Genomic DNA, 72,089 nt, shown 5'->3' on the forward strand with positions numbered 1-72,089 from the left:
TGTTTATATCTTGAATTAGTCTCAGACTATGACGTTGTAATTCTGTGCATATTATAATCGGTTCCTCTTCTGGAATAATCTTCTGTTTGTTTCAGGTAAGTTCGGCATCGCTGGTGAACTTTCCACGTCACTTGTGCTAAAATGTGTCTCAGACACAAGGCTGTCATGCGGTAAGTGTACATCCTATCTCCGTTACATTCAGTTTTTCCGCCAGTGTTATGGCTTAAACGGAAATGGGTCTTTATCCAAAGTAAAATGAATACTTGATACCATTTACTTAGAATCATGAAGACTCGCAGAAGGACTTGATATTTTACGTAATAATGATTTATAACTTGTGGAAGAATTAATTTGAAAGTTGAACAGGCAACTTTACAATCACGAACCACTTGTAACAAAAAAAAAAGAAGAAAGGAATCAAGCTTGCAAGTTTGGCATTTAAATTTCGTCTTCAATTTAATCAATTCCTGAATTATTTTTATATTCTTTAAAAACTTAACTCTATTTGTGTGTAAGGGTTTCCTTTCATTTCTGTATTGCTTCCTGTGACCTATTTTCCTTTTTATGCTTGATACAAGAAGGGAAATTCATCATGGATTTAAATGTATATAGTTCATTACGCCACAATTGCATGTCTGTCCAGTTACGAAACGATATTAAAATCAACAAACCACAAAAGTGAAATAAATATCATGATGAGCAATCCCATTTCTATTCACTTTTCCGTCCCTGTTGAACTCCTATAACTTTCAGTAAGTAGCACTTCAAATTATCAGTTATGTATTTTTATAATACAACTATCCATGAGGAGGCTCCCACAAAGAAAATGTATGTCCATAAAAAAATTCATTGGCGTAAACAGTCTCAGGTAGAAAAGCACACACATCGGTGAAATCAGCGGTTCGTTAGCTACTTAGGGCATGAAATTATACAGAATGGTTTTGTAAAGGAAAAATTAGCGTCTAATGTCCGTCTGCCTCTCTCTCTCTCTCTCTCTCTCTCTCTCTCTCTCTCTGACGTAGTTGTGGGATATCTGTGAAAAAAAACAGATGGACAGATTGAACGGAAATTTGGTATGTATTTAGCTGAGATACTGAATTAACCCTGGAGCACAAACCTCCTTAAATTATTTATTTATTTGTTTATTTATTAGATACAGCCGATGGAGGGCCATTTCCACTAAAAATATAACAAATTTAAATACGTTTAATAAGATAATTATCGGTATAAACAAAAATATTAAGTATCAACAGTAAGTTAACAACAATAACAATTATAACAAGAATGGTAAGGTTAACTGGCAAAGGTCGGTTACAGAGTTAGCAAGAAGAAAGGTCATGGGTTGGTAGGACTGAAGAAAATGGAAACCTCGAGAGAACTTCAAAGGAATTTTTTAATTTTGTGTTTGAAGGGTGCAAAGGGTGTGAATATGTCGATATCGGGTAGAGAGTTATCAAGAGTAGTGTACCAGGAAAAGTTGTGGGCAAAGGGCATGAGTAGGACCTCAGGGAGTGGAACTGGGTTTTTGGAGCCGATACAGAGAAGGATAGTCTCGCAGAGCGAATAATAGATGGTAAATAATTTTTTTTAAAACAATTTATTAATTTCTCACCCTGCGGTATGATTGTTGACTCAAAATTTATATTGAAATTAAATGTTGAAAATAATCTTCTTGAAAAAAAAAAATGGCATAAATATCATTGGTTTCAAAGTCTTTCATATGTGTGAGTTTCCACCTAAAGTCTTTTTAAACCTAAGCACACTTTTATAATGGTAAATGGATATGAAAAATTATTAAAAGTTTTCAGTTCTCAGTTCGTCAATCTCGTTATACAACACACTTGAAATCCTACAGTCTTTCTACGAGAAATGAAATTGAAATTAAATTTATCACTTTTGAGAAATTATGGAAATTGTTCACACGCGACACTGAAGTTTCACTGTTCAAAATAAATGAAAAAGTTTAGTCAGTTTGTTACTCACTTATGACAAGAACTGTTGTTACCAAATGTCGAAAGATGGACATCTGGAATGTTCCATGTAGAAGCAGGATCGGCGATGTTGACGTTCCCGATGAGGTGATGACAGCTGAAACTGTTGAGTTTCGCACACGAAAATTCATGTAGTGCGACTGGTTATCACTTACACTGTTGAACACTATTTATGGCGTATGAAGAATCACAGTCCTTTCTGTACTAAATACTATTTACAGTCGTTATTGAAACGTTCTTAATCACACAGTTCACACTTGAAGAAAGAAAAAAAAAGAAAGCAAGTCGATAAGCACAGTCTGTGAACACAGTCATTAAGTTAGATTTTCTGCTAATCCTGTTATATTAACTCAGAAAAGTTCTTACTTTTTCATTCAAAATATTGATGTGACGTGAATAAAGAAATATAATGCAATACTCGAGAAAAAGAAATAAGTTCTGGTGATTCTTAAGTATTAGGCTCTGTAGAAGTTTAATGTTACTTGACGTTGCCTAAGTCCACACGTAATGAAATAGTTAATATTTGTACTCCAATAAGTTCACTCGTGTTACAGTCTTAAATGTCTTTTTAGGATTCTATTGTAATCGCGACGCGACATACTAACTGCAGTGCGACGTCCTTTATCGGCGATAGAATTTCGTGTTCTGGAGATACGACGAAAGTACTTCTACCGTGACTGCGCGAACATACTGTACGCGGGCCGGTCTCTTCACTATCTCACTCACACAGTTGTCTGCTTGTCCTTGTACGGTACTGTACTGTACTGCACTGTACTGGTTTGCGGGCTATCTGGCCTTGACATATATAGATACCAGCGCAGGGAGGGGTGGCAGCTCTCTCTCGGCCATGTGACCGTAATTACGTAATTTCGTTGAGACTTTAAATTGTTATAACTCAACAACCGTTTGATGAATTAATTTGAAATTTACAGGGATTAACTTTTATGATGTTTGCTATAATTCAGCGTTTGTCCCGTTGAAATTGGTTAAGGTGTTAAAAAGCTGTTAAAAGAAAAATTCTTTCGAGAAATATCTCTAGGGGAGGTGAGCTTCGAGCGACAGGTGACGTCACTTGACTCCGCCTAGCGTACTCGTAGGGTCTGGCACATACTGGAACATTCTTTACATGGATGTTCGTACGTCGGTCGGATCTTTAATGCTGGAAATAACATTTCTTTCAATTAATATGGACCAGGACCTAGGCCTTCCTGGTACAGTAGAGAGACGGTGGAAGACAGAGCGTTGTAGTAAGGTTAGGCGCGGACGAGACGCATGATGAATACGCCGGTTGCGTGTTGGGTGGGGGGAAGAGAGGAGTGGGGTGGGGTGGGGCGTGTATAAGGAAGTATGTTGCAAGAATATTGCATTTCGTATAGCCATTGATTATTTTATGTAGGTAACAAAGATCGGAGAACTGTAAACGGCTTCTCAAGTCAAGTATATCCAGGTAGTTCAAGATTTTAGATTTAGTTTAGTTCTAAAAAACAGGATTGCGAGTCTTAAGTATGAAAGTGAAAAGTGAAAGATACTATTTAGTTTAGATATGTTTGTTATAGTAGATGGGGACCAAACAGAGGAATAAAAGTCAATAATGGGGAGAACATAAACAAAGTAAAATTTTAACGCATTAATAACAATAATTTCAATGAACCTGTAAAGAACAGGTAGGCTACTCATGGCTTGGGATTTTATTGACTCGATATGAGCAGAGAAGATCAGTTTACAGTCGATTAAAACACTCAGGTCTCTTACCTGAGAAGCCGATTGCAGTGTAGGAATATTTCCCTGGATGGTATAGGCAGCGTTCATTCCTTGCTTGCTTGGCAATGAACAAGAACACTTCTTAACATTGGGAGAAATATTCCATTTCTTAAACCTGTCACTACACGAATTGTGAAATGTCTACAATTCATGGCAATCATCAGGCGTAGACACATGCCTTAGGATTTTCAGGTCGTCGGCGTAAAGGAGGAGGGAACACTGACTGTTTCTGGCGTAAAGGATTATATGAGATCGATATAGAGAACAAAGAGGAGGGGTCCAAGGATTTCAGAAACGTCCGGTTTTTTTACAGTATGACAAAAGTAAATTTGGCAGCAGTTGTCATTATATATTAATTATCGCTAAGAAAGAATGCAGGACACTGTCTAAAGGCTCAGAAACAATACCTTTGACAGCAATGAGAATATTTATTTCGAACTTTAAACTTGCCCTCGGTGGTCTTTCAAAACTGTTTTACAAGAAACAGTACAAAACGTTTTTGTCATTCTCGTTTTTGATGGATATGTAACACATTATTCTCCTCAAGGGACATGATGTTCCAGCATTTTTCTCAGGACTGGATTCGATTCTAAGAACCGATTCTATAGTGAAGTGCAGTTCATTTTATAGCGTTGGGATGTGTATCTTGCTTTGCATCCATGCTCGTCACTCAGTCGAATTAGGACGTGTATCCTCTTTAGGACATTCTTCTTCTCGCAACTGATGTTGCGAACCTGGATTATCCACATAATAAAAGCAATTATAAGCCCATATCTTAAACATTAAAAACCTTGTTAGATGTAATGAGGTTACAGACTTTCATAAAAATGACGACCGCAACTGTTTTCTAAGCAGTGCGTGGATTTTCTTCTTGGAAGTCATAAGCATATCATTTAAGTATTAAAGCTAGAAGGGCACTGAATAGAGGGAAGCACTTGTGTTCTTCCTGCACTTTTCGCGCAACAATGAAGCATTGTCAGTCGTAAAAATTTGCTAACGTTTTACGGTTAATTAGGCCTTTTTGATTTAGAAATTTTAACAGTTTTCTACGAAATTTCATGAAGCGAAGGAAAGCAATACCGAACTGGGAGAATACTAACAAGGGAAGAGCGCGTAACGGGGAACCGCCGATCGTACCTACATTTTCCACAAACGTTAAATGAGCCAAGAATAACACAATGGAAAAACTACTTCTTTCGGAAATTAATTCGTGCGACATACAGAAAGCGTTAAAGTTCGTATGTTTAAACAGGCGCGCTCGGTTACGCAGTGTTGCACCGCGTGCTGGGTTCCCTCGTCGAGAGGCCGCTACTCCATACCCTACCCAAAACTCGCACAGTATAACAGCTGTTTTGAGGCCACGCTGACATACGTTTAAAAAAAGGAAGGTTGTTCAATATCGGAGAAGTGGTAAGCGGGACCCGCATTCGTTTTCGTTGGTGAAGTTCCATCGTGTCAAAATCAAAAACAAAATATATTTGTGGGAAAAGCACGTAAAGAACAGTAGGACGCGCCGCGACAAATATAGTGTAGTAGCACGTGCTGTCAAAAAATAATTTTTTCCCCATCAAAATAATGAAATAATTCATCGTTCCTATAAGGCTTGCGTTTCCGTGCGAGTCCAAGCCCACTGTATGCATACCACATGGCTTCTAAACGAATATTTCCGTAAATGACCGATCACCTTGCAGCTACCCAGCATCAAACACAAATACACCGGGGTTTTACTCGGTGTCACCGTAGTACATTTGCTTCGACGCCATCCTGTCGGCTCGGAAGTCCGTGCTCAACTCCCTCCCCCGGCGAAGATTTTCTTCTTCGATTGGCGCTTTCAGACCGGTCTTAATCAACGAGCAAATTAAGCAACCCCGTCTCGCAAAACTTATTTAAATTCGCCCGCGAAGCGATCTGATTGGCTAACTCCAGCAGCTAAAAATTACAACGATGCGAGATAACGAATTATTTTCTTCAAGTTGTCATTATGATCAATAGTCTAACGATCATATCGTAGATGTTCGAGCATGGGAAAATGGTCACATCTCATAAAGCTCTTCCTATCCATTATTCTCCTTAAGACTTGTCACGCCTCCCAGTCACATGTAGATATGCAGTCCATCAGAACAATTTTCGTTGTGTTCAAATTCGTAAGCTAACATGTAAAGGAAAATGAACCTTAAGTACATTATATGTAGCGGTGTGTAAATAAGTCAGGCAAACATACATTCCTAGAGTGCGGTACGGTAAGGTTCATTTTCCTTTACACACAAGCAAAGGAAAATGAACACAACGAATTTTGTTCTAGCGGACTAATTATCCATATGTGGCTGGGAGGTGGGGCCGGCCTTAAGGGAAATAATGGATGGGAAGAGCAGGGCCCTTTTACCCGAACAGCAACGATATACTCGGGTCACGTTGAATCCGACCACCTTGTATGCACTGCGGATCAGTATTTCAAATCAAATCAAAATCTCTTTATTTGCCAATAAGGTGTCTACCTCGATGGCAAATGGTACACTAAAATACAATATTGTCAAGCACTAAATTTTAAATTAACAAGAGAAGAAGAAAAATTTCCTAGAATACAATACTATACAATTTACGCTAACATTTTTTTCTATTAAACATACAGCTCATCATTAATAAATTTATATTGTTTACAAAATTCTACTTATAATATCTCCTGTACTTACAAACACAGTCAAATCATATACAGAATGTGTAATTACTTCAAATAATACTGTACAACTGGTATAGGATTAAAATTTTCATTGCATTTATTTACTTTCTTTAATCCATTTTGGAACCTAAGTAGCATAACGACCTGCTGCGCCTTAACCAGAGCTCCTTTTGCCACCAATTTTCAGAGTTCCTGGAGGACCTTCACAGCTACCGTAGCGGTCCCACGGCTTTCGAAGTCCCCACTGTACTTCACCCCTACAGGCAGTCCCCTACTTCGGCTGTCCAAGCTCCATAGACCAAGGGAAGGAATTAATTTATTCACACACATATTTTATTCACAATTACCTGCACTGGTCGAATGCCCTTTAACATTTAATTTATTTTCTCTGTTGCTGTTTATTCTCTTCTTAAATATCTGTACAGATTTTGGAAAAGGATCAAACACTACCCCTGGTAAACTGTTCCACTCCTTCACGCCCTTCTCCCACAACATTATCACATAGCGCAACAACGATATAATGAATAAAAACTATTTTTTATCGGTGTACTCAAGAGCTACCGCTCTTACTATCTCAGTTACTAAATGGTATCCATATGTCGCCACCACACGGATATACTTATTACATCAATGCTTCCGTCTTGAAATAACAAACAAAAGATGGAATTAGGTAAGTTATACAGTTCAATATTGATTTGAAATTTGGAAGTCATATTGAATAGGCCTATATAGTTAATCAAGTCTATAGGAATTTGATGTTTCATGTTTAGAAATTCGTTAAATTTTCAACGTACGACGTTATTTATGTTATATAACTCATTAATAAGGTCGAAACTAGAATATGCTTCTATTATCTGGAGTCCTTCAGACACGAAGTACATCAAAATAATTGCTAGAATATAAAAGCAGTTCTTAACGTATATTAACTGGAAACAGCCAAATGAGCACCCAGTATTTCTATCTTACTCCACAATTTTATCACACTTTGAAACAACTTTGAAACAAAGTCGTAAAAAGTGCATGACGTTATTTTTGAATAAAATATTGAATAGGCAAATTAATGATGAAGATTTGCTTTGAAGTATACCATTTTACGTTCCTCAAAGGTCTGGCAGGTTCAGTCATTTATTTTACACTAAGAAATACCACACAGAATCCCATAATAATTCTCCTCTTAATAAAATTCTGTAACTTTTGTAATAAATTAAATACATATAATTTGAATATCTTTTTCATTAATCAAATCAACTTTGAATTGGCCTCTGATACCTTCCCATAAAACACATATTGTTTAATATTATCTCCGTTTTCTGTACACGTCTGATTTCATTCTTCTGGTTCTTCTTTTATTTCCCTTCTATTTGAATCCACAATATTAAATGACCTATAAATTAAACACTTCATTTCTTTTTTCAGAATATTATTTTGCATACTGTGTTATATTTATTTCTTACCCTCTCTTCTAAGATTTAACTGCATAACTGAGTGAGTCTATTTGCGTTAGGCACCACTGTAAAATAATTTTTATTGTAGTAACTGTATATTTGTATTGCATTACCAACTTTTCCTTGTTTGGGTAGCTCATTGTATTCTTCAATTTGTATTTTATTTGTTTGTATTCAGTTTATGTTTATTAGCGTAATTATTAATTGCACTGTTATTGTGAACATTGTAATTGGGTGACAGCCTGTTATGTTTATAATTCAATAAATAAATATTTGTATCAGTGGTAAAGGGTCGGCCTCCGAATTCCAAGACAATGGTTCAAACCCGGCAGAGGCAGCTGTGTTTTTGAAGGGCGGACAAAATTTATTTGACGCTCCATGTCGTTCGATGTCGGCATGTAAAAAAGATCCAGGTGACACATTTCATGAAAAACTCAGCCACATATGCCCAAGAGAGATACGGCTTACTCCGCCATCTAGCAGGCCTAGAGTAAAACAGTACATTGAAATCGACGAGTAAACACTCAGATGGAACAAATTAAACTCCTTAGATAGCGAACAAAGTGGAATTCGATGTTGAGCTATCAATATTAATGGGGCTTATGGAAGAAAGAAAGTAGAACTGGCTGACTCAGCAGAGGATGCATATGGATGTGCTAGGATTAAGTGATATTCGGGTAAGGGGAGATAACGAGGAAGAGAGAGGAGATTATAAAGTGTACTTGACGGGTGTTAGAAAAGGAAGGGCAGAGTATGGGGTGGGGCTGTTTATCAGGAATACCAGTGCACGCAACATAGTTTCTGTTAGGCACGTAAATGAGCGAATGGTGTGAGTAGATTTGACAGTGGGAGGAATTAGGACGAGAATTGTCTCAGTGTATTCACCATGTGAGGGTGCAGATGAGGATGAAGTTGACAAGTTTTATGAAGCATTGAGTGACATCGTGGTCAGGGTCAACAGCAAGGATAGAATAGTGCTAATGGGCGATTTCAATGCGAGAGTTGGGAATAGAACTGAAGGATACGAAAGGGTGATTGGTAAATGTGGGGAAGATATGGAAGCTAATGAGAATGAGAAGCGTTTGCTGGACTTCTGTGCTAGTATGGGTTTAGCAGTTACGAATACATTCTTCAAGCGTAAGGGTATTCACCGCTACACATGGGAGGCTAGAGGTACCAGATCCATAATAGACTATATCTTAACCAACTTCGAACTCAGGAAATCTGTTAGGAATGTACGAGTTTTCCGGGGATTTTTCGATGATACAGACCACTCACTGATCTCTAGTGAACTAAGAATCTCTAGGCCTGGGGTAGAGAAATTGAAATCGGTCTGCAAACGAATACGGGTAGAAAATCTCCAGGACGAGGAAATTAGACGGAAGTACATGGATATGTTTAGTGAGAAGTTTCGAAGAGTAGACAGTAAGCAGGTTCAGGATATAGAAAGTGAATGGGTGGCATACAGGGATGCTGTAGTACAAACAGCAAGGGAATGTCTAGGAAAAACTGTTTGTAAAGATGGGAAAAGGCGAACGTCTTGGTGGATTGATGAAGTGAGAGCAACTTGTAAACGTAAAAATAAGGCTTATCAGAAAAGGCCCAAACAAGGGCCGAGGCAGACAGGGAATTGTACTTAGATGAAATAAACAGAGCAAAAAAAATACTGTAATTGTTGAATCCAAAAAAGAAGTCTTGGGAAGATTTGGGAAATAACCTGGTAAGGCTAGGTCAAGCAGCAGGTAAACTCTTCTGGACATTAATAAAGGATCTTAGGAAGGGAGTGAAAAAGGAACATTGTTTTGAGTAATTCAGGTGAACTCACAATAGATCCCAGGGAATCACTAGAGAGGTGGAGGGAATATTTTGAACATCTTCTCAACGTAAAAGGAAATCTTCCTGGTGGTGTTGCGAACAGCGAAGCTCATGGGGAGGAGGAAAATGATGTTGGTGAAATTACGCTTGAGGAAGTGGAAACGATGGTAAATAAACTCCATTGTCATAAAACAGCAGGAATAGATGAAATTAGACCTGAAATGGTGAAGTATAGTGGGAAGGCAGGAATGAAATGGCTACATAGAGTAGTAAGATTAGCATGGAGTATTAGTAAGGTATCTTCGGAATGGACAAAACAGTAATTGCACCTATCTATAAGTATAGGAACAGGAAGGATTGCAACAACTATCGAGGTTTCTCATTGATTATGTAGTATACCAGGATATTCACTGGCATCTTGGAAGGGTGGGTGCCATCAGTAGTTGAGAGGAAGTTGGATGAAAACCAGTGTGGTTTCAGACCACAGAGGGGCTGTCAAAATTAGATTTTCAGTATGCGCCAGGTAATTGAAAAATGCTACGAGAGGAATAGGCAGTTGTGTTTATGTTTCGTAGATCTAGAGAAAGCATATGACAGGGTACAGAGGGAAAAGATGTTCGCCATACTGGAGGACTATGTTCAAAGTTGTAAGTCCCACTTAAAAGAATTCTCGCAATAAGTGATATTGCGCTGCGGGTTAGTATTTTCCCCACAAAATTATCACATAGCGGCTTTGGCAGGCGTAACCACGATATAACGAAATGGCGTATATTATTGCTGGGTGAGACGTACTTGGAATGGGAAGTAGGAGTAGGAGTGTTTATCTGTTCAAGTCAATCCGATCTTCAAGTTTGTCATGTAAATTTACATCCAGTTGAAGAAGCGTGTTGAAGGTCTTTTTGTTGGGTTCCTAAGTTATTAGTAAATGAATCAGCCAATAGTGTTTTCTAGCTTGTTTCTTTTGGCTAAAACCGCTCCTGTTCACTGTACCGTTATTGTGCTGAGTGCAGCTGGAAGTTTGCCGCCATTCACTCAGTCCATTTCGGTTACATTCTTGCTATGCAAATTCTTCCAAGGATTTGCGGATGGCTTTGCTACTGTGCGAGTGACATCTATAGATATATTGCGTTATGATCGTTGTATTAGCACAGATTTCCTATAGGTCTGATCCTTTACTTCCTGGTATTATCCTTAATTGCGGAGTAAGGCTATTCAAGGACTTGTTACTAAAATTTTTTGTTATTTATTTTGCAAAGGGTTGAACGTCCCACTGACACTTTCAGATTTTCGACGACGTTGGTATAAGAAAATTGACTGTGGCCTTAATTAAGGCACATGGCCGTGCGGTTAGGGGCGCGCAGCAGTGAGCTTGCATCCGGGAGATAGTGGGTTCGAACCACACTGTCGGCAGCCCTGAAGATGACTTTCCATTTTCACACCAGGCAAATTATGGGGCACCGGGCGAGTTGGCCGTGCGCGTAGAGGCGCGCGGCTGTGAGCTTGCATCCGGGAGATAGTAGGTTCGAATCCCACTATCGGCAGCCCTGAAGATGGTTTTCCGTGGTTTCCCATTTTCACACCAGGCAAATGCTGGGGCTGTACCTTAATTAAGGCCACGGCCGCTTCCTTCCAACTCCTAGGCCTTTCCTATCCCATCGTCGCCATAAGACCTATCTGTGTCGGTGCGACGTAAAGCCCCTAGCAAAAAAAAATTTATGGGGCTGTACCTTAATTAAGGCCACGCCGCTACCTTCCGACACCTAGGACTTTCCTATCCCATCGTCGTCGCCATAAGACCTATCTGTGTCGGTGAAACGTAGAGCAAAATAGCAACAACAAATTAAAGCACATCCCCGGCATTTTACTGACGTACAAATGGTAACTAACATTGTTTTGTCATCAGCCACATTTTTCAGATAAAGACCAATACTGTAGAATTATATAACATATAAATGCTGAGTAATGATATTGAGTAACGGTTGCTGCAATAGCTAGTTTTAAATTAAATCTGCAAGCACATAGAGTAACCAGCGACCTCCACTAAAAGTTAAATACTAACATATTTCAATAACTTTTGGCCTTAGTTTAGTCATAATAAAATCTCTATAAAGCGCTGAAAATTCCACAAATATTTGCTTTCCTTGTATTAATATACCCCAGCGCACACTGTATTCAACCGTTTAAATATGACATTCACAACCATGCCTTTGTGTAATATAACAAAACGATTTTAATTCGTATGTCCATATTGTACTAGAGAACAAAAGAATGTTGATAATATGACGAGCACGCGTTTATATATTATTTAAATGATATCAGGTCGTCCTTTGTTTTGCATCATCATTCTGTGCGTAATATCACACTGTATTAAGTATTCTTAGAAATGTCGAGCTATTTCTGAAGTCAATAAGCTTTAGGATCATATCGTTCTTCCGAAAGGTCTAATAAATTTTTGCCGTTCTCTGAATCTTTGACCGAATAAAATTACGTCGGAATATCAAGTACAATTGTCTTTGCATTCTTGTAGCTACTGTATACCATTTACACCAGGACAAAGCTGGGACTGTGCCATAATTACGGCCACGGTCGCTTCCTTCCATCTCCTAGTCCTTTACTATCCCGTCGTAATTCAGGAAATTTCCTTTATAATATAGAAAAACAATTTAATTCGTATATCAATTTTAAATTGCAGAACAAATTAATGTTGGCAATACGCAAACTCTATTTTACTTTACAAAGGTGAAAAATGAGAGTATTCTCCTAATTCAATGCATCATATATTCCATCATTAGACGGAGTAAACAAATTCAAACATGTTTCGGCTCGTTTGAGTCATCGTCAGTGAAAAATTGGGGTTTGAAATCATTTATATAATATAAGTTAAAAAAATGGCAAAAAAACATAATGAAGGAGCAAATAAAAAAACAAAAGAGAGCCTAGACGGAAACAAAATTAGCACAAATATACAATATTTACATCAATATGCGGAGCAAAAAACAACTCACTGCGACAAAATTTAGTGAAATAGGTGTTAATTTAAAATAATAATTGAAACTAAAAACTGTGATAACCTAAGAAACAAAGAAATGAAAAACAAATGATACAGATGGAAATGAACAATAGTAGCACAAGGTGAAGTCGTGGACCTCATAGTATACAAAATATTGGTTTTGTAACAATAAAAAAACAGGTTGAAATCACTGTCGAAAATTATCCTTGTAGAAACCCATCACATCAAATTGGTTAGGAGGGGAGCGGGAGCAAAATTCTTTTTTTGAGAAACCAAGCCTGATATAACGTGCAGGCGCAAAGCCTGCGACAAGGAAAAACATCGATGAAATTTAAAGCTTTAGAAACAGTAGTATCCTCAACAGCTTCTCAATCTAGCGGTCCCTTTCTTGATTATCGTTCCATAATGTTGGCTGGTTAGTTTGCCTTATTATAAAGGGTCGGAGGGGCCGCGACATAAAATTTAGAAGCTGTGTTAGGTAGACGACAGATGCATGGTAAACTGTAAGTGACCTAGTGGAAACCGTCAAAGAAGTTCTAATGGTGTTTAGCAGGTGGTTGTCCTCTCGAATGGCCTGGCCTTCTCAAAGTAACGGTCTCGTTCGCGTGATCGAGTCTATTGTTGGTTCAGCTGCGTTCATGTTTGAATTTGTTAACTCTGTCTAATGATGGAATATATGATGTATTGGATTAGGAGGATACTCTCATTTTTCACCTTTGTAAAGTGAAAACCGGCAATACGGAATGATTCTAATATCTTGTAATAGTTATATTTTATATCATATAAAATTTCACTAGGTCTGTGCAAGGACAAAGATATTTAATGACCTATCTTCATGAACAAATTTAACATCAATTAATTGTGATCTGATGTAGGTTGTGATTCCACATTGTCCATCGTTGATTGCCACATGAAGGGTTTAGGCATTTAGCCTATCATTCCCCTGAAGAGATCTGCATCATCACTAGTGTGTGTTTCTAGTGTGCTATCACATCATGTTATTTTCCTGTGTGAGGTGGGAGAGAGAGTGTATCTTTGGTGATGATATTGATGTTATATTTAAGTGACAAACGTGGAGGTTGTTCTCAAGGCTGATCGACATGTGTTCTTGTTGATCTTGGAAAGAACTGTTAGCAGACATTCAGGACTGTTTGCAATAAAATAATATCTTCTGAATATTCTTTGGCAGCTTATTTTTTCCTATTCTACGCACATTCATCAATTTTTCCACTTGGTCTCTACTTCTGCTCAACGTTTTTTGTATCCTGAGACACGTTTCTGTAGCCTAAACCCTTGTCATAGAATCCTAGAATAAGAGCTATGTCTGAAGTATAGTTTTCACTTTCTCATCGGTGTGGAAATTCTTGTCAGCGAGGGACCTTCGCAGATTAAGGAAGATATTGTAGTTACTTGGTGCAAGATCAACGCTGTGGGGATAAGGATGGCCGAATTACTGCCAGCCAAACGATCCAATGTGAGCTTGCGTTCTTCCTGTAGAGTGAGGATTTACATTGTCATAAGGCAACAACACTCCGTAAGACAGAACGTCACGCCGTTTATTCTGAATTGCAATATGAAGATTCGTCAAGGTCGCACGATACACAGCTGCATTGATTGTTGTCCATGGTGACATGAATCCCTCTATCTGAACATCATGTCTGTCCCAACACACGGTTGCCATAATCTTGCAAGTTGAGAAAACGTGATTGAATTTCATTTTCGTCGCTTCTTCTTCCAGAATTGTCGCTCGAAGAGGTACGTGAGTTGCGTCTTTGATCCGGTCTATCCATCTTCTGAGTGCTCTTCCACGCAGCTGATACAGTTTACTTCTCCTTGAACAACTATATTTTCAAAGCTATTTTCTCTCGAAACGTGCGGATAATGAAGTGACAATGAGGATATTATGAACCGTCTGCACTTCATGCACAATGACGTAGAGTTTGGGTCGTCCTTAAATAACCTTTCCCACTTCTCCGTATCGTTGGGCCCGAACGCATCGCAGATCTTGCGATGAATTTCTAAATGTGGCGCGTTCCTTGCTCTCAAGAACCGGATAACCTACCGTATCTAACATGATGTGCGTCGCTTGATTGTCATAATGAATTGTATTGCATAGAATAAAGAAAATGCACAGCACCAACTGGTCCTTCATTAAAATATAGCTTAGTCCTTGCTATCATCTGCGTGTCGCTGTGTCGTAAGGACTTAGTGAAAAAATCAACCAGAGTACTTCGATTGCCCAGAAAAACTACTTCCGTGTTCCTTAGAGGATATCCATGACCTAGAACATAATATCTTCCATTCCATAGCTAATAGAATTATAGCTTTCAGAACTACCTACTACGCCATTGCCCATGGTTCACAAACTGGGAGGTGACTACAGAAAACCACCCAATGAAGAAATGTTTGCCTTATTACTAATTCACTCATCCCAGGGAATAATAAGAAAAGTCCAAGTTCTTAGAGGAAGCCTTAATTTTTTAAATATTTCGAAATCACCGATTCACCGAATGTTGTTAAACCATTCTGTGTTGTATGAAACAGCTTTCCAAATAATAACTTTGGTTTGATTTTGTTTAATTCAAAATATTAATGAAGTATCTTCTTTGGATCTTGAATGAAAGTGACTTGTTCTATATTGACCAGATATTACTGTATTTTCTGATGTGTACCAATCTAAACCAAAGTGGTGTAAGTCACATTCATGTATTGTTAGCTAGTAAGATTTAACAGCTCTTTTTAACAAAAGCATCTGTGTAAATTCATTTACAAGACAATGACATCCACGTCCACAATAGGCTAGCAACAGAAAATATACTACACACAAGACAAACTGAATAATCTAGTTGAAGTCACTTTTGTTCAGAATATTAACAAGATAACTAGGCTTACCTGGTTCTTACCTGAGACAGTTTTGTATATTTAAATGATCTGGAAGTAAAATATGGCTATTTATTCAGTATGTGACATTAGGAGGGCTCTGGGGAAATTTAAAAGAATATGTATCTGATTTTCCCCCGGATAAGTGAACTGTTCATATTATTAAATCTACATTAACTGATTAGCTGTTAAAAAGTAATCTTTAATAGCATAATTAAATAACCATAACTTAGCCCAATTACTTTTTTCTTGCATTCTTCCCAACATTCAGTGTAATAAATTAATTATTATTAACGTGCTGTAAATGTAATGGTTAAAATCTACTCTACACTAAGTCTTCATTTTCATGAAACATGCGAAGTTTATAAAACTATCCTGGATTATTTCCAGAGATGATAACTAGTTTGGTGTTTATCATCTTCTGGCTTACATTGCAGTGTGGGTCAAGAGTGCTTGGAAACTCCTGCCGTATATATTTGACTGTGTACACCATTCACACATCCGGGACGTTTCCTTGACAGGATCACACCTGAGTCAGTTTGTGGGGAATGAATCAGAGATGAGATGAATTATATAGATGATCCCGCTCGGTGCCGTTCTGCATCGAGGTCACACGCACAGTCTTCTCACAAATACATGAACAGGATGAAGTGAAATATTTATGTGGTACACTTTGTGAAAATTAAACGGCCAGGTACAAGAACCAGATATAAAAATAATTTTACGTTTCGAGAAGGTAAAGGGTATTTACGTACAACAACTAGAAACAATAGCACCATATATATTAGCAAGATACCCGCGTTTCGCTATGGTTTTAAACTGAAAGTTATTATTCAAAGTTTTACATTTTGGAGAGTCCGCTGTCAGCTGAGCCTGTAAAATACACCCTCAATTCGTACGTCAAATAATTTGGAGGGGATGATTATTTATTTTCTGATCTAACACTCATTTGAACCCCATACGGAAGAATTTGAATGTTTTAAACCCTATCTGCTAGGATGTAAAAGGACTAAACTGTGAAATTTTGATTTTGTACGTCGAACAGTAATGGACGAATGAATACTCTATTAAGGAGAGAATGTTTTTAAATATTTATTAACATCTAGGGTATAGAAGTCCACCCTTCCTACTTTAAATTGTTTCGGAAGAATGGATATTATGTTCTTGAGTCTCAACTACCACCTAAACCACTTAGGGGAGAAATATTTTTAAGTACCTATACGATACTTTACATCTAGGACATAAAAGAAGACCATTCTCGTATAATTACAACTTTGTACGCCAAACGGTTTTGGAGGGATGAATAATTTTGTTTACGGAGCTAACCTCATTTAACACTTTAGGGGTGGAACGTAAAAAATGTTTCCTGTTTCACACCTAGGATTTAAAATAGATACCGCTATTTGGAATTTTGTCTTCATACGTTAAACCGTTTCGGAGGAAGGAACGAGTACATTTATTTTCGGATCTTAACCTCCAATTAACTCTCCGAGCGGTTAAATTTCTCTCACACCTTCTGTTATTTAACACCTAGGATATCATTTGAAATTTTAACTTCATAATTAAAACGGTTTCATATAAATGCATTTTTGCCATCATTCCTCACACTCCCCCCAGTCAAAAACCCCTTAGGGGTCTATTTTTTTAAGTTCACTTCTTATTTCAACTCTTTTTACGCCCCTGAAGTTGATTCCCCTCTCCCTCCCCTGCCACAAAACACGTGTGCCTTTATTTTTAAAGGAGATTCCAAATACCAGTTTTCTCGTCCGTAAAATTCTTTGCTTTCGAGGTATGTATAAGTAACCTCAAACAAAGAATTAAACTCCTTTTTAAATTCAGTTATCCCCCTCCCCTTAATTGGATTTTCCGAAAACAAAGGAATACGGTACGTGTTTATTTTTAAAGGAGAGTTCAAATACGAATTTTTCATGTCTGTAACTTCTTCAGTTTTTGAGATATAAGTATCCTCATAAAAAGAATTAAATCCACTTTTCAGGCCTTCTTACAACTCCCACCCCTTAAGTGTTTTTCTAAACAAAACTTACGTGTTGCTTTTTTTAAGATATTAAAAATACCAATTTTCACGTCAGTAATATGTTAGGTTTTTGAGATATACTGTAAATACGCTCATTTAAAAATTCACCCTTTAACATTTCCCCCTAAGTGGATTTTTAGGAAACAAATTATGCTTGTTCCTTTACTTTATAGAAGATTCCAAATACCAATTTTTACGTCTGTAACATCTTCGGTATTTGATATACAGTATAAGTATCCTCAAAAAATAATTCAATACTTTCTTCACTTCTTTTCACCTACCACACCCCGTTAAGTGGATTTTCCGAAAATATACGTATTTCTTTATTTTTAAAGAAGATTCCAAATACAATTTTTCATGTCTGTAACATCTTCAGTTCTTGAGATATAAGTATTCTCATAAATAGAATTCAACCCACTTTTAAGGCCTTCTTACAACTCCCAACCCTTAAGTGATTTTTTCGAAACAAAAAATACGTGTTGCGTTATTTAAGATATTAAAATATTATTATTATTATTCATTTTTCTTGCTCATTATTTAAGATCGGATTTCTTGGCGGCATTTTAGCGGGATTTTTAGTAGTATTTAGCGGATCTTGAAGAATATAAGTTGGCAACACTGCCCACAGCAAGCACACTACAGTGACACTGGCTGAAACCCAAGGTGTGTTAGTGTCTGATGCTCATTTCTCGGCCTGGCTCTCAAGCCCGACCAAGTCACGTTCAGATTTAGCAACACCGTCTCTCAAAGTCCATTTGAATTCACCCGCGAAGAGATCTGATTGGCTAACTTCAGCAGCTGATAAATATCAACGTACATTTTTTCAAACTACTTATCAGTATGACCAACGTTCTAACGCTCATGTACTCGGTTCACGTTTTTTCCGACCATCCTATATATATATCGTCGCTGCTCTGCCTAAACCGCGAATGTGACAATACTCTTCCTATCCATTATTTCCCCAAAGACTGGTCGCGTCTCCCAGCCACGTATAGATGTGCAGTCCATCGGAACAATTTTCGTTGAGTTCATTTTACTATGCGCGTGTTTACAGGAAAATGAAACTTACTGCACCGCACAGTAGGAATGTATGTTTGCACTGCATATTTACCCACTCCTAGAGTATTTAAGGTTCATTTTTCATAACAATTCAGTAACTGTTAAAAGGCTAAAAGACTACTGTGTTAGTTTTAACGATAATCGCAAATTAATTCAATAACACGTTTTAGTTGACGACTTCCTCTATGTAGGAAACGGACTGAGTGAAAAACATTATAATTCTACAATGGAGTATGTTGAAGCTTACCATCTAGATGCAATGCCCGACCTAATTAAGTTCACCTTTCAAGGAATGCATGTTTGGTCCAACAATACTAAACGGAATTTAACCCCTCACATGGTGGATGAAGCATCCGTGGCTCAGGCGGCAGCGTGCTGGCCTCTCACCGCTGGATATCGTGGTTCAAATCCCGGTCACTCCATGTGAGATTTGTGCTGGACAAAGCACCTTTTCCTCCGGGTAGTCCGGTTTTCCCTGTCATATTTCATTCCGGCAACACTCTCCATTAACATTTAACTTCATCTGTCAGTCATTTATCATTGCCCCAGAGGAGTGCGACAGGCTTCGGCAGCCGCCACAATTCCTATCCTCGCCGCTAGATGGGGCTTCATTCATTCCATTCCTGACCCGGTCAAATGACTGGAAACAGGCTGTCGATTTTCATTTTCATTTCACATGGTGCTTTATATGAAGAATGAAATTCATCACACAACTTCAGGCCTGGCACATCAGGTACATTGTGCTGTTGCTTCATCAGCTGGAATAATACGTCCTTTCTGTACTTTTGGGTTTGTGCATAGCAAATTCAGGAATATGTAGATTCATACTTTCATGACCCGTAATTGTGAAAACCTACAACCTGTTTTCCAATCAATGACCGGGTCAGGTATGGGATAAATGAAGCCCCCAGCTTGCGGCGAGGATAGGAATTGTGCCGGCTGCCGAGGCCAGTCGCACTCCTCTGGGGCAATGATTCACATATGAAATGAAATGATAGTGAAGAGTGTTGCTGGAATGAAAGATGACAGGGAAAACCGGAGTACCCGGAGAAAAACCCGTCCCGCCTCCATTTTGTCCAGCACAAATCTCACATGGATTGACCGGGATTTGAAACACGGTATCCAGCGGCGAGAGGCCGGCGCGCTTCCGTCTGATCCACGGAGGCTTCACCCGTAATTATACACATGATAATCAGCTATTGGGCTTTTATCGTGTCAAGAAAACAAGATGAACATTTTTATGTTTAGCAGAGAAATTCTCTCCGCGCCTTCGGAAGAAAATCTCGTCCGTTCACGATGAAAACATCCCTAATACTGAAGTTTTGAATTTAACAATGCTTTACCTTTGGTCTATAGTAAATTGTACCCTCATTCGTCACTAGATGGCTCACTGTGCACTAGCCTCCCGGAAGGCAAAGAAGTTCTATGCGAAACGTAAAGAACTTCACCTTGTTTTCTGACATGGGAAGAGCTCTAAAGATAGGTTAGCTACTGAAAAAGCTGTCAAACTAGGCTGTGTTTTCCGTAAATTCAACAAGAACCCCGTTGAATAAAGACAGAAAATGGCAGTGATTCGGATTTATGATAATTTTAAAATATCCCAAAAGTTTCCTGTGGATAATGTCGGCGGATGCAGATTGGGCTTCGGTCTGCAGGTGGTCACGGCTGGTCCGACAGTTCTGCATTCTGACCGATCAACCGAGCAGTGGAGGGGTGGCAGCGGCTTTGCTGTCCTTCTATGCCTCTGCATTCGGAAGACGGAGAGGGACTGGACCCCACCGTCGGCTGTCCTGAGAATGATTTTCCGTGGTTTTCCATTATCCTGCACTAAGGCGAATACCGGGACAGATCCTAGTAGAGGCCACGCCCTAACCCTCTCACCTTCTCCGAATATCTCCTTCACCGTAACAAACCTCCCGGCCTGAGAGACGGCTTTACCGTCTAAGAGGCCCGCCGACCCTTCAGGGGAGGAGTGAAAACATTTTTTATTATTTGTAGCAGTCTTATGGATACTTTTTCTGCAAACGTTTAAACAAGGAAATCAAAAACATTACGAAGCATCACTCTGTAAACTTTATACTATTATGCAAAACGTTCAGCAGAAGGCAGAGAGAATATATTGCAAAATCGTATTTTAAAATGATAAATTAAAATATGAAAATCGAAAATAATCTCATTTTAAAATATTTTCTAAAACAACATGTTTAAACAGTTGTTTGAGACATCTACAGTATATATATTTAATTTGAACGTGTAACGCAATGTTGTGAGAAAACCACAATACTAAATCCTATGTTTTATACTTCAAATGAAAGGTCTACATCTCAGGATCACAAAAAAAATATTATTTATTTGCATAAAATAGTCATTTAATCGAATAACACGATGCTTAGGTCTAAGGAAGTTGTATCCGCTGATCTTTCTATATTAGTCCGATAGATGGCTCCGTAAAACCAACCCATCACCGGAATGCCAGTTGTTGCTCCATGTTGGTTCTAATTAGTGAAAAATAGGACGAAATACATCTCAGGATATTCTATATTTTAAAAAGTCCTCTATTATTAAACTTATACTAAAATATTCAGTGTAGGGTTATTAAATGAATTTTGTATGCACTCCCAAGCACGACATTCGCTGCAGAAACGGCAAATGGACAATTTAATTCGTGTTGCGAAAATGGTTTGGTTTATTTTCTACAACCTCAAATAAACGACATACTTCAAGTATCGTTCTGGAAGGATCTGGATCCACGCACTGTCACCCAGAATAAATTGGTCTTAGTAGTTGGTGCGGGGTTCATGGAGCGTACACCAGCATCGACAACATGCCATGAATGCTCGATTGGATTAAGATCAGGGGATTTGGAAGGCCAATCCATGGTCGTAACTTCACTGGAATGCTCCTCCAATCCTTGCGAGCCATCACAAAGCGCTGACATGGCGCATTGCCCTGTTGAAACATAGCATCTACATCAGGGTACTCTGAGGCCAGAAAGGGATGCAGATGGTCTGAAAGAATGTCCACATAACGTGCACCTGTCAGTGCTCCCTGCAGCTGGACAACGGGGCCTAATTGCGTCCATGAAAACGCCGCCCAGACCAGAACTGAGATCCACCTCCCGCCTGGACACCACCTTGTTGACACGCAGGATCTATAGCTTCATGGAGCATACGCCCTACTCTCACGTGCCCATCAGCTCGATACAACTGCAACCGAGATTCATCGGACCATACCACACGCCGCCACTGTTCCATGGTCCATTGCCAATGTTCGCGGGAACATGCACGTCGTTGAGCTCTGTGTCGAGGTATCAGCAGAGGGACACGAGTCAGTCGTCGGCTGCTGAAGCCTATGCGGTGCAGTTGGCTCCTTACAGTCCTTGTAGAAATGGGTTCCTGACTCCTAACATTCAACTGGGCGGTGACCTGACTCACAGTAGCCCATCGAGCACCCAGTATGGTTCTGCGGAGGCGATGTGATGTCCGTTCGTTAAACACCTGTGTTCCTCCCGTGTGGCAGTTTATGCGGGTGGTAACATTCTCTCTGCGATATGAAGATCCACCCTCCACGCTGTTGATCTCCGAAACTGGAATTCGCGTTGTAATCTCTTCAATACTACGACCCATGCCCGTGCGCTGATGATCATCCCACGCTCAAAGTCGGTTAATTCGCGACGTGTTGCCATCATCACGACACTGGTGTCTGTGACAAACTGCTCAGCTACGCCGCAGCTAGCCGCAAAACTCAGGGGTCATACACGGCACATTTACTAATGGGAAACCCAATCCCGTGACTTAATGGCCACTCAGTGTATGTTCATCCGGGGTTCAGTATTTTTTCCGTTTCTTTTCTCACGCTTCCTTTACCACCAGTGTAATTTTTAGTTTTTGTTCGCAGCTATTGCTGTGACAGACCACTGAAAACCAAACCCCATGGCACTGTAGCCCTTGAAGGGCCTTGGCGACCGCTGCTCATTACGAGGTTTCGTGTGGTCAGCACGACGAATCTTCTCGGCCGTTATTCTTGGCTTTCTAGACAGGGGACGCTATCTCGCCGTCAGATAGTTCCTCAATTCTAATCGCGTAGGCTGAGTGGACTTCGAACCAGCCCTCAGTCTAGGTAAAATCCCTGACCTGGCCGAGAATCGAACCCGGGGCCTCCGGGTAAGAGGCAGGTACGCTACCCCTACACCACGGGTCCGGCGTGACAGACCACTAGTTGAGTTCAAAATTGATTTTAAACAATGTGATTGGTTTAAACAATTGTAAACACACTGTTTAAAACTTGCCAACGCTGAAAAATAAGTAGGACCTAGAGAAAGAAGTGTATAAACATTGAAACGGGAGAGGGTAGGGAAGACAAACAGAAGTAGTTACTAATTTCGAATTCTCCGTCAATGAGGAGCTACGATCTCCGTTACACCTGTTATATCGCGTTTCATGTTAACAGGAACATGTATCGTGTAGCGTTATTATGTTTCAAACGGACGGAAACTTCCTAAATGATGAATGTTTCATATCGAGCAAAATCGATTCATTTATTGCAGCATGTAGCTGTGTATTTATCCGCCTCCATATATCATCCCTTAACTCATCTCATGTCGGCCCTGGACATCCGTAATATCTTGGTGGTATTGACGTGGTTGTCAGCTGTGGTGAAACCGCAACAGATCACAAGCGATAACGTTACACTTGGCAACACTGTGTGTGGTGTCACTTCCATCATGTATAGGTCAGGAGGGTGAGGGCAATTATCTCCTATGTCACGTCACAGACCGGTCTCATTCATATTTCAGTACCCCGTGGTGGCATCCGTTGTGTAAGCAAGGGAGATTGGCATGTATAATATGAACAACATCAAAGGAACGATTATTGCGTTCCTGAAAAACAGCCTACAGCATGGATTTATTGCATTCTGTTATTGGTATGTATTTCTTGTTTTAGACGCAAGGGAAAATAGATGATCACCGCCCTCAGTGGTGTAGTTACTTAAACTTTGTTCTTCTGTTCTCAAGGCAACCGGTTCTGTTCCAGTCGTGGGCGGTGGCATTTTGAGGATGCGACAAGTGGAACGTCGTTTAATTTCATTTCATTCACCACTGATGAATCAGGTCTGCTACACAGTGGCAGATACAGTATTAATTGTTTACACAGACATTTCTGAAATGTTTACAAATAAATCGGAAATTTATCGAACATCTCCCTTGGTAAATTACTCCATTCCCCAAATTCACTTCCTATAAACGAATACTTGTCCTCGTGATACCAACTTTATCTACATACTAGCTGATGTACCCGTGCTTCGATACGGGATTCTCAGAAAGACTGACTTTGTGGTTTTCCTAACTGAAATCAACATAGGTCATTACAAAAACGTAAGTACCGAGCTCGATAGCTGCAGTCGCTTAAGTGCGGCCAGTATCCAGTAATCGGAAGATCGTGGGTTCGAGTCCCACTGTCAGCAGCCTTGAAGATAGTTTTCCGTGGTTTCCCATTTTCACACCAGGCAAATGCCAGGGCTGTACCATAATTAAGGCCACGGCCGCTTCCTTCCACCTCCTAGGCCATAAGACCTATCTGTGTCAGTGCGACGTAAAGCAAATAGCAAAAAAAAAAAAAAAAAAAAAACGTAAGTATGAATGTAGCGATTAAAAGCAATGCTATCATATACTGTAAAATACTCGATCAAATGGAAAGCCTATGATGATCCAGTGTGTTACGTACCACTAGTATCAGAAAATTTATAAACCAGGGGAATGGCATGCTAAAGAAGAAAGTTATCTAACTCACCAGCTACTTCCCATCAATATTCAGGCAGGCTGTTACACTCTGTCCGACTGGGCGAGTTGACCGTGTGGTTAGCGGTGCGCAACTGTGAGCTTGCGTCCGAGAGATAGTGGATTCGAACCCCATTGTCGGCAGTGCTGAAGATGATATTCCGTGGTTTCCCACACCAGTCAAATGTTGGGCCTGTACCTTAATTAAGGCCTAAGTCACTCCTAGCCCTTTCCTATCCCATCGTCGCCATAAAACCTATCTATGTCAGTGCGACGGAAATCAAATAAAAAAGTACTCTGTACGCAACAGTAATCCTATCTACCGGAGATGAGGGGCAACAGAAGACACAAAGCACATCACGACAAACAATGGTCAATGTAATGTCATTGTTGATCAGTGTTATGAGCTTTCTATATTGTAGGCCTACACATTTAGTTTTCTTTCGACTCTGTGATTTATAATTATAAAATATTTTATACCGTAAACTGTAGTTTCTTATTCTCCGACTTTACATACCGATTTTCATTAAATACTGTTTACCCATTTTCTCGTTACTCTGCGCTGATATGGACTTAGTAACAAAAATTCAAATTCATGAATATCTTGGTGATCATAGCCAGTACGGTAACAATGTATAAGACATGAATAATAGGAAATTTAATACTATATAACCTTAGTTATCTAGCATTCATCGACTACACTTCTAATAAGAAATATTTGAGAATTACATTTTGGGCCTTCCCCTAAACTACCATTTCACTCAGCGTGAATACAATAATTTACAGCCTAGACTATAGCGACTTATTTCCTGACTTTGCATACCGATTTTTATCAAGATAGGACTACTAATAACAACAATATTTGAGAATTAAATTTTAGGCCTTCCCCTAAACTACCATTTTTCTCAGCGTGAATACAATTATTGACAGCCTAGATTGTAGCAATTTATTCCCCAACTTTGCATACCCATTTTCTTTAAAATGCGACCACTAATAACATAAATAGTTGAGAATTCAATTTTTAGCCTTCTCCTAAAGTACCATTTCACTCAGCGTGAGTAAAATGATTTATAGCCTAGATTGTAGCGGCTCATCCCCCGACTTCACATACCGATTTTCATTAGACCACTAATAACATAAATAGTTGTGAATTCAATTTTAGGCCTTCCCCTAAACTACCATTTCACTCAGCGTGAGTAAAATGATTTATAGCCTAGATTGTAGAGGCTCATCCCCCGACTTCACATACCGATTTTCATTAAATTCTCTTCAAACCGTTTTCTCGTGATGCGTGTACATACATACATACAGACAGACAGATAGACAGACAGACAGACAGACAGACAGACAGACAGACAGACAGACAGACAGACAGACAGACAGACAGACAGAAATTACGGAAAAGTAAAAAGTGCATTTTCTTGTTACTATGGACATGACCGATACAGAAATACCATTATTTTCAAATTCTGAGCAATGTACAGACAAAACTCTTATTTTATATATACAGTAGATAATGATCTGTCCTGCTTTTTCTTTCGTTCTGTCTTAATCTGTTTAGCCTCCACGGTTGGTTTTTTCCTTCTGACTCAGCGAGGGATCCCACCTCTACCGCTTCAACGGCAGTGTCCTGGAGTGTGAGACATTGGGTCGCGGGATACAACTGTGGAGTATGACCAGTACCTCGCCCAGGCGGCCTCACCTGCCTAGGTGGGGGATGGAAAGATAGGAAGGGATAGAGAAGGAAGAGGGAAGGAAGCGGTCGTGGCCTTAAGCTAAGCACTATCCCGGAATTTGTCTGGAGGAGAAGTGGGAAACAACAGAAAACCACTTCCAGGATGGCTGACGTGGGAATCGAACCCACCTCTACTCATTTGACCTTCCGAGGCTGAGTGGACCCTGTTCCAGCCCTCGTACCACTTTTCTAAAATTTTCGTGGCAGAGCCGGGAATCGAACCCGGGCCTCCAGGGGTGGCAGCTAATCACACTAACTACACCACAGAGGCGGACCTGTCCTGCTTTTATAAAATGTAAAAGATATTCGCCTAGTAATATCATTTCACACCATCTCTCCAATGACAGCTCGGTATATACCACTAATTCGAACAGCTCATCTCCCTAATTTTCCCGGTTCAAAGTTTACAACATTTTCGTAACACTACCATTTTGTCGGAAATCGCCGAGATCAAATCCTGCTGCTTTCCTTGGAATATTTTCCAGTTCTCGAATCAAGTAACCCTACACTGGAACTATACTCAAGTTGGGATTCTTACCGGAGACTTACTGTGCATGCCCCTTCTTTGCTTTCTTACTACAACCCCTAAATAAGCTCAAAGCCAAATGAAGAGACATGTAACCTTTCTTCACAGACCCATTAGACTCATGCGATTATCTCAATGAAGATTTTTCCTTATATTAACACCTATGTACTTTGGCTTTTAGAATGTTGAAGAGTACGTGAGAGATAAAATTCGAGTAATCCGGCTTCTCTGACAAATCAAGGGACGTTACACATAGTAGTTGATTGATTGTCGGGCTGAGTATTTCAACAGCCCTACGCTTCTGAGACTACGTTGGTGTATACGATCCAGGCTCAGTCCGGTGATATCTGAAGGTCCTATACTATATCAGCTTCATGTCGGTAGATGTATCGGCACAGTACTGAACATTCGCGGAAAAAGTCGGCACCTCGACTTAATGTAGTTAGTGAGAAAGTGGAAGTAATCGATTCAAGGTGTTGCCTGACTAATGCAAACAGCTCGCATTTGAAATCACCAGTATTCTTTAAGTAAGATGTGACTTTTCAGATGAATTCTTCCTTGCATTGGTCTGTGTTCAAAGAGACTTTGTTTAGCAGGAGTGGAAGCTGCCTGAATAGGGAACATGCATGATCCGGGGTTTTAATTAAAAATATGCTAATCTGATTCAAAATTGCATGCAGAATTCAAAAATGTGATCAGAATGTACAAATAATAACTCGAAACATGATAAAAATCTACGAAAATGTCACGTCACGCAAGTACGCGATCTCATTGGCCTGACGTCATCGTACAGGTTGACTGAATTAGCAGACGAAGTAACACACAGTGTGCTGTGAGAAGCAGGATACACTTCGCGTATTTCTACTTTACGTTAGTGTCTAGTATGGTTAAATTCGAGGTCTATACATTGGATAATAATCTGAGTGGTATATTTTAGACTTAAAATGAATCCTGCGCAGACAGTGAGGCAGAAAACTTATAAATGGTGTAGAGTTCCGATGTGCAATAGCATACCAAACAAATTGTTTATAAACGTTCCAAAGACGCTAAAACTAGGGAGAAATGGATTTTGGCGAGCTGGAGAAATGCTGGTGATATATCGGAAAAGTCTACAGTTTATTTTTTTGAAGATTTTAACGTAAGATGAATTTGTTTGAATTTTCAAATCACTTTTCCATGTCAGCTGTTCTAGTGGTAATACTTTAAATTTTAATGTATGAAGCTTTATTTAAATGCTTCAATTACATCTTGGAATATGAAAGTAATAAACAGTGCATTAAATAATGCTGATTATTAAAGTATTCTCCAAACCTAACCTATGTTTTGGGTGATTCATGTCAAGATAATAAATCAAAGGGGTTATGAACCATTTTGACAGCTCTAATTCTACCAATATATCTTGGCATGGGACAGTTATGTATGTCTTTATTGAAGAGCTTAATTGGTAAAGAAATTTAGGCTATATCTAAATACTCTATAATGTAACAAAGAATAGCGTGTACATCATGAAAGGAAACAACGTGAATTTAACAAATGTATAACTCTACACAAAACCAATGCTTGTCTGTTGGGGTCTTATAAGTTAATAATGCTGAATTATAATAATTATCATAATATTAATGAAATAAATAACATAATTGCACACAGATGAAAATAGTGATGTAGGTGTTTAAAATATTATCCAACTTATCCTAAGTTTTAGGTTATACAAGCCAAGTCAATAAACCGAAGGGTAAAAATACCGCGCGAGTTGCCCGTGCGGTTAGGAGCGCGCAGCTGTGAGCTCGATGCTGAGGCTGTACCTAAGGCCACGGCCGCTTTGTTCCCATTCCTAGTCCTTTCCTGTCCCATCGTCGCCATAAGACCTATATGTGACGGTGTGACGTAAAGCAAAAAAATAAAAGTCACAGCACCCAAAGACATTCCTGTATTGAGCGACTAAAATGTCACCAGGACACTTTTCTTTCCTGATATGCTCAGCTTGTTAAAAGCCAAATGTAATTAATGTTATTGGCTTCACGCCCCGCTAACTACTTCTACGATTTTCGGAGAAGCCGATGTGCAGTAATTTAGTCCTGCAGGAGTTATTTTACGTGCCAGTAAATCTACCGACACGAGGCTGACGTATTTGAGCACCTTCAACTACCACCGGACTGAACCAGGATCGAACCTTCCAAGTTGGGGTCAGAAGGGCAGCACCTCAACAGTCTGAACCACTCGGCCCGACTTGTGAAAACTAGATGAAATCATATTTATCTTTATCATGTTTAACTTTTTCCCTCCACAAAGATATTTAATTCTCTTTCATGGGCCCCGGAAGTGGGTAGGCCAGTTGTCCCAACCATAAATATATATATATTTTTTTGGGAATGATAGATTATAGCCCTATAGTACTATGATCTTTCTTTCTTTCTTTCCTTCTTTCTTTCTTTCTTAATCAGTTTATCCTTCAGAGTTGGTTTTCTCTCGGACTCAGCGAGGGATTTCACCTCTAGCACTTCAAGGGCAGTGTCCTGGAACGTGAGACTTTGAGTATGGTGATGAAACTGGTGAGGAGGGCCATTACCTCACCCAGGCGGCCTCACCTGTTATGCTCAACAGGGGCCTTGTTGGAGGATGGGAGGATCGGAAGGGATAGACAAGGAAGAGGGAAGGAAACGGCCGTGGCCTTAGGTGCCTGGAGGAGAAGTAGGAAAATACGAAAAACCACTTCGAGGATGGCTGAGGTGGGATTCGAAACCCTTCTACTCAGTTGACCTCCCGAGGCTGAGTAGACCCCGTTCCAGCCCTCGTACTATTTGTTTTCAACTTTCATGGCAGAACCGGGAATCGAAACCGGGCCTCCGGGAGTGGCACACATTAACCACTACACCACAGAAGCGGACTAGTACTATAATTCTACCTATATGTTTATGTTAGTGCTGAAATCCGATTTCTTGCTTTACTAATGCTGAAAGCCCGAAAATGTAATGTTATTCTTTAATAGGGGAGTCAGTCTAGAAGGAAATGTTGAAAGTGATGTGATATCTATCCAGGTTCGTTGTTATCCTAATACTATGGGTTACGGTACATTGCACGTATATAAAAGACACCACTTACAAACTTGCTTGTTATCCGTGAATTTCTGCGGCCACAAAAGTCACTATTTTTCAAGAATGATGACATTTACACATGATAGATTGTCTGACTGTGCTGTTTTGAACCTTTCTTCCGTCATTTCTAAGTTATTCGCGATCATCAATAATAAACAATCGGCTTTTAGCAACGGCTGATGCACAACGGCTGGTAGAGCTCCATGCGGTACTGGATCGTGACGTCACAGCGCGCCGCTTACGTCAGAGGCCGTTTCACTCGCCTTGCGGAAAGGCACTATTAAATATTTTTTTAGTGGTAGAAAACAAGGCAACATACCACAATGTAATACGTTTACGTACTATTTCATTGGAGTACTTTTCAAAAAAAATATTTTTGAAAATGCATGTTCCCAATTCAAGGTATCTTACTTCCGAACAGGAAGCAACAGACATGGAAGTAGCGAAAATAATTGCTGGTGTCACAATAACAGGAGTGTACTCGGAGTAAAGAGATAAATGCTAAGTTACGAATGGACTTGATGGATGAAGGTGTGCATATAAACCAACAATGGTGATAGGATCATGTGAAATGAATAGAGGGTTGGTTACACAGGAGAATAACTCAAACACAGAGGGTAACGAAAGTGGATGGAGATCAATGTGGTGCCAGTTATGGGCAGTTGTTAATGATTATGGTGGCAAATCGAGGATTATGGAGGTGCATAATTAATTCACAGAGACTTGCAAACTGCGCGTTAAAAGATATGACAGTCTACAATGAAGATGTACTGTATTTGTTAACCTTTTAACTGGAAAGTCTCCGCGGTGATTTGAACACACGTACTGAAGTATAATATGCTTTGACTGAAGACGAGTTAATTCGTCATGCGCATTACCTTGATGCGGGTAACAAAGCAATCCATCCCTCTTATCATGAGCGCATGCGTACGCGGATGACGTGTTAGCTACTCCTGACCGTTTTGATTTATTTCGTAATTCAATGTTCTGCCACACAATTTTGAACTGTACTACAATGATATTAATTCTGACACTAAGAAACACTACAATTATGTCATTGTCTCATATACTCTACATAATCACTGGATTATTAGAGTGTGTTTTATGACAGTGCTGTGAAGAAATTATAAAAATGCCCTAAAATAGTGAAGGCTGGACATAAAGGTACACAAAATCTCATAAGCATGGACATACATCTTTCAGCGATTATTTATTTACAACGGTAAGTCTTGAAACATGGAACCATTAAGAACGGATGTACGGCAGATGGAAAAAATATTACCAAACAGTGTTGCACATTAAGTATGGAAACTACTGACATCCGTAAATCTATCATTGAACTATCCGGTCCATCAGAGAAGAGTTTCTGAAGGCACTGGACGAGTTAACTCGTCATCATCGGAATAAGTAACTGTTGTGTGTGTCCTCCGCCGCCTGCAAGCTCCGCAACCCAGCATCGACGCTTCTAGATACCACGAGGTGTAGACTGCAGCGCGCTGACGTAATCGTGTGTGACGTCAGTCAGCGGATATAAATTGGGCGACGTCTTCTCCACTGGAGGCACTCCCACAGTGTCCAGCGATCAGACTACACCATATGTCAGACACGGAGGTACCCTCTTAAAAAGTGTTCTGAACAGGTGGACTAATTCTGGTCGGGAGGTTTCACCTCAGGACATCTCCGCCTCAAATATCCTGCCTCCCGTATCACCGACATTCATCCTGTTCTAGCATTCTGCTACCCTCCAACTTCGGCCTAGCATTCTGCTACCCGTAAAAGAACTCCTGCGGGACTAAATTCCGGCACCTCGGTGTCTCCGAAAACCGTAAAAGAGTAGTTAGTGGGACGTAAAGCAAATAGCATTATTATCATTCTGCTACCACGAACTTTAATCCAAGTTCCGTGTATAATTCTACAAACTACAGATAGTCATCACCTATCACGGATATTGGTTACTTCAAGCGTCCTATCTTATCAAGATAGACAGCATTGTACATATGAATATTAATATATATGATTGTATTTTTTTACAGAACATCAGTTTACTAGTTTAGGCCATTATTTTACGTGTGCAGCGCTTCAAGCATTAAGACAGTTTTCGTTCCTTTTTTTTATATATATACTGTGTAAAGTTTTACAAATTTGTGGTTTGTATATCGAGTTCCTTGTATACAACAGTAACAACTATTGGTAGACTAGTAAACTCCTCACGCCTTGTTAAGCAAGTAAAGTGATGATGTAAGTGTCGAAGAAGTCCGAGTCGTTGGCTGAATGGTCAACATACTGGCCTTCGGTTCAGAGGGTCTCGGGTTCGACTCCCGGCCGGGTCGGGGATTTTAATCGCTTCTGATTAATTCTTCTGGCTCTGGAACTGCGTGTTTGTGTCCGTCCCAACACTCTCCTCTTCATATCCAGACAATATACCACACTACCTACCACCACAGAAATACGCAAAAGTGATTAGATCCCTCTATTTAGGGTTTGCGTCAGAAAGGGCATCCGGCCGTAAAACACAGCCAAATCCACATGTGCGAAACAGTTCGCACCCTCGACCACACATGCGTGGGAAAAACTGGTAGGAAAAGAAGAAGAAGAAGAAGAAGGAGAAGAAAAGAAGAATGCGTTGTCAGCATCTGATCTAGATACTGTAGCTAGTTTTCGATTTACTACAAGAAATACACTATACTGTATTTGATATTTGATCAAGGAAACAAACAAACCAGTGGCGCTTATATGCATTTGGCACCCAAGGCAAATAATAATGTTACTGATTTTACGTTCCACTAACTACTTTTGACGGTTCTCAGGCACGCTGAGGAGACGGAATTATGCCCTGATGGATTTACGTGCCAGTAAACCTACCGACACGAATCTGACGTATTTGAGCACTTTTATGTAACACTGGACTGAGCCAGGATCGAAACTACCAAGTTGGAGCAGAAGGCCAGCGCCTCAACAATCTGAGCCACTCAGCCCGGTTCCAAGACAACTGCTGCTCAGCTAGATGGCCGACAGGTATTAAGATGGATGTGTTCAGTGCGAAAACACTTGGCCTTCACGATCTGGTTACGCTACCTCTCATATCAACTAGCTCCTCATACAGTCTCTTGAGGCCGAGTTAACTTCGTTCTAACTCTCAATCCAGAATTACCGGGCGAGTTGGCCGTGCGATTAGGAGCGCGCAGCTGTGTGCTTGCATCCGGGAGACAGTGGGTTCGAATCCCACTGTCGGCAGCCCTGAAGATGGTTTTCCGTGGTTTCCCATTTTCACACCAGGCAAATGCTGAGGCTGTACCCTAATTACGGCCACGGCCGCTTCCTTCCCATTACCAGGCCTTTCCTATCCCATCGTCGCCATAAGACCTATCTGTGTCGGTGCGACGTAAAGGAAAATAGCAATCCAGAATTAAAATCCTTGGAATGATTGGGTATTGAACACAGTATCCCCAAATAAGACACAGGGGAGCTACCCAAACAGTATGGGGCAGGTCTGAAATTTATTACCACGATTTATTATTATTATTATTATTATTATTATTATTATTATTATTATTATTATTATTATTATTATTATTATTATTATTATTATTATTATTATTATTATTATTATTATTATTATTATTCGCCTGGCGAGAAAGTGAACCATCTGGACCATCCTCCCTACTCCCCTTCAGACAGTGATCTATTCGGACCTTTGAAGAAGCCCCTGGGTGGTAAACTCGTCAGCATGCCGCCATGGCGTGTTTCACGGACTAGACGCAGATTCCTTCCATACCGGCATCGATACCTTGGTTGTCCGCTGGAATAAGTGTTAGCACAAAAAAGGTGACTATGTTGAATAGTAATGTGTATAGTAATGTGTATACTACTGTATATCCTGTAGTTGGCCATGCGGTTAGGAGCGAAAACTGTGAGCTTGTCATCGGGAGATAGTGGGTTCGAACCTCACTATCGGTAGCTCTGAAGATGGTTTTCCGTGGTTTCCCATTTTCACACCAGGCAAATGCTGGGGCTGTACCTTAATTACGGCCACGGCCGCTTCCTTCCCATTCCCAGGTCTTTCCTATCCCATCGTCGCCATAAGACCTATCTGTGTCGGTGCGACGTAAAGGAAAATAGCAATCCAGAATTAAAATCCTTGGAATGATTGGGTATTGAACACAGTATCCCCCAATAAGACACAGGGGAGCTACCCAAACAGTATGGGGCAGGTCTGAAATTTATTACCACGATTTATTATTATTATTATTATTATTATTATTATTATTATTATTATTATTATTATTATTATTATTATTATTATTATTATACAGACTGACAGAGCAAATGCAACACCAAGAAGGAGTGGTCAGAACTTTATGCCAATTGCAGGGTAGACTGACGTCACTGAGGTATGCTCATGATGTGAAATGCGCCGCTGTGCTGCGCACGTAGCGAACGATAAATGGGACACGGCGTTGGCGAATGGCTCACTTCGTACCGTGATTTCTCAGCCGACAGTCATTGTAGAACGTGTTGTCGTGTGCCACAGGACACGTGTATAGCTAAGAATGCCAGGCCGCCGTCAACGGAGGCATTTCCAGCAGACAGACGACTTTACGAGGGGTATGGTGATCGGGCTGAGAAGGGCAGGTTGGTCGCTTCGTCAAATCGCAGCCGATACCCATAGGGATGTGTCCACGGTGCAGCGCCTGTGTCGAAGATGGTTGGCGCAGGGACATGTGGCACGTGCGAGGGGTCCAGGCGCAGCCCGAGTGACGTCAGCACGCGAGGATCGGCGCATCCGCCGCCAAGCGGTAGCAGCCCCGCACGCCACGTCAACCGCCATTCTTCAGCATGTGCAAGACACCCTGGCTGTTCCAATATCGACCAGAACAATTTCCCGTCGATTGGTTGAAGGAGGCCTGCACTCCCGGCGTCCGCTCAGAAGACTACCATTGACTCCACAGCATAGACGTGCACGCCTGGCATGGTGCCGGGCTAGAGCGACTTGGATGAGGGAATGGAATGGCGGAACGTTGCGTTCTCCGATGAGTCACGCTTCTGTTCTGTCAGTGATAGTCTCCGCAGACGAGTGTGGCGTCGGCGTGGAGAAAGGTCAAATCCGGCAGTAACTGTGGAGCGCCCTACCGCTAGACAACGCGGCATCATGGTTTGGGGCGCTATTGCGTATGATTCCTCGTCACCTCTAGTGCGTATTCAAGGCACGTTAAATGCCCACCGCTACGTGCAGCATGTGCTGCGGCCGGTGGCACTCCCGTACCTTCAGGGGCTGCCCAATGCTCTGTTTCAGCAGGATAATGCCCGCCCACACACTGCTCGCATATCCCAACAGGCTCTACGAGGTGTACAGATGCTTCCGTGGCCAGCGTACTCTCCGGATCTCTCACCAATCGAACACGTGTGGGATCTCATTGGACGCCGTTTGCAAACTCTGCCCCAGCCTCGTACGGACGACCAACTGTGGCAAATGGTTGACAGAGAATGGAGAACCATCCCTCAGGACACCATCCGCACTCTTATTGACTCTGTACCTCGACGTGTTTCTGCGTGCATCGCCGCTCGCGGTGGTCCTACATCCTAATGAGTCTATGCCGTGCGCATTGTGTAACCTGCATATCGGTTTGAAATAAACATCAATTATTCATCCGTGCCGTCTCTGTTTTTTCCCAACTTTCATCCCTTTCGAACCACTCCTCCTTGGTGTTGCATTGTCACTGTCAGTCAGTGTATTATTATTATTCGCCTGGCGAGAAAGTGAACCATCTGGACCATCCTCCCTACTCCCCTTCTGACAGTGATCTATTCGGACCGTTGAAGAAGCCCCTGGGTGGTAAACTCGTCAGCATGCCGCCATGGTGTGGCTTCACGGATTAGACGCAGATTCCTTCCATACCGGCATCGATACCTTGGTGTACCGCTGGAACAAATGTTAGCACAAAAAAGGTGACTATGTTGTATAGTAATGTGTACACTACTGTATATCCTTATACTGTATATACCTGTACGGAGCGAGTTGGCCATGCGGTTAGGAGCGAACAACTGTGAGCTTGTCATCGGGAGATAGTGGGTTCGAACCTCACTATCGGCAGCCCAGAAGATGGTTTCCCGTGATTTCCCATTTTCACATCAGGTAATTGCTGGGGCTGTAACTTATTTAAGGCCACGGTCGCTTCCTTCCCACTCCCAGGCCTTTCCTATCCCATCGTCGCCATAAGACCTATCTGTACCGGTGTGACATAGAGCAACTTGTAAATATATATATATTGAGCCCTGACAGCAATCCCTGTGACCATTTTGCACATTTCAATTCTGTATCTCAGTGTTAGGTTACGCCGCGGCAAAGCAAAGCAGCCGGAGATCCATGAAGCCTCCACTCTAGGGACGTGCAAGTCCGACGAGTCGGGTCACAGGTTTATATAGTGAACTGTTATCAGTGTGGTTTAAACGTAGAAAGTAATCATCTTTTCTGCCCAAAATTACGTGAATATTCCGCAACAGAATGTTAAGAGATCTAGGATATTGGCATATTCATCAAGATACATTGACCATCATTCCATTTTATCCTAAACTAGCGAATGTACCCGTGCTTCGCTACGGTATTCTACATTGTATTCGAATATCGAAGTAAATAGTGTACATGCAGTAAATAAGATAGTTTTAAAATTGCATGTCTCTTAGCGTTATCCGAGAAAGAGCATGGGGAGGTCCCCGTACGTTTCCAATGTAAAGTGTTTGTTACGGATTTGTGATATAACGGCAGGCTCACTTGCCTACTGGCATTCACAATCAGGTTGGGAAGTTTACATTATAATTGCAGGCCCCATTGCCTACTATGCGGACAGAATCGATTTGGGGAGTTTTCGTTAAAATGGCAGCCCCCCTTTCCTACCTCCAGACAGATTACAGTTTTTATTATAATGGCAGGCAATTACCCTACTATCACTCGAAATTGAGTTGTGCAGTTATCATTATAATGACAGGCCCCTTTTCCTACTGCCAGCCAGCGTACTGCCAGTCACACCAAGTTGGTGAGTTTCCATCAAAATAGCAGGCCACTATGCCTAATGCCAGTCACATTTTAGATGAGTACATTTCTTTATAATGGCGGGCACCCTTGCCTACTGCCAAACACAATCGGGTAGGGGAGTTTTAAACAAAACTGCATGCTCACTTACCTTCTGCAAGTCAAATCGAGAAGGGAACTATTCATTACAATTGTAGGCCTTCCTTACTAATGACAGTTACACAGGAGTTGGAGAAGGAACCCTTTCCTACTGCCAGTCAAAGTCGGTGTGGGGAGTACTGATTACAATAGCAGACCGACCCTTTCTCGATCGCTAAATCGACATCAGTGAATATATATAGATCGACATACGAAAGTATATGCGTGTTTACAATATTGAAGACCTTCATTTACAGATTAACTGCTACTAAACGTACGTCATATCGACAAAGGATTATACCATAAGACACGCCGGATTTAGTGGCCTAAATGGCTGGTCCAATGATATGTCATCTATTCTTGGGTCAGATTTAGAAACGTGGAACAGGGTAAAGGTTTTGTAAGATCATCTCACATTACATTACTTTTCGGATAATAATGTGACAGCTACATACGTAGCATTTGGCTCACATATGGCTACTGAGTGGGCCAATTTTCGTGAAGAGTTTGATGATTCTGTATTTCATATAAGTAATTGAAAGTATGAATAATGCATGTGAAAATTCCAAATTGACTTAACATCGATTAATAGAGAAAAATCAAACGTAAAAGGGATACAGATACGGCATAAAGTCATAAGACCAAGGTTGTAGATCATTCCAAATTGAACGGAGATTGTGCAATCCGTTACGTGATAGGAATTTCCGAAGGTCTGCACCATCATTAAAATTGCCTGCATATTTCGATATTCTTCGGGGATAAAAAATGAAAAATTTAATGATATAGGATTTTTCATTCGTTACAGGCTAAAACGTATAATTTTGTCAAATTTCAATTATCTTCTTATTCTTCTGGCAGATTATGCCACAATGTGGATTTTGGGCGAGGCGGGTAAAAATTAGGACTTTCAGGAAATCAAAAATTATGGAGATTGTTATTATTACCCCTTAAACGGAAAGCTGTACGAAAATTTCGCCAAAATAGTCAGTGTTGAGGTACACAGTCGTTACGATTTGATTTATATAGATAAGGAATCTGCTCCATGTAAAACACCTTTTGGGCTATGTCCGCTGGACTTAACCTGCAAAAGTGACCATTCATGATATCTCCCTTATTAATCTTCCTGACCAAAAAATGCACATGAAAAAAAAGGTTTAGAGGTGGAATTCCATCAGGTTTGGTCGATTTCCAGTCAGGTTGGTCTTGTTCTGTATATATTGTGGAAGAGTAAAATCACCATTTCGGTTCCTTATAAACCGCCAGTCCATTCCGGAACATGAAATGTTATTTACGTTTAAAACCTACCTTTGGACAGGTGGATGCTAAATATAAATTTTGTTTCGAATGTCTTCAGTAGTTTTCAAGTTGTAAGGAATACGCTTTACACGCACCCGCTCGTGAGTTAAGTCCGATGGGACTTGTACAGAAAAACGGTCCTTTAATGATATCTCCCTTATTGATCCTCGTATCGAAATGATGCACATGAGAAAAAAAGGTTTAGACATTAATTTCTACCAAGGTAGGTAGACTTCCATAAACGTTTGTTGTGTATATTTTTTGGAAGTGCAAAATCACTGTTTCGGTTTCGTATAAACCCCCAGTTAGTTCAGGGATTTAGAAACAATATTTGCCCTGCAACCTATCAAGGACAGGTGTATTCTAAATACGAATCTTGGTGGAAATGCATCCAGTAGTTTCTAGCATTCACGTACATACGGCGTAATTAAGGAAGAAAATAATACAGTTAAGAATGTTGAAACTAATAGAAAATGGATTATAACTGAGGACAGCCGGATAACGACAAATAAATAAATGCCGTGAGTTATGGATATAATAAAGCGCTAACAGAGGAGAAATTTAGGTTCAGTGATTCTTAGGTAAACAAATATGAAGATGACTAATGGTGTTATTACTTAATCTATTCGAGGGCGGTTATAACCTCCAACGATATTCCGCCAATATCCCGCAGATGAGCCGATTGATGCCTCTCTTGCCATCTACCCAAGGAACAACCACGAATTTAAAAGCATGATGAGGAAAATGGCAATACGTTACTTCCCTACTGGCATGCAGTCAGAGACGTTGCCATGGTAACCTGTAGGTTCGTTGTCGGTCTGTCGGTCACTAAATGCAGAGCATGATACCAGCAGAAAATTGTAAATTTCTCCGTCATGTGAAGAGTAAGGTAAATTATGAACATAACGAAAGTTGTTTATAATGAAGAGACGTTTCACGTACGGTAAACGAAGTTTACAGAAAATCAATAGTATAAGAGAAAATAGAGGAAAACCACTGTGGTTTTCCTATAAACACCCCGTCTATTCAAAGATTTTAAAATTATATGCATATCGGAACCTTTCCTGGGATGAGTATACTCTAAATATGAAGTTTGGCTGAGATCTATCCAGCCGTTTCGACGTGATGGTGGGAAAACCACTCTGGTTTTCCTATAAACCCCCCGTCTATTCAAGGATTTTAAAATGATATGCATATCTAAACCTTCCCCGGGATTAGTGTACTCTAAATACAATGTTTGGTTGAGATCCATCCAGCCGTTTCGACGTGATGGTGGAAAAACCATTCTGATTTTCCTATAAACCCCCCATATATTCAAATATTTTAAAATGATATGCATATGGAAAACTTCCCCGCGATGAGTATCCTCTAAATATGAAGTTTGGTTGAGATCTATCCAGCCGTTTCGACGTGATGGTGGGAAAACCACTCTGGTTTTCCTATAAACCCCCCGTCTATTCAAGGATTTTAAAATGATATGCATATCTAAACCTTCCCCGGGATTAGTATATTCTAAATACAATGTTTGGTTGAGATCCATCCAGCCGTTTCGACGTGATGGTGGAAAAACCATTCTGATTTTCCTATAAACCCCCCATATATTCAAATATTTTAAAATGATATGCATGTGGAAAACTTCCCCGCGATGAGTATCCTCTAAATATGAAGTTTGGTTGAGATCTATCCAGCCGTTTCGACGTGATGGTGGAAAAACCATTCTGGTTTTCCTATAAACCCCCTGTCTATTCAAGAATTTTAAAATGATATGCATATCAAAACCTTCTCCGGGATGAGTATACCCTAAATATGAAGTTTGGTTGAGATCTATCCAGCCGTTTCGACGTGATGGTGGAACAGACAAACAGACAGACAAACAGAAACAATTTTATTTATATAGATTTTTACACTCGTTCTTCACCCCCTTTCCATCCCCGCCCAAAGGAGTCCTATGAGTGCCTTACACAACAGTATATTTTTTTCCCAGATATTAAGTCTTATTTGTACCTATTTTGGTTGACAGCTATGCCCAAACGTACATGCATAATCTCACTGCTCTAGAATCCTGGAGCTGACGTTGCCATGGTTACGGCAGTTCATTTCTTTATCCGATTCCTAGAGCAGGGGTAGTGTGGTGCCAATATCTCCGTAACGGTTGGTTTTAGGGCCTTAAAACATGGTTTTCGGGCCCGTAGGGCTTACCGAGTTTTGTTCTTTGCGTCAAGAGGATTAAATTGAGCTTTGTCTCGTCCTTATACGACAAATTCGATATTTTGCCTATAATAGTATAAGAGAAAATGGAGGAAAACCGTTTTTCCTATAAAACCCCCGTCTTTTCAAAGATTTTAAAATGATATGCATATCGAAACCTTCCCCGGGGTCAGTATACTCTAAATATGAAGTTTGGTTGAGATCTATCCAGCCGTTTCGACGTGATGGTGGAACAGACAAACAGACAGACAAACAGACAAACAGAAACAATTTTATTTATATAGATTAAATAACTATCCTAGCATTCCTACGCTACATCAAATGAGAACTCTGTGAAATGTTTCATTTATGGAAGGATTTTCCGTTTAATGACTCAAAATAACTTCGAATGTCAGTTACATAATGAGCAAATTATTAGCAGCACAAACGGATATAGAAAGGGAAAAAAATAAATGTTACGTTAAAATCAAAATAAACACCTAACTTCTTGCTCTTGTTACAAAGAAATTATAACATCGTCAATCAAGAGAAAATCGAAAAACAAAAGAGACAAAGTGTCCCACTGCTGAAGGCTTACAGTGAAAGATCTATTATCCATCACGCATTTCAAAATAAATAACTGGGAATTACAGAATCGTCCACTTCAGAATGCTGTTCCTACTCAAATATCTCATAATATTCCGTCATTCTAATTTAAATCATCGCGTTATTTATCGGTAAACTGTCTACCTAGCAACTTGAAAACACCGTTATTCTAAATTCATAAATCATCATAAATGCAAGAGAAATGTTTGAAAGACACAGGATCGTAACATAATATGTCATCCATCAAAATCATGCATTTAAAAGACAGACTCGATCCTCTCGAACATTCATCGAAGACTGCACCTAAACAAAGGACATCAATAGACATTGCAGCATCTACAATAACTTTCTCTAACTACGTTGATTCTGCGCCTCCGGATTCCACTGCGAAGTCTGACCTGAAATAACTACATCAGCACTAGGCATCAACTCAAATGATCTACCAAATATCCAACTAGCAAAGAAATGATTTACTTACCATAGGAGATCATATTCCCTTTACGACATGACCCAATATCTTTACGTTACCGATTATTTTGCGAAGATCCTAAACATCCCTTTAATACCGTGCGCTCTGGTCAATCTTGTATTTAAATAGGATAAATGTGACGACCATCTATTAGTGTTCGTGAGTGCAAAATCCTATAACATTATTCTAAAATACGGCCTCGTGCCTAAATAAATCATTCATCACAACAACATCAAAATTCACGCATGACCAACACAATTCCTAACGCCAATGCCATCATCAGGACCTTCACATTACATCATCATAAAATACGCAATCCTAATGACACGTCTATAACCATCCACATCTCACTATTCACATACATATTTTCAAAGATCCTACCGTATCAAACACCTTATCACGTCGCACAAATCGTCATGCACAGCGAATTCACAACGTGTACTCTACCTAACCTACAGTTCTGTATACAATGTAGAATTCCGTAGCGAAGAACGGGTACATCAGCTAGTATATATATTATAACCTTCCAATGTATGTCAGGATGAGATTGGTGAACACATTGGAAGTTTATGTTGAGAAATAATGCCAAATACGTGCAGTCATCTCATATGTATAACCAATAACTGACGGTTCCATGTTACCTGAAACTCAGAGATATCTATTAGGACAGGGTTATACACCTTGATACAATTTTACAGTTCAATTAACACACTTGCCTTTGCACTTTCGATAACAAGATATCTTGTTTTACTGCCAAGGAAAAAGAAAACGTGGTGCGCTCCACGGAAAGACCTAGGTGAATATCAACTGGACCATGTTGCAATTTCAAGGAGAAACACTAAAGAAATTATGAATGTGGTAGTACGGAAAGGAGCCAATCTTGACTCTGATCACTTCTTGACCCGCATAAAATTCAAGCCGTTACCGCTAAACAAGAAGAGACTCTCTCCGAATGCGTCAATAAAAGTAAACCATGAAAAACTTCAAGAAAACAGAAACGACTTTCAAAGACGTATGCGGGAGAAGAAAATGGAGACTTGTGAGGATATTCGAGAGAATATGGCTAATATAGCTAAGGATGTTGCACCATTGCGACGAACTCGCAGACACCGATGGTTGACTACAGACTGTGATGTAGCAATTGATAGGAGAGCTGCAGCCTATAAAGCATGGTACGCAGATAAAACAGAAGATAAATTTGAGACATACAAGGAGGTACGCAAACAGACAGCAAAGATCCTCCGGCAAGCCAAAAGGAATCAAATATCTGAAGAAATTCGAAGTATTGACACAGAATTTAAGAAGAACAATACTAGAATCTTTTATAGGACCTTTAAAGAGCACATACATGGATATCAACCATCTACCATGGGATTTCGAAGGGAAGATGGAAAATTGGCAGTGAATAAGAATGAAAATTGTGAGATATTAGCTAAATATTTTGAGAAATTGTTGAACTGTGAAAAACCTAAAAATAAATGGCCAAAAGAGGATCCAAAGCAACGGAATGAAAACTCAATACCCCCTGACGAAAAAGAACTCTGTGAAATAATTACAGACTTAAAGAACAACAAAGCTGCAGGGGAAGACTCTGTCACAGCAGAGATGCTGAAAAGGTGGAGAAATCGCAATAACAATTTTAAGGCGAGAAATGGAAAAAATATGGGAAATGGAGGTAATCCCTGAAGATTGGAAAAATGCTATCATTCATCCTCTACACAAAAAAGGAGATAGAGCAGATCCTAACAACTACCGCGGCATTTCCATCACATCTGTAACTTATAAGACACTCTCTAAAGCACTACAGAGGAGACTTGTGGAACAAGTGGATCATCAACTAGGCGAGTATCAAGCGGGATTTAGGAAGGGAAGATCGTGCGTTGATCAAATCTGGAGTCTGAAACGTGTACTAGAGAATCATCTCTCAAAGGATCTGGTAGTCGTTTTTGTAGACTTTAAAAAGGCGTATGATTCAGTCGACAGGGAAGTGCTATTCAATATATTAGTGGAATTTGGAATTGACGCCAAAACAACAGCAATTATTAAGCAGACTTTAACTGGGACACATTCGAAAGTTAAGTTCATGGGAGAGAACTCCAAACAGTTCGAAATTAAAACAGGAGTCAGGCAGGGTGATGGATTGTCACCAATTCTTTTCAACTGTGTGTTGGAGAAGATTATCCGGGAGTGGGAAAAAGAACTGGACAGAAAAGGATTACTTAACCAAGTATACATTGGAGGGTCAAAAAGTGGTGTCATGATTAATTGCCTTGCCTTTGCTGATGACGTTGCGATGCTATCTAGGAATACTGACACAGCAATAGAACAGCTGAATGTACTAAAACTACAAGCAGAAAAAGCAGGACTACGGATTTCTTTCGAAAAAACTAAATATATAACAAACATCAAAACAGCCCCTCGGTACCTGAAGACAGAACACGGTAAAATAGAAAGAGTTGATAGCTTTAAGTATTTGGGTGAAATAGTGCAATTGAAAACAAATGAAAGAGAAGCAAACAACACCAGACGGGAGAAAATGGCTGCGGCTTTTCGTAGGACATATCCTATGTACAAGAAGAAAACCATATCCAGACGAGCTAAACTAAGGCACTACAATATAGTGATTAAAACGGAATGTCTGTATGCTAGTGAGTGCCTCCAAATGACAGGGAAAGCGGGACTGAGAGAAGCTGAGAAATTTGAAAGAAAGATCCTTCGCAAAATAATGGGTCCAAAGATTGTGGATGGACAGTATAGGCTGCGAGGAAGGGAAGAACTTTACCGAGACAATGAAAGGCTAACTGAGTGCATGAGAAAACGGAGACTTAAATTCTATGGGCATTTATTTAGAATGGATGAGAAGAGAATAACGAAAAGGATTTTCACAATACTAGACAGCAGACCTAAAGTGTCGGACAAATGGTTCAGGGAGGTGAGAAAGGATCTCAGACAGGTAGGACTAAATTCGGAAGACATCTCAAACCGAACAAAGTTTAGGACAGTGATCGACAGATTTCAGGGATTCCATGACGAACCAAAACTTAACCGTGGGTGGACGGACGAAAGAAGACAGGCTGCCAGAGAGAGGATGCTGAAGTTCTGGGCTGTGAGGAAGGCTTCCAGAAACATGTAATTGTTATCTAACGTGGTCTCTAATGGCCGTAAACGAATATATATATATATATATACTTAGGAACAATCTATTCAGGCAATTACGTCAAAAAAACTACTAAATACGTTGCTGCATTAACACCATATCACCACAATAATATCACACTTCCATTATCAAACACCGTATTTCTACACAAGCACATAATATTTGAAGACCACAGAATCGCACGTCGTAAATACTAAGCTCCTCCGGGGTATTTTGAGCCACGAGTTAAGTTAACGTTCATCACAATAACATCATTACGGTACCAATATCATCGATGCCGAAAAATCATTCCGTAAAACCTTGCTAGAAGGCATTAAAAGAAAACTTACACGACCCATCGCATATTATCACAACGTAGATTGACTCACCGCACTAGACGCAACGATCATAAGTAATACAACGCAATGATTAACAAATAACGGTCGCCTTCAAGTTGAAAATTATACATGTCAAACCGACATTAAAATAAATACTACTCTACATCTAAAATAAGCAACTACATGGCGGAATATATAGACGATATTCAAGTACTCATCCTGGGTTGTTGCTCCACGACGGTGTCACCTTCCATGTTCAGCTCTCAATTATTAATATTATCCATTAGTGTCCATCACATTCCTGGCCAGATCCTTCGAGGTCCCTCTATTTTAGTTGTTCATGTTAATACGTGCAGTCATCTCATATGTATAACCAATAACTGACGGTTCCATGTTACCTGAAACTCAGAGATATCTATTAGGACAGGGTTATACACCTTGATACAATTTTACAGTTCAATTAACACACTTGCCTTTGCACTTTCGATAACAAGATATCTTGTTTTACAATCTAATATGTGTTTATAATATGCCAATATCACGCTAATATATCTCTTCAACACAATCTTTCCCCCACGAATTTTCGCTTCCGATCCTTCTAAGATACAGATTGAGAGTCAACTTCCTCAGAGACAAAACAAATTCTACAACAACATAATAATCGCAGACGGTTTGCTTTTTAGAATTCTTCTATGCTTCCAGCTCCCATATGCTCTTGACAATTGGAAACATTTGACACATAATGCGTAACGATCTCGTATAAATCAGCTGTACTCGCAAAGGAACTTATTTAATAATTGCTGCCTCGTATTTAGGTTAGTAATCGACAGTTTCATTCTTCATCTCGATCGTCGAATCGTGCGAGACTAGATGTACAAGGTATGGCCCTCTCATATAAACTTATTATTCACACATTTCATGGCCCTCAGTAACATTCTGTCATTGATATTCTGCCGTTCATACGCATTTCAGTAACTTTACTTGAGGAATGTGTATTATTCATTTAATCCTGCCCTATGTTTCACGATATTTAATTGTCTACCAATATTTCCAAGGCACCACGGGGTTTAGAGCTTGTTATCAATCCGCCGCTATCTTCAATTCAGCGATGCCGTTCACATAATTAGACAAGTCAACTGAACTCAAATTCACCTGGAGGTGTGATAACCAAACATAAGATTTCATTGGCATTATTTCTCAACATAAACTTCCAATGTGTTCACCAATCTCATCCTGACATACATTGGAAGGTTATAATATATATACTAGCTGATGTACCCGTTCTTCGCTACGGAATTCTACATTGTATACAGAACTGTAGGTTAGGTAGAGTACACGTTGTGAGCAAGACTGTATTAAATTGCATGGCTCTTAACATTACCCTGGAAATGCGACGGAGAAATCACCAAACGTCTTTTCTCAAATGAAAACTGCGTCAGGGAATTTTCATTGCAATGGTAGGCCCGCTTGCCTACCATCAGTCACAATCAGGTTGGGGAATTGCATTATAATGCCAGACACTCGATCTCCACCTGCCTTTTAACTCCCCAGCTATTTCCCACCAATATTCAGTCAGGCTGATATACTCGGTACTCAGCAGTAATCCCATCTATCGGAGTTGAGCGGCAGCATAAGAGACAAAGAATATCACCAGTTATTGTTGATCAATATTGTAGGCCTTCCACATTATTCGTTTTCTTTCGACTCTGAAATACCACTCTCATCATATTCGGCAGTGTATAACTGAATAAAACATAAATGGTCGGAAACTGTATTCTCTAGAACTTTTGTTATGTAGTACTTTTCGATAAGACCAATAACATAGGTATTTAAAAATTAAATTTTAGGCGGCTTCCCCTAAACTCCAATTTCATACAGGGCGAATAAAATTGTTTATAACTTAGACTGTAGTTTCTTATTCCCCGACTCTATATACTGATTTTCATTAAATTCTGTTCACCCATTTTCTTGTGGCTCGGCGTTGATATGGATTAACAACAAAAATACAAATTCATTAATATCTGTGTTATCAAAGCCGGTACGGTAACAATGTATGACATAAGTGATCGGAAATTTAATTCTATATAACTTTAATTATGTATTATTTATCAATAGGACCACTAATAATATAAATAATTGAGAATTCAATTTTGGGCCTTCCCCTAAACTACCATTTCACTCAGCATGAGTGAAATGATTTATAGCCTAGATTGTAGTGGCTCATCCCCTGACTTCACATACCGATTTTCATTAAATTCTCGTCAGCCGTTTTCTCGTGATGCGTGTACAGACAGACAGACAGACAGACAGACAGACAGGCAGACAGACAGACAGACAGACAGACAGACAGACAGACAGAAATTATGGAAAAGTAAAAAGTGCATTTCCTTGTTACTATGGACATGACCGATACCATTATTTTCAAATTCTGAGCAATGTACAGACAAAACTCTTATTTTATATATATATATATCATTTTTGAAATGTGAACCGATCGAAATCCACGTAAACCTGGAGTTTCCATGGCTATGATCAATATAATCATCATAAAAGAACAATACTTGAATCTTAGCCTCATTGCTATTATTATTATTATTATTATTATTATTATTATTATTAATATTATTCAAATAGTATAGAATACTTCATCGTGCACATTTATGTTAGTTCATTCTATTCTGTTGTGTAAATTGAAGTGCAGACTTAGCTGATCATGAAGGTCTGCACGTCCCCTTCCCCCTTATAAATTCTCTATCCCTCTCTCATCTTGGAAATTCTAAACGGTATAAAGAACATAAAGCTTGGTCTATAGCTGCTTAACGATCCCCTCGCTATAATTTAGCGGGAGATATTTTTAACGGACTTCTAACGCTGTAATATACAACCACCATCATTTTTGTCGTAAAATATGGGGAATATTATTCTTAGATACATAAATTAAACACACAAAAAAGTGTGCAAGGATCATTATGCAGATCAACATTGTATTACAATCCCACTGCGGAGAAAGGTTAAGAACTGTATGTCATTCATAAAATAACCTAGCAACATCTACTTGAAACAAGCGCTGCACGAATGGTTCTTAGCCCTCTGGTTTTTCTCTCTTTTTGGTGATATGACATTCATCTTCATGCAGCATCCTATATTAAAAGTCATAAAGTGGAGAAACAGCTCTTTATTTTCCTCATGACGGGGCAGAATGATCATTTTATTATAACACTAGTAAAATGAGGAAAAATTCCAACTTTGTTGAGTATTTATTATTTCTGTTTTAGTGCAGAAAGCACCGAAATAGTCGCTCGTCATGTCTCTCTCTCCCTCTCATTCTCCATCTCCGTCTGCTAACGTATTTCTCCCATCTTTCATCTTTATCTCGCTCATACTTCTGGAAGGCAATATTGTAGATAAAAACCGACCGTAAGCATATATGAGGCAAACTGGCTCTCTACACTTTTATGAAGCAAGTAGGGATGTTCAGAATTGTGCTTGCTTCACCCCTTGAGAGCTACTCATTTCCTGTGTACGCTACCAGCACCCTTAGTCTATATGCGAAAACTACACAAAAATGCGCAGTAGCCGATATATAGAATAATATATTGTACTTTATATTTTTGCTTTGAACACTTGAAACATGATTTAACCAAGTACTAGACGCTGAAGTGTTCTGATGGTATTTATGTTTTAATGGTATGCTTCTTATCAAATGTACGAGTTTATTACCTCCCTCGATGACTAAATGGTACAGTGTCCGAATCATGATCCCAATTTAACGCGTTCGATCTCGGGCAAGGTATTGGTTTTTTGAAGGACCGTCAAATATCTTGCTATTTTCTTTACGTCGCACCGACACAGAGAGATCTTATGGCTACGATGGGGAGAGGAAAGGCCTAAAATGGGAAGGAAGCGGCCGTGGCCTTAATTAGGGTACAGCCTCAGCATTTGCCTGATGTGAGAATGGGAAACCACGGAAAACCATCGTCAGGGCTGCCGACAATGAGGTTCGAACCCACTATCTCCCGGATGCAAGCTCACTGATGCGCGAACCTAACCGCACGGCCAACTCGCCGGGTCAAATACCTTGACAATCCATATTGTTATTATATCTAATTGTTGTAAGAATGGCATGAAAGTACCAAAAATTCTGAAAACCAACATCTTCTAAACTCTTAAAAGATATAAATTTAAATCAATAAACAACACGAGAGGACCCGCAGCATTCGTTATAAATAGGTCAGAAAACTCGTCTTGATATGCCTGTCGTTCTCAAATTGTTTTGCCTGCCCTTATCAATTATTGTCTTATGAACATTTAATAAGAAGCGCTTTATGGTATGCCGCAGTTCCATTCTGACCCCATCATGCCGTCTGTTTGGTAAAAATCTATCCATATATTCACTTCTTTGTCGAGCAGTTCTTGATGTAAAGCTTGATATTGTGTCGTAGAAGGAAAATATATTTTTAAGCGCAGTTCTTCTATCTATAACGGTTGCCTTGTGAGCTCACAGGTTAGTCTCGAAGGAGCGCTTTTTGCCGGGCAGAGAACTTTTTTTAAGATACGTGGCCTTCAGTCTTTCTAGTGTAGCTAGGTTATCCTTCGATAGGTGTTCCCAGGTAAGTTATGTTGGGTATGTTTGTACGTAAATTTCTTTCACTTATCAGCATGTAAGTCATTAGGGACGCTCTGCAATCTGTTGAATATACGCGTACTTGGAAGCTAGGAAAGGTTAGAGAATCAAAGAGTATCTAGCAGGGAATAATATTCTTCCGTGATCAGAGGAAGTGTATAATCCCAGGCTTGACAGGTAGTAATCGCACATGGCTGCATGCAATGACATTACTTAGGATAAAATATTAATGAAAGTGTTAGTCGCTTAGCAACCTGCTAAGTACAAAATGTATTGAGGGTTAAGATAAGCCTTCGCCTGCAATTATTGGACTGATCATTTAATGATCTGATTTTCTGATTACTCAAATTTGGTTGAACTTAGAGATCTATCAATGTCTCATGATTCACCGGAAGTAATTCCGAAGAGAATAAAACAAAAATAAAGCAAATCGGTCCAGTAGAACGGGTGGACGAATTTACCAAAGCTGTTTTTAGTAAACTCGTTTAATACATAGATTATGTACCAAAAGTCTACTAAAACTAAGAAGAATATAATAAAAATTCTAGCATACAAGCCAAAAAAGCTTGTTCACTGAAAATCAAAAATTAAATAAAGGAAACTGTGGATACATAAAAGTGATATACAATACGTGATTCTAAAGGTCAGTCTGAAATATCTAAACACTGAAATACAATAAAGGAAGACTTTTCCATAGTAATAAACTAACTGCCAAGACATCTAACTACACACAATTTACAGAACATAGAACGCGACTTGTCCGCTTCTCTGGTGTAGTGATTAGAGTGAGGGAGAGGTTAGATTCCCGGCACTGCCGCGAAGTTTTAAAAGAGTACGAGGACTGGATTGGGGTCCACTCAGCCACGGGAGGTCAGCTGTGTAAAGGGGGTTCCTATTCCCCCTCACTCATCCCCGAAGTGGTTTTTCCGTGGTTTCCCACTTCTTCTCCAGGCAAATTCCGGGATTGTACGTAACTTAAGGCCACAGCTGCTTCCTTTCCTCCTCCTTGTCAATCCCTTCCAATCTTCCCATTTCCAAACCCCCACCACCACAACAACAAGGCCACTGTTCAGCACAGGAGATGAAGCCCTTGGGCGAGGTACTGGTCCTTCTCCCCAGGTGTAACCCCGACCAAATGTCTCACTCTCAAGGACACTGCCGCTGAGGCGGTAGAGGTGGGATCCCTCACTGAGTCCGAGGGAAAAACCAACCCTGGAGGGTAAATGGATTAAGAAAGGAAGAATATGACTTGCCTAAGAAAACATAACATTTATTTTCATACTTAACTAATGATAAGTCACTGCAGATCCATATAGGAGGATTTTAACCGTACTTGGGGCTACTGAATGAAATGGAAGCTTTGAATATATACATCAAGTCCCCGGTTTATGTCTGTTAACTGCTGGCTAGTATCTGGTCGTGCACCAAGTGTTATCTGAAACGCCCATGAAGGCCCTTGGAGGGTTGGAAGGAAAAGGCTTCCACTATCCATAACCCCAGTACTTACAAGGGAACACATACATGTGTTACACTCGGATCCGGTTGAAATTGGGTAGGAATATTCGTGGGAGGCAGTAGAATACTAAGGTGAAAACTGTATGCGCCCAGCGCAAGTTTGAACGCCAACATTGATCAAATAAATAGTCTTAAGTTTAAAAGTGCCGCGGCAATATCGGTGTGTGGCGGAGAGGTAGGGAGGAGCGAAGCAGTGGACGTGAGCCAGCCGGGCTGTGTCGAGCCGCGTCAGCAGCCAGGCAGCGTATAGTCGGGCTGCTCGCTCGAGTCGAATGAATGACCCCCGCCTCCCGGCCACTCTTGTTTACCGCACCGCAGTTCGCACGATTAGGAACGTCAAAGCAGATCAAGAAGTGCACATTGATTAGTCGTCCGACGAGACAACGTTCTTACAATGCCAGGTAAAATCTGACGTTCTTATAGTCATTTTTATGAATGGTAACTCTATTTTTACTTTAGCCTTGTATGGTAATAATTGATTTTTTACATCTAGATAGAACAAAACGCCCACTACAGAAGGCATTCAATCCGTGGAATGTAGTAGTGTGCATACAGAATTGTTTTGCAGAGTGTGACAAAAATGACACCCCATTTTCTGAAGTTTAAAGGAATTTTGGATTGGAAGTATATGACTTTGTTTTCGAGGAAGACAATATTCAAACACCGATATTTGAACCCGGCTCCAAAAATGTTGCTCCTAACCCTGCATCCACAACAAAGGTTGAACGATGCCTAATCCCAATAACTTATAAGAAGAAGGTCGTCGAATATTGGCGAAACAAAGGTGGGAAACAGAGGTGCTTCGCATCAATGAAATACAGGTTGCGTAAATTAAAGTGCCTGGAAGAGCTTTACAGGTGGAAGTGACAATTGGAAAACGGTGGCACAATGGGAGAAAAAATACATCTGTTACGAAGAAGACTTATCATAAGTTCAAAGAAAGCAGACAACGAAAGAAAATTGTTCACGATATAAATATTATAAACTGGGCTTTAAAATAGGCCCTAAACTCGTCCAGTTAGCTACGACACGCATCTAGGTTCTCAATTAAATTTAAATTTAAAATTGGATCAAGAAAGATTTGCAAATTTGTATCTAAAAATACCAGTTTGAACAAGAAGATACCAATTGTAACGCGACACTGTTTATGGAAAAAGTGCCGCAATTAATAGAATGTCACGGCCCAGAGCGCTTGTTTAATACTGATCAGTCTGGTTTTCTTGAATAGTTCCATTCTGATAGGACCCATAATGAACGAGGAGAAAAAGTCGTATTATCGGAAGCAAATATCTATGAATTCGTTAACTCATAGCTACACAATACAGCCAATAATTTCGGCAGATGGACAACACCTACCGAAGGTTCTAGTGGTGTTGAAAGAAAAAATGGCAAATTTGGTCCTAATATAGAAAAACAAAGTATTTGCCGCACCAAAGTTGTACACTTTGCCTTCAAATTCTGGTAAACTGACCAAAGAAACTGTGCAGAAATTGTTACGAAATGTTTATATTGTGCTAGTACCAGAGTACAGTGTATTAGTTCTCGATTCGTGAACTGGAAAGAAAGAAGAAAATATCGTCGCTGCCGGGTCAAAACCTCCCATGTGAAATATTTTAGCTTAGAACTTTGGCCGGTAAAGTTCTGTAATCTAAGGTGGAATATTGTGTGAATATTGTCAAGGCATTCTCGCTCTTCATAATGTATGTGCTGCGGGTCTGCATATCTCCAAAAATATTATCGCAAAGGAGGTTTTGTCCCGGCAACGACGATATTTTAAATTCTAAGGTTGGGTGTAAGAAAATATTAATCCAGCCGTTAGATGTCTTGGGCTTCCGCATTTGGAAGCAATTCATTCGTATTTTGTATGATTTAATTTTGTTAAACTTGTTAAACATCAACGTACATTAAAGGAACAACCTTCTAAAAGTGGAATTCTTGACGCACAACCAGTTCTCCTCTCCGCGCTTTCGTAATGTGTAGCAGTTGGTACAAATGTGGCTATGAAATGAAATGTATGGCTTTTAGTGCCTGGATATACCAGGACGGGTTCGACTCGCCAGGTGCAGGTCTTTCTATTTGACACCCGTAGGCGACCTGCACTTCCTGATAAGGATGAAGACAACACATACACCCAACCCATTAAGATTAAAATCCCCGACTTGGCCGGGAATCGAACGCGGGACTTTATGAACCGAAGGCCAGTACGCTGACCGTTCAGCCAACGAGTCGGACAATGTGGCTATGTTAACAGGAAACCTTCAGAATTTGTTAATCTAGTCGATTATTGTTTCAAAGGAGAGCCTTCCGATAATCAATGTAATACTTGTGAAAGCGACAGCGCTGTAAGATATGCATGGTGCACACAGTATCTGTGCCTTGTCCACTCTCTTTTGTAAACAATCACTATTGCACTAAATAGAACCAGTAAAAAGAACTCGGCTCCGCCTCTCTGGTGTAGTGGTTAGTGTGATTAGCTGTCAACCCCGGAGGCCCGGGTTCGATTCCCGGCTCTGCCACGAAATTTGAAAAGTGGTACGAGGGCTGGAACGGGGTCCACTCAGCCTCGGGATGTCAACCCAGTAGAGGTGGGTTCGATTCCCACCTCAGCCATCCTCGAAGTGGTTTTCCGTGGTTTCCTACTTCTCCTCCAGCTAAATGCCGGAATGCTATCTAACTAAATGCCACGGCCGCTTCCTTCCCTCGTCCTTGTCTATACCTTCCAATCTTCCCATCCACCACCAAGGCCCCTGTTTAGTATAGTAAGTGAGGCCGTCTGGGTGAGGTACTGGTCATCCTCCCCAGTTGTATTCCCGACTCAATGTCTCACGCTCCAGGACGCTGCTCTTGAGGCGGTAGAGGTGGGACCACTCTCTGAGTTCGAGGGTAAAACCAACCCTGGAAGGTAAGCAGATTAAGAAAGAAAGAAAGAAAGAAAGAAAGAAAGAAAGAAAGAAAGAAAGAAAGAAAGAAAGAAAAAGAACTCGGGCGTGAATTTTTCAAACATTATTGGCATCCTTTAAACATCGTCCTTGCAGACAATCGTTTCATGTACAGTTTTCATATTTACGTTTTGCACATCTGATCGGGAAGTTAAGGAGAACGCGCTAACAATACGCTGCCTGGCTGCTGGCGCAACTCGACACAGCCCGGTTGGCTTACGTTCGCTGCTTCGCTCCTCCCGAACTCTCCGCCACACCCGCGGCACTTTTAATTATACGACTGTTCAATTTTGGCGTTTAAACTTGCGCTGGGCACATGCAGTTTTCACCTTAGCATTCTACTGCCTGCCACGAATATTCCTACCAAATTTCAACCGCCGGGCTGAGTGGCTCAGACGATTAAGGCGCTGGCCTTCTGACCCCAACTTGGCAGGTTCGATCCTGGCCCAGTCCGGTGATATTTGAAGGTGCTCAAATACGACAGCCCCGTGTCGGTAGATTTACTGGCACGTAAAAGAACTCCTGCGGGACTAAATTCCGGCACCTCGGCGTCTCCGAAAACCGTAAAAGAGTAGTTAGTGGGACGTAAAACAAATAACATTATTATTATTAAATTTCAACCAGATCCGAGTGTATCACATGTATGTGTTCCCTTGCGAGATAGAGTGGTTAGCTCTACGCCCGGCGCTGTTACGCTAAGGAATTGACCTGTACTCAGTTTTTGTGTAGCCTGAGTGAACATTGGGGCTATGTGCACCTCCGGAGGCGGAATTCTCCTTTCTTGAATTTTCGACTTCCTGACGGGGAATCGAACCCAGGCCCTTCCGGTGAACCGATCACGCCTTTATTGTCTCGGTCAGACAGCCCCTCTCAGTGTCATCTAACGAAATTTAATTTAATCAGCCATGGGAATCGTCCAATATGATCCCACTTCCGTTCCTCAACACCGGCAAATTTTGAATCAATCAATCAATCATTAATGATCCGAATTCAGTGTTGTCTCTAAGATGGCAGATGCCCTATCAATTGTTACCGAGCCTTTTCTTAAACATATTCAAAGAACTTGGGCATTTATGGAACATTTCCCTTGATAATTTATTCCAGTCGCTTACTCATCGTCCTATAAATGAATATTTGCCCCAACTTGTCCTCTTGAATTTCAACTTTATATTCATACTTGCGACTGATAGGCAACCTGTGTAAATCGCACACATTCAGAAGGTCTCAGGCAATATGATTATTTTTTATATTTATTTATTTTTAATTTTCGTTTCGGCCGTCTGTGGACCATGTTTGACAATCTGTGCAGTATTTTCAGCCTTTTCTGGCTTCAGTCTCTGACAGTATTTTTTCATCCTTTCTCCTACTTCCTTCTTCTGCTTTTCGGTATAGAACCTCCCTCTCCTCACTAGCGTTTTGCCAGTCTCCTGGAAACCACGGAACTTTTTGACGAGTTGTCTAAATTGATTTCTGTCCATGATTATAATCTTCCGGAACCCCCATCTTCGTCAAGTCTAACCTCACCTCTAGAAACCATTTCATCTCTGTCTTTCTCTTCCTGAAGAATTCAAAGATTTTCTGCGTTATCCTATTATTGTCCATCCTCAACAATATCCATAGAATAATTTGCCTTCCTCATCAGTTGAACCACTCCTTCTGTTCTTTGATTATTATTATCATTATTAGACACAAGTTTTACGAATATACTATATTAGACTATAACTTAATACTGCCTGACTTGGAAGTTTTAGAACTATCCTCAAAGAATATGGCATATGTGTTAATTCATCAACACCACGATGTATCACTTTCTATACACTCCTTCTGACTCCACGACGTACGTCCAAGCTCCTCCAGCTTGTTCGCGACTTTCTGGAAGCATGGAGTTGTAATAAGAGTTGAACACCCTCGTCACACTGACTTCAATCTGGTTGATTTCTTCATAAGGGCTCACTCTTAGTTTCAATTACATTTTAGACAGTAGGGGCCAGATCTGGGCGACATGGAGGATGATGAAGCACTAAAACGTTTCATCACACCAGATTCTGACTCGCCATTCAAATTTGGTGGGCTTGTGATTTGTCCAGCAGCAGGGGCGTACTCTCACACATCGATTAGAAGTTAAGAGTTGACAGACTGTTCTTCGAGGCTGACGACGTCATCATTGGTTATCTTCTCGTCTCTTCTTTCCTCATCACTCACTAAATTGAGAGTGGTAGCGGAGGACGCTTGAGCAACCAAAAGTTTCTTGAATCATTTTACTGTATTATTAGTTTTCGCACAGTGGCGGTTTCTAGCCTGTTTGAGGTTGGCGTAAACATCACGTTTTAATTCATATAATGAAAGCGAGATTTCAAGTTAACATTATTTCTGAGCGCTTGTTCTTTCGTTTAAAGCTTTTTCCATCAACATCCAGACACCTTGTCTTCTCTTCAGTCTGGTGAATGTGAATGGTACGAATTTGCGTTGCAAGCCAAGCGCAAGAAAGTATTCTCCACTCATTTATCATGCGTACGCATCTCACCAGCTTCTACACTACTGGTGTCGTAAAGCTGTGTTTGCAGAAACTGGTTCGCTGTTGACTCACATTCCTTGCGGGTACCAGTCATCAGTTTCGCGACTATTTACATTCAACTGTTACTAAAATAGCCCATTTTCATAGTGAATTCAGTGCCCGATTTGATGATAAAACGCTTCAGCTTGCATGCAGAAGAAGCGATGCTACAAATTAAAACTTTAGGACTCCCACACCAGCACTAAACATATGGAAGATTGTACAAAGTATGTAAGTTAATCTGTTTATGTAGCTGTGGCCGTGTGCTGTTTGCTAGGAGTGTTGTTTTACTGGGTGGATAAATGGACCAAGAAAGGATTGACATTTAAATCATCTACACGGGAAACATGGATAAGTTTTGGGCGTAGAAGATGGAAGAGCTAGTTCATATAAAAAAAATAACAATAAAACCTGCCTTTAGCGGAACCTTTATATACTGTCCATATCGTAAAATGTTTCCGGTTCCGTGAATTATGCTTAATATTCATGTAAGTTTACCTGTATATAGCGGAACCTGCATGACGCGGGAACGGAAGGAAATGTTACGGCTATATCGGAAAATATGTAAATTTCCTTCCTAACCCTTTTCAGTATGTGTCCAAGTGGATCTAAGATGTGCTACAACAAACTCTCCAACATTGTAATAATGGTAATGTCAGTGCAGAAGATTACACGGTCATTGATCTAGAAGTTGAGTTAGAGGCGGCGTTAGAAAACATCGAAGAGTTCATCACCCATCATCTCCAAGAAAAGGAACGTAAATTGATGGCGACGAAGACGAGAACAAAGACGATAAAGAAGATGGTTTATGTAACATGAAGTCCTACCGACATTCTCTATCCTCCGTAAAGAACGTTCAGTCTATTTCGCAAACGAAAATTGACGCGGAATTGTTCGACATTATTTGTCGTGCTCGTATTTTAACTGAGAACATTGCTACCGGGAATACTTGTGCCCAGCGTATAATTCTGGATTACTGAAAGAAGTAAATGACAGTGCTGCACAGTATTACTCTTGGTGTTACTATAAGAAATGTAATATGTACTAAATAAGTGTATACACTGTGAGGAGGTTCTAAGCAAGAACAAATTTGTGTGTACGTGAAATGTAACAGAGGGGACATCAGGCGATTTGTGATAGATCATTTTAATTGGAGCTTAATGTTTTCGTCAGCTCCCGCTTGGAGCGCTGTGCCAGCATACAGTGAGCCATCTGGTGACGAATGAGAGTATTACTACAGCTCCAACGGTAAAGCATTCTTAAATTCAAACCCTCATAATTGTAAAAGACTTCCTCGCGAATAGTCGAGATTGTCTTCTGAACACGCTGAGCAAAGTTCTCTGCGAAACGTAAAGAGTTTCACCTTGTTTTCTTGACATGGCGTAAACCCAAAAGCCCATATCATGTCTACAAGAACGGGACTTGAAAGCCTCAATATTAACATTCAATTAAGTTTTTTCTTGCGAAGGAAAAGTACAATACTGATGGAATGAAACCAAATGTATTCACACATTAATGTAGAGACATAGGTATGGGTACATTAGTTCTCCTCAGTAATGGACAGTGATAGGAAAAGTACGATTTTTAAAAAAATATTTTAGACTTTTTACTGATATATTTTTCTTGTTCTTTGTTTTTCTTGTATTTTCTCTTTTAGGACGACACACACACCCAGTCCCCGAGCCAGTGGAAATGACCAATTACGGGTAAAATCCCCTACCCAGCCGGGAATCAAACCCTGGGCCCCTTGAACCAGCACGCTAACCATTTAGCCATGGAGCCGGACGCGATTCGTACTGTTGAGTTGTTAAGTGGTGTACTTGGTGACTGAAAACAGATTGGTGCATGTACCAGATGTATGTATAAGTCCATGAGATTTGTATCGGAGAAGGTGAAAGGGTTGGTGGCTGTGGCCTATACTAGGAACTATCCCGACATTCGCCTAAGTGCACGAGAACGGAAAACCACGGGAATCTATTCACAGGAGAGACGACGGCCGTAACCAGCCCCTCCCCATCTCCCGAATACAGAGGCGTAGAGTCACTGTTGACCGGTAGGAGTGCAGAGTTGTCGGATAACGGACCAGCCGTGGTCCATTCTGCATCGGCTGACCTACTGGAGGTGGCTTGCTGGTTGTTTAATTCGAGGGCGAATGTATCACGCATGAGGGAGGGAAACTGCTGACCAGGTGTTGATTTCAGATCAATGTAAGAATCATCACAAAGTACGATATATAGCAAATGGCACTCATTCTCACGAAGCTTGCGATCTTATAGCAACATATAAATGAACCTGATCCCGTAGACAGCTGTTTTATACGATATTTAATTGTAAATCGAAACTTCTTGTAGGGCCTATCTTATTTTCAGAATTTATATTTTATACTTAATAATAATAATAATAATAATAATAATAATAATAATAATAATAATAATAATAATAATAATAATAATAATAATAATAATAATAATCTTCAGAATATCTAGAATTAACAACCAGAAAAGACATTGAAGAAATCGATAAGAAGGAAAGAAAGATTTTAATAAAAATTCTCGGTCCAAAAATGTGCCAACACACACCGCTGACGTAGTAACAAGGAAGTATACAGGGTGGTCGGAAGCAACGTGAACCCGCAATATGAGCGTTAGTTCGGTGGTCATACTGATAAGTAATTTGAAAAAATTACGTAGATATCTGGCGTCGCTGTCATTTTATCAGCTGCTGAAGTTAGCCAATGAAATCACTTCGCGGGCGAATTCAAATGCTCGTAACTTGGTTGGTCTTGAGAGCCATGTTGAGAAATGAGCATCACACACTAACACAGCCAGTGCCACCGTAGCGTGTTTGCTATGGGTCCTTGTTCAAGTTCCTCCCCTGGAGAAGTTTATTTCTTCCATAGGCACTCTCAACTAGGTCAAAGCCACTTGCCGATTTAGCAACACCGCTTCACAAAGCCCATCGTCCGCGAAGGGACCTGATTGGCTAACTTCAGCATGTGATAAAATAACAACGGCGCGAGGTTTCTAATTATATTTCTCCAATTATTCATCTGTATGACCAACCCTCTAACATTTTCGGTTCAATTTTTTTCCGACCCCGCTGCATCAGGATTACAGATACAATACGCAAACGAAGGGTTCAAGTTTCCGAACATTTTTTTTGCGATCTGCTCTACGTCGCACCGACACAGATAGGTCTTATGGCGACGATGAGACAGGAAAGGGCTAGGACTGTGAAGGAAGCGTCCGTGGCTTTAATTAAGGTACAGCCCCAGCATTTGCCTGGTGTGAAAATGGGAAATCACGGGAAACCATCTTCAGAGCTGCCGACAGTGGGGTTCGAACCCACTATCTCCCGAATACTGGATACTGCTCGCACTTTAGCGACTGTAGCTATCGAGCTCGGTTCGACATATTTCAAGATTGCCCGACGACAGACTTATTAGGAAAATGTTAACAGTTTCAACTTACCCAATAGGAAAGGCAACTCTTATGACAAATGGATGTGCAAGAAATGAACATGATGGATCAAGATGTCCACAACAGAATCATTTTTAGAAACAAGGTACAAACATTTGAGGGGTTCTTAGAGCCAGAAATAGCGACCAAGAAGAAACAACATTGGATGGCTGAAAAGAACTAAGCTGTAAGCAAGAGAATGAAGGAATAGGTCCACTGGTGCCAAAGAAGACTAAAACGATGAAGAGTTATTTACGTGGTCCATAAATGGCCAAAATCGATTGTGAATGAAATAATTCTATTACATTTACGTCCAACTAGATAATTTTTAAGGTTTTCCGAGACGATGATGTGCCGGAATTTCCTTCCGCGTGAGTTCTTAATGTGCCAGTAAATATTTCGAAACAATGTTGACGTATTTGAGCACCTTAATGTACCACCGTACTAAGCCAGAATCGAACCTGCCAAGTTAGCCGCAGAAGCCTAGCGCTCTACCGTCCGAACTAATTTACAGGAATTTTACCAGCTATAAATTATACCACGCACCGTCACTCGCATGAAAGGCAATGTTCGTATAAAGATTGTCTGCACAGGAAGCGTACCGTACCACACCTGATATATCATGGCGTAGCTAGATGATTGGATTACCGTATTGGCAGATAAGTATAAAACGTTAGAAATAAGCCAACATAAACAGTAACAAATAAATAATATGCCTATCAAGCCATGAATAAAATAAATAACAGGAGAAAACTATTGTACTCCATATCTCACGTGTAGGATTAAAAGAAAAATGAGGTAACTGAAGGCTATTGAAATTGCTAAGTCAGAAACATAGAAATTTACAGTGAGAGAATCCTCTTACACTTCGTAGAATGTGAATGTGAAATAAACGGAAGTTTCTCCAACAATTAAACACATAGTTAAAGATCAGTAATTTAGCACAATTACATTCCTGATAACCAACGCTTCGTTATCTAGCATTAACTGGAAGTATAAAATTCAACATGTTATCTGACTGTGTATATTTACTGGTATTGATTTCTATATTTGGACCCAATTCCTGCATGAGCCCGCATCTTATGTACTAGATCGATTCAATGACTCCGTCCAGGGTGATAAATTCGTTGGCCAATTTCTGCTTGCTGAATTTTTAAGTTTAGGCCAAACTGCTATAGGGGCCGTAAGATGAATATTTCACTTAGGTCACGATAGCACTCTACCCTTGAAGTTGTTTCTTCATGTAAGCATTGTTTTGCTTCCTTCTGATTGTCTACTTTATTTGACAGTACAAATAGGCATACTCAACATACCCGAATATCAAACTGCCTACCAGCACAGGTTGGTTTACTAACTTGAAAATTACTGTGCAGTAGAACTTCGATTATCCAACCTCCGATTAATCGAGGTGCCGTGATATCCGAGACAAACACGTAAGTCAGAAACACTACGTTACTTTTTTAAATGCAGTAATTCTTGAAAGTTCTGACGTGAGTTACTGTAACACGTTAAGTTTCACCCTTAACTACTGTCGTGAGATCCCTGGGAACTCTCAGGCTCGAATTTTTTTTACCTTTGCTTGTATCAGTGGTCCTGAAAGTCTCTTTCTCTGTTTAGCTTCCTAACTTTCAGTCTTCTGTGTTTCCATTGTGATCAAAGCTGCCAGTGCTTTCCCGGTACTGCCAAAGATTTAAAAATAGCGGGAGAGCTGGTATATGGTAAAAATGATACACGCAGCTCACATCCGTTGAAAGTGGGGGGAGGCTGAAAAGCGTTGCACAACCTCCTGCATTTCAACGATCAAGAAGACACTGTCCGTTTGCTCAGGGCTGGTATTTATTTCGTGCACCGACCGAGTTGGCCCTGTGGTTAGGGTCGTGCAGCTGTGAGCTTGCATTCGAGAGATAGTGGGTTTGAACCCTACTGTCGGCAGCCCTGACCTTAGCTTAATTAAGCCCACGGCTGCTTCCTTCCCACTCCTAGCCCTTTCCTATCCCATCGTCACCACAAGACCTGTCTGCATCAGTGCGACTTTAAGCAAATTGTAAAAAAATACCTGTCCTTTGTCGGTGCGACGTAAAAGGCAATAGCAAAAAATAGTACTGATACTGATACTGTACGAAATATTTATATCCGTGTGACCGTCCGTATTATCCGAGTTTTCATTTATCCGAGGTAGCCATTGTCCATGTTACCTCGGATTACCTCAAATTCTTCTTACGCAGTAAAATCTATGCCCCTAATTTTCCATCAGTGTAAGTACGTTTTCTTATGTAATAAATCAGAGTAATTATATAATAGCTGTGTGTTTCTTCCTTTGCTTGAGATAAGGAGTCGTACTTTATTTCTTCCCTTGACTTCATTTCCAGCTGTCTGAACAACAGAGACCGCACTGGAGCGCGAGGAATGGTCGTAGTTCTATTTCAAGGAGCTATCGGATCGTGTCCATTGAACTCAAGGGGCTGTGTGACACAGAAACGCTCTCAGTGCGATTAGAAGAGGGCAGATAGTAATGCGATAGTATCCTGAACGACACGAGCGAATTTTGTCTTGTAAATTGGTTACTGCTCTTCGTCTAGACTGAATAAAAGGTGCACAAGTGTACGCACTTTAGTTTACTATAGAAAGAGACTAATTTTCTGATTTAGAAAGATCAGCCAGAGAATTCACCCGTTCATAAATAACTGCACCTTGTGGTCCTTCAATCAATGAATCGTCTCAATTACAGAAACTGATTACATAAAAGTTAACAATATTGTAGCTAGTTGGAGGGGTAGTACGAGGGTTGGGCATGAATCATTGCAGGGATGTACCAGACAAACGAAAATACGGCAAACTTTCGATTATCCGAGCTAATCACCGGATTAATTCACCCCGAAAACTGAAAACACTGATAATACGATTTTCTGCATTATATTGCACAGTGAAACCTTTAATAATAAAGAAAATACAATACTGTTTGAAAATTTAGCCATATCAAATGATAAAAATTCAATAACCACTTTTATGAATAAAGTAGTCCAATACAAAAATTATATACAATGTATATTGTTGGTAAAACACTTGAAGTACAAAATGTATACGAAAAGTCAGTTTCCGTAGTTTGGCGAAAAATAATCAGTAATGCCCTTTGTTTCCTAGAGTCATTTAAGTTCTTTCGTATACAGGTACGAATGTTCCGAAGTGCAACAACATAGCTACAATTGAAATCTCCCTATCCAACACAATGCAAGAGAGTTTCAACACTTTCCAATGCCGAAGCATGTCGTGCACGTTCACCATTTCCGTAATCATTCGCTAATTTCTTTACTGATTCTCCCTTCTCGAACTGTTAATTAATTCAAACTTTTGTTTCAAAGTTAATGGTCCTGCGTTGCGCTTCGTAGCAATTGCTGCTAACACAGAACACCAACAACTGCTATACAGTACATTGTTTAATGTTTAGTTCTCGAACAAAGCATGCCGTCTGCACGCTTGCTGTCGAGAGCACGTTCCAAATTCAAGCGTACAGTTCACACACATTACAAATGCCGTGAAAAAATTAAAGAAAAAAATAAAAATTATAAAATAATAAACCTCGGGGGTGCACGGATAATCCATAAAACGTATAAACGTAACTCGGACAATCGGAAGTTTGCTGTATTCACACGAGTGTAGGGAACATAAGGTGCAGGGGGAATGTATGAAAAATGCTGAGTAGGTTTACAAGGTGTAGGATACAAAGCGACGAAACTGTCAGCCAGGAAATCCTTGTGTTACATAATGTTCATTCTCAGAGAGTACAGTAACCTTTACGTTAAACACTCAAAGTAGTCCCCTGGGTTATACACAACTCGTTGCCAATGATGCGGGAAACGTCAGTTCCCAGTCGCCTCACCGAGTATGAATTTTGCAGTCCCATCCTCCACAGCGTCGTCATTCTCCTCTTGTGCCCCAAACCATCTCCAATTCAATGATTATTTCACTTTGGGGATGAAATCATAATCGCAAGGAGACAAGTCCGGTAAGCATGGCGGGCGTTCTAGTGCTCCCCACCGCGTCACATACATCCTGCACGGAGCATGACTCACTACTGCTGTCCCATCGCCCTGTGCGTGGTAGCTGTCTAACACACCGCCATCTTGAGCTGTATCCATTTACTATGAGTGTCATGCTTTCCAGGACATATGACCATTGTATGGTAGCACCAAGCATTGTGATAATTACTCGACTGGTAGCTTCTACACTAATATTTATTAATTCGAAGTACCGCGTAAATACAGGTACACAGATATATACTCGTTAGCCCTCTCTCTCCGTTCTCATTGTTCAGTCACACTACAGTAGTATTACAGTCTAATACGTATAAGCTAAAACAGTTACGCTACACAGTTCACGTACACACGCACTGTAAATTATCACTTGTACCCTATGGCAGTTCAAGAATAAGTTTGCCGTACAACTTAAGAGCGCGCACCACAGTCTAACAAGTCTGTATGTGACACACGATTCGCACTCACGCTGCAGTCACTCTTCTGCACTGTACTGTACTCCCTCGTTGTCCACACAGAGATCTCCGTACTCTGTAGCACGCCGACCCACTATTCAGCGGTACACATCTCTCAGCACTGTCTCCCTGGCGCTCTTCACTGTCACGATTGCTCACTGACTGCTCGAACTGAACTGAACTGTCTCGCATTTGTCCGCCACCTTTATACAAGATGATCGACCCTTCGAGATCCTTCGGACACATAGAACCCATGGAAACGTCTGGAAATGTAAGAGTTTTCGGTTCGTGATTCTCGTCGTTTCTATACTGCCAGGTCGGTAAATGAGTTGGCAGCAATGCCAGCCCATTCTCGTCTCCGATGGGTTGTCTCGCATTGGTACCGAGGTGGGGAGCGCAACTGGCGATTCGCCCGCTGTAGAGACAGCCTGACTTGCTCCACATAGGCTCACTCCGTTAAAATGGAGTCGCGGAGGCCTTGCGGTGGCAGCCATATTGAGTCTTAAGCATCGTTATGATGTGGGTGAGCCCGATGTGATAATGTAAAATATATTTGCAATTTTTAAGAAAATGGGGTACTGTACTACACCAAATTGTCAAAATAAGTCAACCTGCGGGAATAGTGTGTTTAGCTTTCCAGCGATAAGCAATGGTGATAAATGACAAATCACTTGTAATTCCGTATTGTTCGAGGTTATTAAGTTATTACAATGAAATCATTCCTGAAGAATAATTTGTTTATGTGAAAGATTTTTGTATTTCCGCGTTCGATTATGTATTTTCTTCTGATATCATTTTGATGAATTGCAGTTTGAACAGAAGAGGGTAGATGGACAGAAACACAAGTAAAATTTCATCCCAAAAATGTTCCTACTTCACCCAAATCTTTAAACTGTTCTAGGAAAGCTTCCAAACTATGATTTTTTTAAAAGAAGTAACCAGAAGAAATTTTATAATAAATATTATTCATTTTTCCTTTTACGAGTTAACTACGCAAGGGAGGTCGTTTAGGAAAATCACTACAAGGAGCCTCGCACTAGTAGATTAAGGGAAAAAATCAGGACTCAGCTAAGGGTCCCCTAGTCACCAACCTACACTTCCAAGTTAAGAGACCCTGGGCTCCTCTTAGTCGCCTGTTACAACAGGCAGGGGATAGCGTGGGTGTTAGTATACCACCCCCATCCTCAGGGGACAACAATTATCAAAGCCTATACAAGCAGGTTCGCTGTTATCTACCGCAACTGTTACACAGGGTGATTAATTTAAAAGTTCAGAGCGGAGTGCCGAGGATTAGGCGCGCTGGGAAGCGGAGACAACGAGCGCAGTTCCCACAATGACAAGCAGGCATAGTCGTCTCAAAGAAGCGGCATGATTACGCCTATAGAAACTAAACGAAACTGAACTCACCGGCTACATAGATGCTCTGGACAAATTAAATGAATAAACAAATAAATAAATCAAATAGGAAATTAAACTGAACTCACTAGTAATAAATAAACAAATAAATAAACTAGGAAATTAAACTGAACTCACCAGTATTTATAGACGATGCTGAAAGTGATCTCCTTCAGCTGCAATGCAAGCTTCACATCTTGTAATGATATTTCGAAACACACTTTGTAGTTCATGGACACCGATAGAACGCACAATGTTCCTAATTTCAATTTTTAATTCTTCTGCAGTTCGAGGATTATTCCTGTAGACTTTTTCTTTAACATTTCCCCATAAATAAAAATCACATGTGCTTAAATCAGGGAAACGAAGGGGGCATAAGCCTTTACTGATGATCTGATCATCATCGAACACTTCCCGTAACCGTCGCATAGAGCTACGCGCCGTATGGGCCGTTACACAATCCTGCTGGAAATAGCCGTACCTTTTCTCTTCTTCAGTCAGTTCAGAAAAAATGGTTCCAGAATGTTGTGAATATAACGGTAAGAAGTAATCGTGTGCTGATAAAATTATCGGACCGATAATTCGTCGGGCACTGATAGCGCACCACACACCCACCTTCACATCGTGCAGAGGTCTCGGCTGTAAAATGTGCGGGTTGTCTGTATCCCAGATTCTATTGTTCTGTGAATTGACATATCCACTCAAACGAAACCAGGCTTCGTCGCTCATAAAAAGAAAGTTCGGATCCACAATACCGTCGTGAACACTATTTATTAGCCAATTGCTAAATCGAATTCTTGCATTGAAAGCTGTTGGCAGTGTGTTATGGACTGAATGAGTCTGATAAGATCGTAAATGTAACAATGTTTTGCATTATGTGTCGAAGAGGGTGGAATACCACATTTCTGAGCTACTCTCCGAAGCGACTTATGTGGAATGATCTGGAGTCTTGCCTTTATATCTTCTAACCTCTCCCGTGTGAGAGCTGTTCTCCTTCGCTTCTTTTTCTTATTGATTACCGAACCAGTACTACGCCACTTGTTAACGAGCTGATGCACGTAACGTTTTGATGGTACTGTCGCACCGAGGAATTGTCTACGGAATTTTCGACGGCACCTTTTAACTGGTTTCTTCTTCTTGTGCAAATAACACTCGACCAAAAATATTCTTTGCTCTATAGTGTATTTAACCATCGTGATAATAACCTCACAACACACCTTAAAAGTCCAATAGTTTCTAGCGAACTGAGGGACAGAGTGCTAAACAGCTGCGCGCTGGCAGTGAACACTTCTTATTTCGCCAGTGTTGATAGAACCCATATGGCGCTCGATCGGGACTTCCCACGGCATGCGAGCACAAGTCTGAACTCTTAATTTTTCTCCTTGTACCAAGTGAGACAAGTGACAAGTGATTCGAATGATAAGTGTAGCCCAACATTCACAGAATGCCTAAGTATTCTTCTTCCTCTTCCCCTATTTTACAATCTGCTATATATCACACCAATACAGATAGGACTTACGGCAACGATGGGATAGGAAAGGACTAGGAATGGAAAGGAAGCGACCGTGGCCTTAATTAAGGAACAGCGCCAGCATTTGTCTGGTGTGAACAATGGGGAAACCACGGAAAACAGTCCTCAGAGCTGCCAACAGTGCGGTTCGAACCCATTATCTCCCGAATGCAAGTTGATAGCTATGTGACCCAAACCGCAGAGCCACTTCCTCGGTCTTCTTCTTCTTCTTCTCCTGATGATGATGATGATGATGATGATGATGATGGTGGTGGTGGTGGTGATGATGATGATTAGTTTTATCTCGAGTTCTTTTCTTGGCAGAAGCCTACTGTAGACTGTAGCCCTACAAATTAAGATCACCAGTTTTCAAATGATGTTGAAAATATAATACAAGTTGGCGATGACTTGATATTCAGTTATATGGTTCAGTAATAATAATAATAATAATAATAATAATAATAATAATAATAATAATATATGTCTACCCCTTATTCCAACCAATCTTAGTTGAGTAGGTAATGAAGATTAAATGAATGGTGGCGAATGGAAATAATGGTTAAGGAGGTGAAAGTAATTGACTTTGGCCTATGAATAGGGACTGTCCCAACATTCGCCTGGAAGTGAAAATGGGAAACCACAGAAAAACAATTCTCAGAACAGCGGACGGTGGGGCTCAAACGAACTCGTCTCCCGAATCCAGAGCTTGGTTCCAAAGCCGTAGTGCGTTAACACGCACGGCCATTCGACTCAGTAAATAATAATAATAATAATAATAATAATAATAATAATAATAATAATAATAATAATAATAATAATAATACCCAGCAAGTTTGACGTGTTGTTGGGGCGCACAGCTATAAGCTTGTATTCGGTAGATAGTGGGTTCGAACCCCACTGTTAGTTTTCCGTGGTATGCCACTTTCATACCATACAAATGCAGGGTCTGTACCTTAATTAAGGCCATGGCCGCTTCCTTCCCATTGCTAGCCCTTTCCTATCCTATCGTCACCATAAGACCTGTCTGTGTCGATGCAACATAAATCAAATTGTAAGAAAATTAACCAGACACGATTAAAATCATCGGCCTTGCCGAGAATCGAACCAGGGATACTCTCAACCAAAGGCCTCAACATTGACCATTCAACCAAGAAGTCGAATAATAATAATAATAATAATAATAATAATAATAATAATAATAATAATAATAATAATAATAATAATAATATGGCCTCGGCTATCGAGTGCAGGTATTTTGATTTGGTGCATTCTAGGCAGATCGAGTGTCAGTTTTAACGTTTAGCGATGTATGGCTGAGCGTTAATTAATATTGTCGGGTAAACACCTACTGTGTCACCAAATATTTTCTACTATATACCGACATCGTACGACATAGAGTGTCCAATGAACCATTTCTGTCCTTCATAAATTCGACTACTTCTGCCCGGATTGAACCCACGATCTTAAGACCCAGAGACCATCACTGATCTACCATTTAAATTTAAGTGAGGTGGAACCCGAAGAGACCACGGGGGTAACTTCGAGACATGCAGGCCCAACTCTGGAAAGAATAAGAGAATAAAATGAAGCAAGCAAACGTACAAATAAACATGAATACAGTCTTGAATGTTTTCTATAACTCCAGTTTTAAATTATATCTGAACCACATGGACGTCCCATCCATTTGAAATATTTCAAGTGCATTGTCTTAATTTACAACCAAGGCTGATTTGGCGAGATGCCGGTGAAGATATTGTGTTCTTAGACTATATTCAAAATAACTGTGTAGTAAAATCTAAAATATACGGTTCAGATTTCAGTAATTTTGATGGTTATTAGTTATTACAAGTTCTAGCTGCTGGATATAATTCAAAGTGAGATCCTGTGTTGAAATAGGAGAGCACTGTTTATCGAAATTATTGACTGGCAATTACCAATGTCGATTTAGCTTATCGTACGATGTTTGTAAACTGATCTCTTTTTTTTTTTTTTTTTTTTTTTTTTTTTGTTATTTGCTTTACGTCGCACCGACACAGATAGGTCTTATGGCGACGATAAACTGATCTCTTGTATTTCACAAACAACATAATAGAGTAGTATTAACTGCATCATTATAATTAAACTACTGCAGTCGTTAGCATTCATTATTTTAAAATATTCAAAAAGAAATATGTGATATCTCACTGTGGCTTTGACATAAATATATCTTATGACCGGGGGTCATATGAAAATTTGCGCGACGGAAGTGTAATCTAGCAACCGTGCAGGCTCTGATGTAAGGTATGGATGGATGGCCAGACTATGTTACCTAGCTACCGTGCGGCCTGTCTTATGTCTGGTACAAAGACAAAGACACCTCCGTACAGGCCATGAAGGCCCTTGAAGGAGTGGAAGGTAAAGGCTTCCACCATTGTTAACGGCGGCACATGATGGGGTAGAGTGATTAGCTCTACGCTCGGCCGCCTTTGCCCCCAGGAATTAACCTGGTGCTCATTTTTGGTGTAGGCTGAGTGAACCTCAGGGCCATATGCACCTCCGGAAGTGGAAATCTCGTTTCTTAAATTTTACGACTTCCTGAAGGGGATTCGAACCCACGTCCTTACGGGCGAACCGAGCACGCCTTTACCGCCTCGGCCAGGCAGCCCCTGTCTTATGGCTGGTGGTCATCGGAAATCAGCAACCGTTGATGGATGGCCATGACTAGGAGACATATTTATGATCATTTAATTCTCGTAAAGTGGTTTCGTTTTCATTAATCACTTTCCTCAAGTGGAACGGACTAACGGTTAATAATACTGGAAGTCTTACTTTGCTGAATAACCAAAAATTAGTAGAACTAAATATTTACTCTCCACACTCTCATAAGAGGTGGCCAAATGACAATGTACAGTAACGACATTTAATAATGAACTCCATGGATTATACGCATAAATCAGCTACTGCAATCCAGTAAATGCATTACCAATTCAGTTATTCAAATTTTAACATATCAACACCTAAGAGTGAAAACTATGTATGGTATGTCTGTTTTAACTCATTTTACAGGAGAAGCAAAAAACTGTTTTCTTGTTAGATTTCAAAGCCCTCTCAGTAGGTTTATTGACAATTATGTTTCATAACATATAATAAACATGTATGTAGTAAACCAGGCGAGTTAGCTGTGCAGTTAGGTGTGCGGAGCTGTGAGCTTGCATCCGAGAGATAGTGGGTTCGAACCCCTTGTTAGCAGCCCTGAAGATGGTTTTCCATGGTTTCCCATTTTCACACCAGGCAAATGTTGGGGTTTTCTGTACCTTAATTTATTAAGGCCATGGCTGCTTCCTTCCCACTCCTAGCTCTTTCTGCCCCATCGTTGCCAAAAGACCTATCTGTGTCGGTGCGACGTAAAGCAAATTGTAAAAAAAAAAAAAAAATGTATGTATTGACAATTTACTTAAAATGTATGTATTGACAATTTACTTAATACACCTGTTACATTATATTTTCAGTGACTTTAGTATAACTCTTATTGCATGAAAGGAAGAAGTAATTTGATTATTACTTCAAATTATTACTTAATTTAGGTGACAGCAACTTGAACCTAAATTAGTTGTTTTATTGTATTAAATAAACATTATTACAGACAACTAAATCTAAAATGGTTAATCCTTATCAATGGCCAATGAGTCATCATCATCTTCATTTCCCGTTTCCAGCTTCCTGGGTCAGGTTCTTCTTCCAGTTGAACCGTGTTATTGTTTTCTGTACGTTCCGTACGCTTTAACGACGTTTCGAAGACATTGCAGTACTCGTTGTCAAGGCGACTGAAATACTCCTACTCGATCCGAGGAAATCAGTCTCCCAGGCAGCTAAATCAACTACGAGTGTGGTTGTTGTGCTGACCTCTTCATAGCCTTCTCTCTCTCTCTGGCTGACGTAAGCCCCAGGGGATCTCCTGAAAAGTCTGGAACGTATAGGGCCTATGCCACCTGCCAGGTAGCTACAAATTGCCGGTGCTGTTACGTATGTTCGTATGTTCGTGTTGTAACCTGCATATTTTAATCTATCTATAATTGTTTGTGTCCTTCCTCTAAATGCATATTGCTTGGGCATTTTCTTCATTTCGATAGCCTCTAGGATTATTCTTTCGAGATTCCAGGAAACAGCTGCTAAGATCTTGGTTCTTTCAAATGAAATTATAATTAGAAGAAAGCAAAAGAAAGGCCACCGTAGAAGAGAAAAAGGGGGGGAGGAATTGACCCGTCCGATAACAACGATACCTACTTCATTTACATTAGAAACACGACAGAAAGGATTGTTAAGGTACTAAACAAATATGACATGAAATGGCGTATGGCTTTCAGTGCCGGGAATATCCGAGGACAAGTTCAACTCGCCAGATTCAGGTCTTTTGATATGACACCAGTAGGTGACCTGCGCGTCGTGATAAGAATGAAATTATGATGAAGACGGCACATACACCCAGTCCCCGTACCAGTGAAATTAACCAATTAAGGTTAAAATTCCCGACCCTGCCGGGAATCGAACCTAGAACCCGTGTGAGCTAAGGCCAGCACGCTAACCATTTAGCCATGGAGCCGAACTAACATGACATAAAGACAAACTACAA

Source organism: Anabrus simplex, chromosome 1 (genome assembly GCF_040414725.1).
Source record: "Anabrus simplex isolate iqAnaSimp1 chromosome 1, ASM4041472v1, whole genome shotgun sequence".
Classification (NCBI taxonomy): Eukaryota; Metazoa; Arthropoda; class Insecta; order Orthoptera; family Tettigoniidae; genus Anabrus; species Anabrus simplex.